This window comes from Hirundo rustica, chromosome 16 (assembly GCF_015227805.2).
Source record: "Hirundo rustica isolate bHirRus1 chromosome 16, bHirRus1.pri.v3, whole genome shotgun sequence".
Taxonomy (NCBI): domain Eukaryota; kingdom Metazoa; phylum Chordata; class Aves; order Passeriformes; family Hirundinidae; genus Hirundo; species Hirundo rustica.
Window position 1 is genome coordinate 7,735,764 of NC_053465.1, and position 55,136 is coordinate 7,790,899.

Genomic DNA, 55,136 nt, shown 5'->3' on the forward strand with positions numbered 1-55,136 from the left:
TAAGCACTTCCTAATGGATGCTCTGCCGCTTTAAAGCCTCGGTCGTCGTTCCCGAGGCCTATAAAAACTAAGGAGGCGAAGCAAATGGTGAGTGCTACGGCTCCCCGGGGAGCCCGTGCAGTGAGCATTATCACCTCCTCATCAAAATGTAAAACCAAGCTCTTTTCCTCATTAGTCTCCTGCTCTTAAAATAATGATTGCAAAACGACCACAGCTGGCCTCAAAGCGGGATGGAGGGGGGAGGGTATACACTGTGGTCGGCATTTCCCACTTGGAATAGGTGCTCCTGGGGAGGTCACTGTGAGCAGGGAAAGGTGGATGTCAGCCCTTTCCAGGGTGCTGGCTTGGGCCCTGGTCCCAAAATGCCTGGGAATCGTGAGAGGAAAGATTTGCCAGTTGAATTCGGCCACTGCCCAGTGGGCTCAATGAGCCAAGCATGGCCTCAGCACCCATCACCTCTGAGCGCTGTTGCTTATACATGCTGCTGCTTCCTTTGGGATTTCATCCCAAACTGCTGCCTCTTCCTGAAACCCCCCTGGACCACAGGCTCACCCTCACTGGGTAGCAGAGGCTCAATCCCTGGTTCGTGAGCTTGGGCCAAAGACGCTTTCCCAGGTGGAAGCAGCAGGGCAGCCCAGCCCTGCGTGCCTGTCAGCACCTCAGAGCCCACACGGACAGTGCTGACTGTGCAGATTCACTTCCAGAAGGGACTCAGCTCTGAGATAATAAGCAAAATGTATTTGTTTCTTGAAGCCTAATGAATATTCAGTGAACCATGCTGTTTTCAAAGAGATACAATTATAGCCCAGAAAGAGCTGAGCAGGAGAGGCGGCTTTCGAGCAAAACCCTTTCAAGTTTATTTTAAAATGCTGCAAATTCACATCGTGACTGCCCTGCTACCCGCTGTTCCTTCTAAACTGGTCAGTGGCTAGAGCCTTTTATAGGATTTATTTTAATGACACGATTATCTGTATGAAAAGGGGTGATCCTTCACGCATCTCAGTTTACTCACAAGTGCAGGTCACAGGTCCTTGTTTGAATTTCACAGAGCAGGCTGGAATGTGACACTGTGCAGCCAGGGTCAGCTGCAGGCTGATGAAAACAAGGAACTGTCAGATGCACTTGAAGAACTTGCTGGCCATTTAAATCAATACAGCCACTTCTCTTAGTAAGCAAAGGGAAGGACACCCATAGATGTTTGGATAACAAAACTGCACCCCAGGTTTTAAGAGGCCAGAGATGACACTCAACTAGCAGCCATCTCTTCCCATGCATCCCCCAGGCCTGGAAACAAGGAAATCTTCTCCAGACAAGATCCAATCCTCGCCCGTACCAGGGCAAGGCTGCATTCCTTCAGCCCCAGACACAACAGATTCCCTGGTGCACATTAAACACCATTCTTCATTCCACAGTCCAGCGCCACATTCCAACATAAAAACATGGTGTGGGTTCTTGCATGCCCTTTCCAAGCATTTTGCCAATATTTGGAAACAATTAATCAATCTTCTGTTATTTCAGTTCTTTCGACCCTTTGACAGCACTCCTGCTATTCTCCAGCAGCTTCTGGGGCTGTATTTTGTAGGTACTACCAGCTTTTGCAGCTCCTAAATTCAGCTGAGCTCATAGGAAGGAACTGCTCTGCACGTCCATCTCTCAGGCTGGGCTGTGCCAGAGGACGCGATCACACTCAGAGCACAGACCTGCAGCACTGCAAGGGTGGGACAAGCCTCAGGGCAAGTCAAAATACACAATCTCACAATACTTGGATTTTACAAGTTCACACACAGCTTCTACCCCTTTGAACCTGCACACATCTATGAAGGGTAAGTTGGCACCAAAGCAGAAATATATATGTATTTTATTATTTCATAAATACATTTTAATATACATATGTATCTTCCTGCTTCTACCATATCTCCACCTGAGCACACTTCCTTGTTTCTTCATGGAGAATATGTGCTGCTTCCATCCCGGGGCAGCAGGGATCCCTCAGTGAGAAGCAGCAGCCCGGGACAGCGTGGTCCGGCAGAGCGGAACTCCCCGCAGGGTCTGTGAGCTGGCAGAGGTTACCTGAAAGAAACAACACAGCTCCTCAGGTACAGAAAGGCTGGGAAGGATCCATTCTAATTTTAGGCTCTTCTGGCAGCAGCTACCCTAGAGAACAGCACTGTGCAAGGAAATGAGCAGTGCAGGTAGGTCACCTTCACCATCACATAGTCCCCTGGCTGGGCTCTGCCTGGAGCCCTGCACTCGGCAGCATCCTCCAGCTCGGCGTCGGGGAAGATCACCTTGATGTTGCCATCGTTCCTCCCACACAGCTCCGAGGCAGAGCGTTTGCTGGGCTGGAAAGAGGACAGGGAACATTACCTGCATGGCAATTGCTCTGATTCACTGCTGAGCTTTATTGCCTCAGGAATTAATTGAGCACTATTGATGGCATTAAACCCACATTAACCAAGCCCCGGAACAGAGCACTGTGGCCAGAGCTGTTGGGTGACACACACACCAAAGCACAGATTCTGTGCTTGGTCAGACATGTATCCCTAACAGATCCCATCCCCTGTGCTCAGCTCAGTGCTCTGAAAAAGTCAGGCTGTCTGCTTCAGTGTCAAGAAATGGTCTTGGGAGTCCTGGGATTACAAGGGGAAAAGGGAGAAGGGAAGGCAGAAGAGGCAACTGCTGTGCACAGCCTCAGAGCCAGCAAGAAAAGGAAGAGGAGAATTCCCTTCCAGGCCCACTCACCCCTTCCACCAGCACCAGCTGGGACTGTCCCACCAGCGCCGCGTTGGCCCTGGCAGCCTCCTCCCGGAAGGTGGCAATGAGCTGCTCCAGCCGCCGCTTCTTCACATCCGCGGGGACATCGTCCTGCAGCCGGTGATGTGCCCGGGTCTTCTGCACACACAGAGCCAGAGTGGCCCCTCAGCACCCAGCCTGACCCCAGAGCCTTGTGTCTGACCCCAGAGCCTTGTGTCTGACCCCAGCCAGCTCCACTGCTCTTCCAGAAACAGCTTCCCACACTCCAAGAGCATTTCAATTTGTGTCACAAAGGAACTATTCCAGTGTCAGCCATGTCCTCGTGGCTCCTCACATCTTTCTCCTCCACCTTTTAGGCAAGGTCTGATGCAGGGCACTGAGTATCAGTGGGCTGTGAAACAGTTTTGCAGCTCTGGCGTGGGATGTGCCCGTACCTGTCTGTCCAAAGACAGGCAACAGACGCTACTATTTCTAATCTATGTACTATGTGAATGGTGATCCAAATTCCCTTGCTTCCTTACATTTCCCAACCTCCTGTCCTCTTTCCCAAGAGTATCATACACTCTGGAGAGCATTCTAATGGAGACTTACCAACTACCCACTCTTCTCATGGAAATACCTTCTCAAAAATTTGCCACTTCCCTCCAGACAGACAGACCCTTGTATCTGGGCTCCAGCCCAGCTCCATCAGCGCATTCCTCATCAGTAAATAATGTATTTGCATCCCCTGCTGACACAGTTGTTTCTCAGCAATAACCCTGGAGCATCTGCAGAGCCAGGTCACCGAGCAGTTACCAACCCTGATGCTCCTACAGAGAATCTGGAAGCCTCCCAGGCACAACAGCCCTTTACAGAACCACACACCCTACAAGTGCGGCCTGGGACAAATGACATCTAGCAGCATACCAAGCCTTTGGGTATGATCTTCAAAAGCTTTTTAAAAAATGTGTTATTGTGCGAAATAGCACTGAGGAGTTTAGGGGACACCCAGAGATAATAGCCTTCTCCACCAGGGCCTGCACTCACCTGTCTCATGCTGTAGGCAAACAGGAAGCCGACGTTGTAGCGGACTTCCTGCAGTAAGGACACCGTCTGCTGGTGATCCTCCTCTGTCTCTCCACAGAACCCAGTGATGAAATCACTGCTCAAGCTCACTCCTGTAACAGGCACGCAGCTGCACACTTCCCTCATGGAAGACCGGAGTGCTGCACTCGGGCAAGGACAGTGAGATGCAGCTGTGCCGAGTTCAGACCAAGCCAAAGGAACACGCACCTGGAATAGAGTCACGCACGTGGTGCACGAGCTCCAAATACGCTTCCCTTGTGTATCTGCAATGAACAGCACACCGATTTGCTAACTGGAATCCCACATTAGTGAGGAGAAACCAGCAGCCCAAATCAGAGGGCAGGACACAGGGCTCCCCGTGGGATGACCCACCCTCGCCGCATGGCCTCCAGGACCCGTGTGCTCCCACTCTGGGCTGGGAGGTGCAGCTGTTTGCAGATGTTGTGTCGCTCCTGGATGAGCTGCAGGACCTGTGGTAAGTGATCAGGAGATGTCTCAGACAGCTTAAATGTACTGGAGTGCCCAGGGAAGAGTCTTCCTTGGGTAAAAGACAGCAAACTGCAAACCTGCCAGCCTTAGCCCCAGCATCCAACTCCCAGGGGCTGCTGTTCCCAGTCTGGGAACCCACATTCTCTTTGTTTGGGAAGGCAGCACGCTCATACCTCACATTTCAGAGCTGCCTCACTGCCTGCAAGCAGAGGCCAAGGTATTTATTCTACACTTGCCTCATCAGGAAAATCCTTGGGGTGTGGAGAGGTGAAACGGATCCTCATTTCTGGGTCAATCCTAGAGACCTGGTCCAGCAGGTGTGAGAAGCGCAAACCTCCCTGTTTGGCTTTGTAGACTGTGCTAAAGCCACGGCTGAGGCCCGGGGCAGCCACTGACTGGAACTGCACCTCGGACAAGTCTCGGAAGCTGTTGACATTCTGACCCAAGAGAGTCACTTCTTTCACTCCCTACAAAATAAAGAGAGGAAGAAATATAACCTGGGCAGGATGGCTGAGCTGCAAGGGCACCCGTAGTATTACTCCAAGGAGTTTCCAAGAGAAGCCTTCCCTTCCCAGTCTGTGATGGAGTATTACAAGGGGAATCAAAAAGCCACAAACTCAACTCCGCAGATAAAGGCAGTGGTTACAAGTACCACTGAAAACACTGTTATCTGGAACCACCCTTCCTCCCATGGTTTGGGACAGGTGGGAGGAGGCTCTGCCTCACCTGATCTGAGAGCATCCTCACTTCCTGCAGGATGGAGGCGATGGGGCGGCTCCTTTCCCGGCCTCGGGTGAAGGGCACAATGCAGTAAGTGCACATGTTGTCACAGCCCCGCATGATGGACCTGCCGAGAGGTAAAGCACGGGTCACGCCTCCAGAACCATCCACGCTGCATCCTGCCCATCCTGCTGCTGCCTGCAGCCAAGCTCCACACACAGGCCATCCACACTGCATTCAGCTTGCCCTGAGCTGACACCTCCTGATTTTTCATGCACATTTCCAAGAAAACTGGAAAGAACTAATGAGGCACAGACTGTCACTGCAGCCTGGCAGTGATCAAAGATTCTTTTACATCCCACTCCTGCAGAGAGAGATACTCTCCTTCCACACACTACGGCCACACCAAGCAGAGTCTGACTACGTGTCTGACAATGATATCACAAAAACGAAACAATCAGAAGTAATAACGTGTGGAGGATTAGAAAAATAAATAGCAGAACCTGAGGCAGGGCACCACAGAATAGAGGGGATGAGAGAGGCATGGAGTTGAGGAAGGGACAGTGGCACAGAAATCACTCAATGCAGCATCAGGCTGAGAGTCAGCATTCCCAAAGGAAAGGGAGAGAAGCCCACAACAGCCAGAGCTGAGGGCACGCTCTCCAGCACTCAGTCACACAGCAAAGCAGCAGCAAACATGCACACACTTTGGGAGACACAGTGCAGCCAGGCACTGCATCCCCTGGGCAGCTGCTGTCACTGACACATATGCCCTGCACGGCAGATTTCCAAACCGGAGCCACAGAAACAAGCACTGGGAAAAGGTACTCACACAAAGGCTGTCGTGCCACCTGCACTAGTCTGGACGGGGAGAATGTCAGCATACGTCTCATCTAGGGATAGCAGGACATTGGCAGCTTGCTGGCCAGACTCTGCCACTGCCAGCAGCCGGGGAAGGTCACGGTAGGCATCAGGTCCTGCCACAACATCGACCAGCTTCTCTCTGTGCAGAATCTCCTCCTTGAGCCTCTCGGCCATGCATCCTGCCAACAAAGGGGAAAGGCCTCAGGAGGCAGTGCCTGCCCTCTGTTACTCCCCCGCAGCCCTTCCCAGCTGCTTTCACCCCAGGGAAAGGCGGGTGCTGCCAGTGGGACACAGGGGAGGCAGCACGGCCCTACCCAGGATCCCGATGCGGAGCGGAGCACGAGCCCGGGGCCGCCGGGCCTTCAGCGCCTTGAGGTGCTGCAGACGGTTCCAGATGGCCTGCTCTGCCTTCTCCCTGGGGACACAGGAAAACTGGGCATTCCAGCGGCTGCTCTTGAGCACAGCCCCAGCCTGAAGCTGCCCAAGTGCTTTGTGAGGAGAATTCAGCGAAAGGCAGGGAATCTAATGGCACCTGAGAGTGCCCTTTGTGGTGTGGGGATTATGTCTTGACTCTTAATCTGCTATCACTTTGCTTGCCTGAGAGCATCTCCATATCAGAAACACCTCCTGGACTAAGCTTAGGAGAGAAAAAGTGCCTTGGCCACAGCACAAAGTATTCTGCAAGTGACAATGAGCCGTACGTGTCTTCTGCATTCAGAAAAAACAAGCAAAGTTCCCTTTATATCAAGTTGCCCCTAAACATATTTCTCACATTTTTTAAAGTACAGACACCGTAGTAGAGAGTTGCTTCAAGGGAAGATAGAATATTTAAAAATAAAATCATTAATTGTGCAGGTCTCTCACTGCCCATGGTATATACACAGAGCTTACACTACCAAAGAACTTCTCACTACCCCGAGAAGCAATTCATAGCACAATTAATGTCGTAAATCATAGCACCAGCCAGCCCTACCCTCAGCTAAACAGCCAGGTTCATACCTCCACACTCCTTTCCTCAGGCAACACCTTTATTGCCCTGGGTTTCAAATGTTAATTCCTTAAAACCTGTCCCAAACCAGTGACAAACATTTCCTTACCTCACAGAACAGGTGACAAGAAGAACCACATCTGCCTAAATCGAAAGCAACAAAAAGAGAAGAATCTATAAAAGCCATCAATAAGTTCTCATGCCCTGCCCAGGTAACCTGAAGCTATAAAACTCACTGAAGTCAGGGAAAAAGCCCTGCCTGAGTACACGGCAGGTTTCAACAAAAGGAGTTGCAAAAAAAAAGAGAAGACAAGCAGAGTCTTCACTAAACTCAAAGATGAGCCAGCAGGATCCCACTGCGTCCAATCCCTCTCCAACTGAGATGGAGCCCAGTACTTTAAAGAAAAAAGACAACCCACAGCTTTCTGCCACACTTGTTAAGCAGCTTCCTTCACTTCACAGGACTCAGACCGCAAAACTCGTAACATCCCACACGGCCGTGCTCCAGAGAAAAGCTGGGACTTGCAGGCACAGCCAGGGCACGAGGGCTGTGCTCCAGGAGAGCAGCCAAGGTGCTGCCTTACCTCGTCCAGCTCCTTTGTCCTGGTGTAGCCGTTCTTCTGCAGGATAGCCCAGGCGATCTCCGTGTCACTGACGTTCATCTGGCAGCCATAGGTCTCCAGGTACACTGCAACAAAGGGCGTGTGACGCAGGAGCCTGCTCAGCTCCCATCCACAACCTGTCCTATCCCCTTCTCTGCGGGAAGAAGCCTTCAATGCCACCATTGGAGTCAGGGGAGCAGCACAAAAAATGCCTGCACTTGCAGCCCACACGGATAAACCAGAGGTCAGACTCTGGGAAACCTGTGTGCTCTGCAACACAGCAGGGCTGGGACATGACTGCAGAGCAGCAGCAGCAGCAGCTGCGTCCTTACTGAGATGACAACACTCATGGCAATGAAAACCATCCCAGCCAGGGCACCAGAGCCCCGCAGGGGCTTCCACAGCCCCACTGACAGCCCAGCACACACTGCTAGCAGGTGCCACAGCAACCTCTCTGCCCAGCTCCATGGTGGAAGAACACACACGACTTTGCAGGACTAAACTCCTCCCAGTGTCAAAACCCCCTCAGAGCACCAAAAGCTCTCAAGCAAGCCATCTTCCCCACTCTGCTCCGGCTGTGGAGCACCACTGTCTGCACCGGCTTTACGGCTGCCCTTGACCCCGTAGCGAGGCCACAGCAGCAGGGTCCGGCCGACCACAACAGCTCCGGCCCCGAACACCCACAGACCTTTCGGGGCCCCGGGCGTAGAGCCCAGCTCAGGCGGCAGCTCCTGCGACGGCTCCGGCTGCCGCGCGGCAGCGGCCCGCAGGAAGTGCCGCAGGTCGGGCCCCGCGGGCAGCGCGACGCCGCGCCCCGCCGGCCGCGGTCCCGGCCCGCAGCGCGCTCTGCGGGCGGCCCCGGTGTGGGGGGCGGCCCCGGGCGGGCGGAGCAGCCCCGCCGCCCGCAGCGCTCGGGCCCCGGGCAGCATGGCCGCGGCCGGGGGGGGCGCTTTGGGGGACGGACCGGCCGACGAGGGACGGGGCGGCCTCGCCGTGCGCCGACAAAGCAGCCCCGCCGCCACCTCCGCCCCTCGGCGCCGCGTTCCGCCCCGCCGCGGTTCCGGGCCCGCCTCGCAGTTGGGCGGTGCCGCCGCGGGAATCGCAAAATCACAGAATTAATTAGGTTGGAAAGGACCTCAGAGATGATCGAATTCGACCTGTGACGCAGAACCACCATGCCAGCTAGACCAGGGCACTGAGCGGCACTTCACTTAAACACCTCCAGGGATGGTGATTTCACCAGCACCCTGGACAGCCCATTTCAAGGTCTAATGACCCTTTCTGTGAAAGAATTTTTCCCAATATCCAGCTTAAAAGTCCTCTGGTGCAGTATGTCCTCTTGCCTGCTGTCTGGAAGCAGAGCCTGACCACACCTGTCTGCAGCCTCCTGTCAGGGAGTTGTGAGAGCAGGAAGATCCCCCCTGAGCCTCCTTTTCTCCAGGCTGAGCCCCACCCCCCCCAGCTCCCTCAGAGGCTCCTGGTGCTCCAACCCCTTCCCCAGCTCTATTGCCCTGCTCTGGACATGCTCCAGCACCTCCAAGTCCATTTTGTGTGAGGGATCAGAACTGGACATAGGACTTGAAGTGTGGGCCTCACCCATGCCAGGGTGACAATCCCTTCCCTGGTCTGGCTGCCACGCTGGTTACAGGCCCGGTTGATACAGGCCAGGTTGCCCCTGGCCTTCTTGCCCACCTGGTGCTCATGTTCAGCTGCTGTTGACCAGCACCCAGGGCCTTTTCCACTGTGCTCTTTCCAGCCACACTGCCACAAGGCTGGAGCGAAGGGACAGGACAGCAGAACACAGGTGTTCCTGGTGCCTCTCCATGGCCATGGAAACAGCCCAACAAAGTGATCCTGATCCAGCTTCACCTCCCACCTGGCCCAGTGTAGCCTCAAGCACAAACAGTGACACTGACACTCAGGCCCTGGCACCGGCACCTTTATTGCTGCTCAGAGGAAGGACGCGGCTGCAGCTCAGGACAGGGCAGCCCCAGCTTATGAGTGAGGCCCCAGAAGGAGGACGGAGGGTCCGGGCGAAGGCAGCAGTGCAGGGTACTGGCAGGAGTATTGACCTTTGGCACTGGGATCAGGGGCAGGGAAGGGCAAAGTGGTGAATGGAGCATATTTATTGCTGAAGAGCTCTCATTGCCTCATCTTCATCCCCGGGGCTGGAAGTGAACGTCTGCTCCAAGCAGCAGGAAATTCTGGGAGAGAGACAAAGTGCTGAGCTGCCACTGCTGGCCGTGGCAGCTGCATTGCCCAGCACCCACCACATCCCTAAGGGAGAATGGATTGGCACATGTGGCTCTGGTTTGCCACTGGGCCATTGGGATCTCGGTGAAGAGCACCCTTCCATCCATCACTTCCCAGCACAGCTGGGGGTACTGGATTTGGGGCTGTGCTGGTAAGCAGGGCTTTGGGGGCAGCAGAATGGGCCCAGCTGGGACCAGGTGTTCCCCCTCACTCACCTGGTGGAATTTCACAAGGATATTGGAGAGCTGAATCCTGTCCAGAACTGGCAGAGGGAAACCCTTATTTAACCGGGCTGGAAAAGGCAACAGATGTGTCCACATTGGGATGGGAATGGGAATCAAGGGAGCACAGAGCACAGAGCACACAGAGAAGGTGGCCACCTCCTTCCTCCCAGCCCTTTCCTCTCCTCCACTGCTCCTGGGGCAGGCAGAGGAATCTCCTCCCAAGTTCCTGGGATAGGGCTGTTGTGTTGTGCCATGACAGTCCCCTCAGCCCCTCCAGCCACCAGCCCCACTCTGATCTGAACCACTGGTGAGGCAGGAGAAGCAGGGATTGGGGGAGAGGGTCTGGAAAGCATTAGGATATGCACAGCACTCATATTTTCCATTGCGTTTGCTGCTGGGAGCCTGTCAGAGCAGCAAGAGACTCCCACCACTTCACTGCTGCCTCCTGCACACACTTTTCTCTGGAACAGCCTTGGCAATGAGGATTTAATTACTGAGCTGGGACTACATGGATGGAGCAACCCGAGTGCAGAGTGCTCCAGCACCCCCATTCCCCCCCAGTAGTTTCTCACCATTGAGATGTGGGAGCACGACATTGGAAGTCAAGTAGTTCATTATGGACTGCAGAAATTCCACCTGGGGAGTAGGGAGAGAGGGAAGAAAAGCTTTAGCTTGTGGGACAGGAGACATGAAGGCATTGGAGGATAATTAGGAAAAGGAGTTGAGGAGCTGGGATGGGCACAGGCTTTGGCAGAGACCAGCAGCTTTGCCTGGCCAGACTGGCAGGGTAGGAAATGTTGGGGTGAGAACAGCAGTGGATGTGGCTCCACATGTTTCCCAGCCTTGCAGGCTGAGGCAGGAGGTGGCTGCAGGGCCCATATGTCACCCATATTGGGAGGCAGCAGGGAATGAGCTCTCGTCCTGGCCCCCAGCAGGCTGCCAGCTCCATGCTGGGGCTTCTGGTCATGGTCAAGGATAGCTTACCTGGAAAGTGCCAACAGCCGAATCCTTCAGAGAGAGCCTGATCCTGTGCAGGGACAGAAGTGGTGCTGTGGAGGATGTTCCAATGGAGGGAGCAATTCCACCCAACGATGGCCATGCAGATCCCACTCCCTCCAGCCCCAGCTCATTCCCTCCACACCAAGCCCACATTCCTGGGATCTTCCCACCCCCCTTTTGTCCCTGGGCACCCAAACCAGAAACATCCCCTGCCACCCCTTGCCCAGTCAGTGGCTGCTCCCGTCTGTACCTGCCCACATCCAGGCTCCCAACTATGCGTCCGGATCTCACGTTGATGACAGCAGTCACGTTTCCTGTCTGGGGAGAGAGCACAGAGCTCTGGCAGTGCTCACCCTGCCTCACCCCGGAGCAGACACCTGGGAGAAGGGCTCTGGCCAGCTGAAGCACACCACTGCCCATCCAGGGCTGTGTTTGCAGCCAGCATTAAACCCGGCATTTGTCAGCCCAGGAATTGTTCTGTTAGGGACATCCCCACTGTGCCTGGACAACACCCGGCACCTCCCCTGGCAGGACCTGGGCAACAGGACTGGGCACAGCTCAAGCTCCCTTCTGCCCCATTGCCACAGGCTGTGTTTGAACTCACCAGGCTGAGGAGGAAGAGAGGAGCCAGGCTGGAGTTGGGAAGGATGGCATAAGCCTGGGCATCCACAACGGGCTGGAACGAGATTCCTCCTGGTCCTATAGTCAGGAAGGGAGCAGTGGGAGCAGACAGCCTGAACTTCATTGACGTGTTTGGGTACATCTCCTCCAGCTATGTGGGAGGAGAGACAGAATGGGAATGTTGGCACAAACCCCTGGTCCTGAGGGAGAACACCTGGCACAGAGCCAAGCCCGTGTGTGCAAGAGCTCTGGGCAGGCAGGGCCAGACTGCTCACCTGGGGAATGAAGGCTGAGAAGACAGAAGTGTCCAATATGAATCCTGCATCCTTTGGAATCTGCAGGGAGAGGACTGTCACACTGGGGCAATGTGGCACAGAGGAGCCCATGGTGAGCCCACCTGTCTGGAATTGCTTCCATGTCCAACAGCCCAGCCCCATCCCACAGCCCCCAGCTCTCTCCCTGGGGCTTCTCCAAGACTGCTGGCTGTTCCCGGAGCACCTCAGCAAATGGAACATCTTCCCCAGCCCCGTCCCACTCGTGGCACTCACCACGGCCTCTGTGATTTCAAAGACCAGTGCCCCGGCCTTGTGGTAGGCAAGGCCAGCTGTGTTGAAGAAGTAGCTGGAGGCTCCAAAGTAAACCATGCGGTCGTGATCCGAGGGGAAGGCCAGCGGCAGCGGTGAGAAGGGGACCGTGGAGCGGTGGCCCAGGGAGTAGAATTCACCCTGGGAGGAGGGAGAGATGTGGAGAAGGGCTGCAACTAGCAGTGAGGCTCACCTGCTCACTCAAGGCTGGCAAACAGCATTTGCAGCAGGTCCCAAAGCCTTGGTTCCCACCTGCCTGTGGCAATGGCATTGGCCAAATCAAGTGTCCCCAGGGCCGCCTCTCACCTTCAGGTCTGCGTCCAGAGACTGGGCAGTAGCTCTTGGGGGTGCCACCAAGGAGTAATCGATCCCAGTCTTGTCATCTATCCTGGCTGTGACTGTAAACACAAGGAAGAGAGATGAGTAAGAAGGAGATGGTCAGGAAAGCTGGGAGCAGATGGCATCCACTGGCATCTGGGCAGTGCCATGCCTGGGCTTCCTGAAGCATCAGCTCATTACTAATTGCCTCTGTGCTTGCTTCTGCTAAGAAGCAAAAACTTCCATTTTTCTCCTTCCATTTTTCTCCTGGATGTTGCACAGCCATCTCCTGGAGGTGAGGAATGGCCTGGGTCCCCCAGCTAAGGCAGCCTAAGCCCCTGCAAGTCCTTGGGCACAGATCCTGAAGGGATCTCCACAGCCAAACAGACACACAGTGCCCAGACAGGACACACTGTGATTTGTCTCTGCTGAGAAGATGCTCCCCAGCTCCCAGCTTGGGTGCCAGAATGCCAGGAGACGGAGAATGGACCCAAAGTAAAACATTCCTTATGGCTGGGAAAAGCTAGGAAGAGCTGCTCCTGACCCCACTTACAGCCCCCCAGTACCTGGCAGGGTCTGGATCTGCTTCCGGAGCTCATTTTGTACAGTCTTGGCCACATTGTCACAGATCTGTGGGACAGAAAGACCACAGAGCTGAGCGGGGGCAGCCGGGTCACAGCCCCCCACTTGGAGCCTCAGCCACGCTCCCTGCTCCATGACAGAGCCTGCTTAAATAAAGGAGCACACAGTGATGATTGTCTCCATTCAGCAGGCAGCACAGTAAGTGTCCAAGACACAAGCAGGGTTTATACCGACAAGCCTCTGCTTGCAGCAATTTCCCCTCAGCACAGCTCAGCTCTGGGGAGACCCTTGGAAGGAATCTCATGTGGCAAATGCAGGAATCACCTTGGCAGCCAGGAGATGAAGAGCAACTGAGAGGATTAACCCACCCTACAGGGGTGTGCTCTGGCTCAAGTTACATCCCTACATCTGATCCTTCCAGCACATCACCTATAAGTGAAGGCTGAAGACCACCAGAAAACCCAGGGCCCTGCCCTCCTCTGCTCACATACCTTGTGCCCCAGACTGTCCCGCAGCTTGGACTCAACACGCTTGTGGAACAGGTTGTAAAGCCACCTGCAGACAGAGAGAAGCCCTGTCTAGCTCAGATCCATAGTGCAGATGTGCCCAGGAAAGGGAGACCCGAGAGATGCAACACCCTTGGAACTTCATTCCCACACCAGTTTGGCATCTGGCTTTGCCCTAGGGTTTACATTTGCAAGCAGACTTGCTGGTAAACCACAGAAGTCTGGTGTCTGCCTTAACCACACCCAGCTGCCTTAAATGTACAGCCACAGCAGGAGAAATGCAGGCCAGATTTAAGACCAGGCAGCCTCAGATTTGCCAACAACCTGCTCCTCGTACCAGGGCCACATCCCAATGGCAGAGGCACATTCCCATGGCATGTGGGCTAACACACAGTGTTTCCAAACCTTCCAGTGAAGTTACATACCCAAATTTCCCCGAAAAGCGCACTCGGACTTTGGAGATGTGGGCACTGCAGTCTGAGGTGCTGATGGTGGGCTTCCCACTGGTGTCACTGCCCAGCCTCAGGGTGATTTTGAAGGAGACATTTTCCACCTTCAGGTTAAAAGATCCGTGGCCCCGGCTGCAGGGAGAAGGGAATGAGAAAGGGACATTTGTCAATGCCCAGGCCTGGTGAAGAGACCTCAAATCAGCTTAAGGATGAATCTATGTAGATGAGTCTCCCCCTTGTAGGGTGGAACCAGAGGAGACTGGGAAAGTGTTTAAACACAGGGGAAACAAATTTCAGTGGCACATAAACTAGGAAAGGTAACCTTTAAATAGAGGGGAGTGAGAGGAAGTAGAGGAGGTTGAAGAGAGCCCTGAGTGTGCCTGTATAGCTCCTCCATCGTGTGCCCTGTTCCTGCCTCCCACCCTGTTTTTAGTCATCACATCTGGGGGACCAAAGTAACAGCTGTCCAAAACACAAGGGAGAGGGAGAGGGAGAGGGAGAGGGAGAGGGAGAGGGAGAGGGAGAGGGAGAGGGAGAGGAGAAAAATCCTGTCCTGATCCAGATAGGAAGACATGGAGTGGGTGCCTGAACAGAGAGAGGAAGAACTGGGCACTCACATGAAGCGATACTTCACCCGCCAGTCCCCATTAAGCTCAGCAAAGGCGTTGGAGATGGAGACCTGCAGGCCCACATTGGAGACTGGGGTAATCCGTGAGTATGGCAAGCGGAAATCACGAAGGCGCAGTCTGAAAACGAATGAATAATAAAAAAAGTCATGTTATAGAGGTTCCTCACTCCCAAGCACAAGGCTGAGAAGGGATGGAGGGAGACAATAATGCAGGGTAGGAGGGTGAGCGGGAGGGAGTGGAGTCACTGCACTGGCAGCATCCCCAGCTGCAGTTCTGCTGCTGCAAAGCTGTGCCTGGCAGGGACACACAGAGCAGAGCAGCAGCTTTGGGAATGTGGCCCTTGCAGTCATCCGCAGCAGATGCAAACTCTGCAGGAGCAGAGGGGCACCTGGGGCAGCAGGGAGCTGGCATTTCCACCGGGCCTGGGCTCCTGCTCCACATGGGAACGCGTGCCCTGGTCCCACAGGCAAGGCCATCTCCACTACCCAGGATTTGACTGCACACAATCCACCCATACCCAGTGCGCCATGACTCCGGTTCCCTTTTTCCCCTTGGGCAAGGACTGAAATGGGAACATATCTGCCTGCACCAAGGACAGGGCCAACACCTCAGGGAGCTGTGAGGGGACAGGATGCTCCTCACTGCTCTGGGGACTCCCCACCCTCCCCACCCCTCCTGCTCCTCGCCTGGGTTGTTGGGGACTGGCAGGTCTCACCTGGAGATGGAATAGCGCACCTTCCCTGATCTACCCGAGAGGTCTGGCAGCTTCAGGTGGGCCAGCTCCTTCTCCAGGATCGCAATCCCCTGCTGATTGGCTGCAGGGACACAAGGGAGAGCCTCACTCCACCACTGCCACAGCAGCGGGAGCACACACCAAGCATGCAGCAGAAGGATCAAAGGGAAGATCCAGGTGATGCTGCCTCCCAGGCCGGCTTTAAAGCAAACCTCTGTGCACAGAGCCCTGGAAGCACACAGGCAATGCTGCCTGGTGCCCTACTTGCAGCCCCAGGGGAAGGTGGTGGCCACAGGAAGGAGAGGTGTGTCCCAGTCCTCGCTCACCAGGCTGTGCGCTGGGTGAGATGTGCAGGAGGTCCAAGGCACTAGGCTGCTGTTACGATGCCTTAACTGCGCTCTGCTGCAGCCGTGGCTCCAGCAGCTTCATTAACACTGGCACAGGACCCATTCTTCTCTGCCACTGGCCCATCCCAAAACTCCCCAGCTCCTCTCTCCTCTGCAGCACCCTCCTCCAAGGCTCACGGCTTGGCTAACTTGACATGCTGTGAGACCTGCACCCTCCTGCTGGGCCAGTCTCTCACATTGCCTCGCTGCAGCTCCCTGAGACCCCACTGGGCTACTCCCCTCTGCTGGGGCTCCATCGAGTTTTGGGGTGAGGGGCAGGCAGGTGCAAGAGGAGAAGCCCTGGGCATGCATTTGGCACCCCTGTCCAAGGATTTCCCCATCCTTCCCCTGTGCTCCTCACATGAACGCCCATGGCCGACGATCCGCTATGCTGCTCCGGTGCCCTGCATTTCTCACAGGGTACCTGGCTCCACACCTCTGCCACCAGCACATCTGTGAGGAGAGAAATCAGAAGCAGAACCCACCGTAGTCCAAGCCTGCCTGGGTGATCCTCACCACGAAGCCGGGGTTGGTGGCTGTGGTGAGTGCCAGGCACAAGGCCAGTGCCCCGCAAGCTGCTGCCAAGCTCTGCACTCCCATCCTGGCTTCCTGCAGTGCTGTGGTGTGCTGGGCTCTCCCTACTCACACCACCTTTATATCCCTGCCAAAACAGGAACTGCGGGCAAAGGTGATGTTTGGAGCCATGGGGGGCGTCCCCGGAACTTCCTGCTTGGCCACTATCCCAGCTGGAAACTGGGAAGCAACAGCCCAGTTTCCAGCTCTCTGTCAGTGCCAGTGGTCCCTGTCTGTGCCATCCTCAGTGGAGCAGAGCTGGGTTTGGCACTGCCAGATGAGCCTGACAGCGACATTCCTACAGTCTGCACCCAGAAAAAGCTGGAAACAGCCTGGGCTGCACAGGAGCAGTGTCCCAGCCCTGCTTCTCTCTATCTCTCTTCCTGTCTCATGGCTCTCCTGGATACCCTGGGAGCTACTTCTGTCACACCACAGACCTGCCAAAGGCACCAGAGCAGCCTTGGGGCCCAGCAATGGCTAAAGAAGGCAGGTGACGGGTTCTCACCTCATGTGAGCAGACCCCAGGGACCCCAACACCCAGCAGGGCTGGCAAAGGGGCACCTGCCTGGGCAGCTGCACCAGGGCAACTACCTCAGTGGATGCCCTGCACCTCCACACCCTGTCACAGGGTGTGATTGGGATATGCAAAGCAATCACACGGAGATGAGAGATTTCGCAGGGCAGAGTTGTTCCTCTGAGAGGGCCCAAGGCTGAGCCAAGGCCGAGAGCCCCTCTGCCTGTTTATTTCTTACTTTTTATACATTTGTGGGTCTGGCTGTGGATTGGCTTCTGGAGTTATCACCTCCCAGTCGAATGGCCAGACCAACTGTCAGTTACAATTTTTTTCAGGTTAGAAATATGCAAACAAAGGACCGAGAATGAAAAACAAAGGATTTGTTTATGTTACATGTGTGAGAAAAGGCAAAAACTGCCACTAATATTGTACAGAAGCTAAAAAGTCTGACTCCATCTTATGAACAATCAAAAGGCTTTAAAAAACTCAGAAAAACCAGGGTGACACAGGGCTCCTGCGCAGAGCAGCCATGCACAGGAGGAGCCATCCATCACCCCAGGATCAAGCTCCAAAAACAACACTTCTGAGACCTGATATGTCACAGCTCTTGTCATGATGGCTGGAGACAGGGGCAGGAGCTGGGTGCAGCCAGGCAGGTGTGAGGGGGGAACACCCCTGTGCCCCCAGCCAGGAGAGCTGGGCTGGCTGGCCTCTCCTTGCAGGACAAAAGTGAGGGAAGAAGAAATGATTCAGTTACTTTCATTTCCTGTAGAGGTCCAGGCACAGGAAACCCATGGCTGCTGATGCAGGCAGATCTCGTGCTGGATCCAGGGAAGTCCTGGCTGCCACAGGCAACATCCTTGAGCCAGGAGCCCATGGGCAGTGCTCCTTTTGCCCAGAGCTCCTTTTGCCCACAAAGAAGCATCCAAGAGCGGAGGAGAAAGGCAAAAGCCAAATCCCCATTCACAGCCTCCTGGGCACTGTGACCCTCCCTGTCACCCCTCATCAGCTCTTATCTCGGTTGGGCTCAATTTGGAGCAGGGGCTCCCAAACCTCCCAGGGTGACAGCCCCATCTTACTGAAGGGCTGCATCCAAACAACATTCAGCATGTTCAGGAGCAGCATGGAGAAACCAGAATTCTTCCATAAGAAGAAATGAAATTTTATAAGGAATAGCACAGAGAGGAAGCAAAACCAGGAAGTCTTCCCCCTGGCTTTGAGCAAATTTTGAAGTTGAACTGAAAAAAAGCCTTCAAAGAGCTGAACCCTGGCCAAACACTGCCGTGTTTGGCAAGGAAGGGCCAAAACCACATCTAAAGCTCAACATATGTGCCGGTCCCAGCAGTGCTTCCTGCAAGTGGTGACAGAGGGGATGGAACATGAAATCCTGCCCTGCCTGACCCCACACCCTTTGGACAGGTAAAGGCTTCTCCTGCTGAGCTGCTGTGCCTGTTCTGGGAGTGTGGGGTCTGCTCCACTGGAGAAAGGCTGGCTCCCCCAGGCTGCTGAAGAGGGAATGGGAATGATCAGCTGGGAACCAGGAGCCCAGGGACTTGCAGGAGTCCTGTGCTGCTCCTGTCCTTTGCCCAGGTCACGACCCCTCTCTCCACTGAACGTGGGCCACCCCTGCTCCCCGGGTCAGGAATCCCTCTGGCCTCACATGCTCCTCAGCACGTGTGGGCAGTTCCCCATCCTGCCCCAGCTCTTTCCACATCTCTCTCGTGATGCCATGGCTCAAGCCACCCTGCAGCCACATGCTGGGGCTACCCAGGTACTATGGGGACCAGGCTGGGGCAGTTCTGCTCGTTAGGCTGTGAGCAACCAAGGCACATTTGCCATCTGCAAGGTAATCTGAATACATCTTTGTTCTGTGGTGCCATAACCTGCACATTTGCCATCTGGAAGGAAATCCTGACACATTTTTGTTCCCCAGTGCCACTACCAGCCTGGGAATTCCCCAGGCAGCTTGTGCCAGTGCCAGAGGCATGACTGCTGCTCTCCAACTGGCATGTATATGTGGGAAGGGGAAACACCAGGGAAAACCCAGGGACTCAGCAAGAAAAGTGAGAGCAGCCTGGCTGGGTTTGGAGAGATCTTGGAAAGAGAAGTCATCAGCCCAAAATAAAACTTCCCTTACCCATTTCTACTCAGGACAAGTTCATTGCCACCAACAGAACTGGGCTGTGGTCAGGACTTGTGGCAATTGTGGCTGTCCCTAGACCAACAGGGACTTCTGCCAGAGGGGTCACGGTAGGCATCAGGGCCTGCCACAACATCGACCAGCTTCTCTCTGTGCAGAATCTCCTCCTTAAACCTCTCCGCCATGCATCCTGCCAACAAAGGGAAAAGGCCTCAGGAGGCAGTGCCTGCCCTCTGTTACTCCCCCGCAGCCCTTCCCAGCTGCTTTCACCCCAGGGAAAGGCGGGTGCTGCCAGTGGGACACAGGGGAGGCAGCACGGCCCTACCCAGGATCCCGATGCGGAGCGGAGCACGAGCCCGGGGCCGCCGGGCCTTCAGCGCCTTGAGGTGCTGCAGACGGTTCCAGATGGCCTGCTCTGCCTTCTCCCTGGGGACACAGGAAAACTGGGCATTCCAGCTGCTGCTCTTGAGCACAGCCCCAGCCTGAAGCTGCCCAAGTGCTTTGTGAGGAGAATTCAGCGAAAGGCAGGGAATCTAATGGCACCTGAGAGTGCCCTTTGTGATGTGGGGATTATGTCTTGACTCTTAATCTGCTATCACTTTGCTTGCCTGAGAGCATCTCCATATCAGAAACACCTCCTGGACTAAGCTTAGGAGAGAAAAAGTGCCTTGGCCACAGTACACAGGGACACTTTGAGGGTCGGACGGGCCGGCCAGGGATGAGGCAACCCCGCCGCCGCCATTCCAGGCCTGCCGCGCTGCTGGGCAATCCCGCCGCGGGAATCACGAAATCACAGAATTACAGAATTAATTAAGTTGGAAAAAACCTCCGAGATCATTGAGTTGCATCTGTGATCCAGAACCACCATGTCAACTAGATCAGGGCACTGAGCGGCACGTCCAGTCTTCCCTTAAACACCTCCGGGGTGGTTACTCCACGACCTCCCTGGGCAGCCCATTCCACGGTCTAATGACCCTTTCTGTGAAGAAATTTTTCCCAATATCCAGCCTGAAACTCCTCATGCAGCTGAGGCTGACCCTCACCTAGGTGGACCCTCCTGTTGGGGTTGTGAGGGTGAGAAGGTCTCCTCTGAGCATCCTTTCTTCCAGGCTGGGCCTGCCCCCCCCAGCTCCCTCAGAGGCTCCTGGTGCTCCAGCTTCCTCTCTGGTTCAGTTGCCCTGCTCTGGACATGCTCCAGCACCTCCATGTCCTTCTTGAAGTGAGGGGCACAGAACTAGAGAAAGCGCAATCCCTTCCTTGGTCCTGTTTCCCCTCTATGGTTGATACAGGCCAGGATGACCCTGGCCTTCTTGCCCACCTGGTGCTCATGTTCAGCTGCTGTTGACCAGCACCCAGGGCCTTTTCCACTGTGCTCTTTCCAGCCACACTGCCACAAGGCTGGAGCGAAGGGACAGGACAGCAGAACACAGGTGTTCCTGGTGCCTCTCCATGGCCATGGAAACAGCCCAACAAAGTGATCCTGATCCAGCTCCCATCTGGCCCTGTGTGGCCCGAGGTGCTGACAGTGACACCAACACCATTGCCCCAGCACCAATGCCTTTATTGCTGTTCAGGGGAAGGAGGGGAGGGGGGTGCCCAGGGCAGGGAACTCCCAGCTTGTAGGAGCACCAGGTGAGGCCCCAGCGAGGGTCCGGACCAAGCAGTGCAGGACAGTGGCAGGACTGGTGGTCTTCAGCTCAGGCAGGGGAGCAGGGAAGGGCAAAGTGGTGAATGGAGCGTATTTATTGCTGAAGAGCTCTCATTGCCTCATCTTCATCCCCGGGGCTGGAAGTGAACGTCTGCTCCAAGCAGCAGGAAATTCTGGGAGAAAGAGACAAAGTGCTGAGCTGCCACTGGCCCTGGCAGCTGCATTGCCCAGCACCCACCACATCCTGGAAGGGAAAATGGATTGGCACATGTGGCTCTGCCAACACCTGTGCCTATTTTTCCCCTGGCAGGCTCTGGAGACCATTTCACAGCCACACCTCAATACAGCTATTCAGCATTCCCATGGTGATCCCCACCCTAGGGCTTCCCCAAGGCACCCCACCGAAGGGGTTCTCTCTGCACCCCTGGACCTGGTACAGCTCTTGCCACCAGGGCAGGCAGGGGCTGCATCCAACCAGGTCTCACAGCATCCATCCAGGCACTGCCAGTCAGGGAGAGTAGGGATTTGGGGCTGATGCTGCTGTAAAAACTGTTGTGTGAAATTCAGATGCCAGGCTGAAGAACTGGAGAATGATGTGGTGCCATCCCAGACTCCCACAGTGCAGCCAGGAAAAGCAGAGCACTGGTTTGCTGCTGAGAGCACCCTTCCATCCATCACTTCGCAGCACAGCTCGGGGTACTGGATTTGGGGCTGTGCTGATAAGCAGGGCTTTGGGGGCAGCAGGATGGGCCCAGCTGGGACCAGGTGTTCCCCCTCACTCACCTGGTGGAATTTCACAAGGATATTGGAGAGCTGAATTCTGTCCAGAAGTGGCAGAGGGAAACCCTCATCTAACCGGGCTGGAAAAGGCAACAGATGTGTCCACATTGGGATGGGAATGGGAATCAAGGGAGCACAGAGCACACAGAAAAGGTGGCCACCTCCTTCCTCCCAGCCCTTTCCTCTCCTCCACTGCTCCTGGGGCAGGCAGAGGAATCTCCTCCCAAGTTCCTGGGGCAGGGCTGTTGTGTTGTGCCATGACAGCCCCCTGAGCCCCTCCAGCCACCAGCCCCACTCTGATCTGAACCGCTGGTGAGGCAGGAGAAACAGGGATTGGGGGAGAGGGTCTGGAAAGCATTAGGATATGCACAGCACTCATATTTTCCATTGCGTTTGCTGCTGGGAGCCTGTCAGAGCAGCAAGAGACTCCCACCACTTCACTGCTGCCTCCTGCACACACTTTTCTCTGGAACAGCCTTGGCAATGAGGATTTAATTACTGAGCTGGGACTACATGGATGGAGCAACCCGAGTGCAGAGTGCTCCAGCACCCCCATTCCCCCCCAGTAGTTTCTCACCATTGAGACGTGGGAGAAGGGTACTAGAAGTCAAGATGTTCATTAAGGACTGCAACATTCGCACCTGGGGAGTAGGGAGAGAGGGAAGAAAAGCTTTAGCTTGTGGGACAGGAGACATGAAGGCATTGGAGGATAATTAGGAAAAGGAGTTGAGGAGCTGGGATGGGCACAGGCTTTGGCAGAGACCAGCAGCTTTGTCTGGCCAGACTGGCAGGGTAGGAAATGTTGGGGTGAGAACAGCAGTGGATGTGGCTCCACATGTTTCCCAGCCTTGCAGGCTGAGGCAGGAGGTGGCTGCAGGGCCCATATGTCACCCTCAGGTCCCATATTGGGAGGCAGCAGGGAATGAGCTCTCGTCTTGGCCCCCAGCAGGCTGCCAGCTCCATGTTGGGGCTTCTGGTCATGGTCAAGGATAGCTTACCTGGAAAGTGCCAACAGCCGAATCCTTCAGAGAGAGCCTGATCCTGTGCAGGGACAGAAGTGGTGCTGTGGAGGATGTTCCAATGGAGGGAGCGATTCCACCCAACGATGGCCATGCAGATCCCACTCCCTCCAGCCCCAGCTCATTCCCTCCACACCAAGCCCACATTCCTGGGATCTTCCCACCCCCTTTTTGTCCCTGGGCACCCAAACCAGAAACATCCCCTGCCACCCCTGGCCCAGTCAGTGGCTGCTCCCGTCTGTACCTGCCCACATCCAGGCTCCCAACTATGCGTCCGGATCTCACGTTGATGACAGCGGTCACGTTCCCTGTCTGGGGAGAGAGCACAGAGCTCTGGCAGTGCTCACCCTGCCTCACCCCGGAGCAGACACCTGGGAGAAGGGCTCTGACCAGCTGAAGCACACCACTGCCCATCCAGGGCTGTGTCTGCAGCCAGCATTAAACCTGGCATTTGTCAGCCCAGGAATTGTTCTGTTAGGGACATCCCCACTGTGCCTGGACAACACCCGGCACCTCCCCTGGCAGGACCTGGGCAACAGGACTGGGCACAGCTCAAGCTCCCTTCTGCCCCATTGCCACAGGCTGTGTCTGAACTCACCAGGCTGAGGAGGAAGAGAGGAGCCAGGCTGGAGTTGGGAAGGATGGCATAAGCCTGGGCATCCACAACGGGCTGGAACGAGATTCCTTCTGGTCCAATAGTCAGGAAGGGAGCAGTGGGAGCAGACAGCCTGAACTTCATTGACGTGTTCGGGTACATCTCCTCCAGCTGTGTGGGAGGAGGGACAGAATGGGAATGTTGGCACAAACCCCTGGTCCTGAGGGAGAACACCTGGCACAGAGCCAAGCCTGTGTGTGCAAGAGCCCTGGGCAGGCAGGACCAGACTGCTCACCTGGGGAATGAAGGCTGAGAAGACAGAAGTGTCCAATCTGAATCCCACATCCTTTGGAATCTGCAGGGAGAGGACTGTCACACTGGGGCAATGTGGCACAGAGGAGCCCATGGTGAGCCCACCTGTCTGGAATTGCTTCCATGTCCAACAGCCCAGCCCCATCCCACAGCCCCCAGCTCTCTCCCTGGGGCTTCTCCAAGACTGCTGGCTGTTCCCGGAGCACCTCAGCAAATGGAACATCTTCCCCAGCCCCGTCCCACTCGTGGCACTCACCACGGCCTCTGTGATTTCAAAGACCAGTGCCCCGGCCTTATGGTAGGCAAGGCCAGCTGTGTTGAAGAAGTAGCTGGAGGCTCCAAAGTAAACCATGCGGTCGTGATCCGAGGGGAAGGCCAGCGGCAGCGGTGAGAAGGGGACCGTGGAGCGGTGGCCCAGGGAGTAGAATTCACCCTGGGAGGAGGGAGAGATGTGGAGAAGGGCTGCAACTAGCAGTGAGGCTCACCTGCTCACTCAAGGCTGGCAAACAGCATTTGCAGCAGGTCCCAAAGCCTTGGTTCCCACCTGCCTATGGCAATGGCATTGGCCAAATCAAGTGTCCCCAGGGCCACCTCTCACCTTCAGGTCTGCGTCCAGGGACTGGGCAGTAGCTCTTGGGGGTGCCACCAAGGAGTAATCGATCCCAGTCTTGTCATCTATCCTGGCTGTGACTGTAAACACAAGGAAGAGAGATGAGTAAGAAGGAGATGGTCAGGAAAGCTGGGAGCAGATGGCATCCACTGGCATCTGGGCAGTGCCGTGCCTGGGCTTCCTGGAGCATCAGCTCATTACTAATTGCCTCTGTGCTTGCTTCTGCTAAGAAGCAAAAACTTCCATTTTTCTCCTTCCATTTTTCTCCTGGATGTTGCACAGCCATCTCCTGGAGGTGAGGAATGGCCTGGGTCCCCCAGCTAAGGCAGCCTAAGCCCCTGCAAGTCCTTGGGCACAGATCCTGAAGGGATCTCCACAGCCAAACAGACACACAGTGCCCAGACAGGACACACTGTGATTTGTCTCTGCTGAGAAGATGCTCCCCAGCTCCCAGCTTGGGTGCCAGAATGCCAGGAGACAGAGAATGGACCCAAATTATAACATTCCTTATGGCTGGGAAAAGCTAGGAAGAGCTGCTCCTGACCCCACTTACAGCCCCCCAGTACCTGGCAGGGTCTGGATGTATGTCTGGAGCTCATTGTCCACAGCCTTGGCCACATTGTCACAGACCTGTGGGACAGAAAGACCACAGAGCTGAGCGGGGGCAGCCGGGTCACAGCCCCCCACTTGGAGCCTCAGCCACGCTCCCTGCTCCATGACAGAGCCTGCTTAAATAAAGGAGCACACAGTGATGATTGTCTCCATTCAGCAGGCAGCACAGTAAGTGTCCAAGACACAAGCAGGGTTTATACCGACAAGCCTCTGCTTGCAGCAATTTCCCCTCAGCACAGCTCAGCTCTGGGGAGACCCTTGGAAGGAATCTCATGTGGCCCATGCAGGAATCAACCGTGAGCAGCCAGGACTCAGCCAAAGCAGAGCAATTGAGAGGATTAACCCACCCCACAGGGGCAGTAGCACTGACTTCACTTAAGCTGAGCTTTGCTGAGCTCCTGCAGCTCTGTGTGCCAGGATAGAAGAGTGCATCCCTCTACCTCTGTCATCTATGAGTGAAGCCCTGGCATTTGTGGGGATTTTATTGCATGCTCACCACTAGCCTGGGAAATTTACTGCGAGGCACTGTCTTGCTGAGGAAATCTGCATAAGCTCCTTTCAATGTTTTCATTGTAACATCACAGCAACCATAGGCAGAATCTCTCTGTCGTCTGTCTGACTGGGCATGCAGCCCAGAGAGCTGATGGTGAGATGCAGCGCTGCGGAGGGGCAGCGACCACACTGACAGAGATGAGGAGATGGAAGTGACAGAGATGAGGAGAGGGAAGCAACAGAGCCTTGGGCATGGCCTTAGTGACAGCAGGTTGCAGCTCTTCCCTGTCCCCAGTGATATTTTTCTGTCTGTGCTGGGAATGACCCATTGCTGCCTGTGAGGATGTTGCTGCAGGCAGAAAAATGCAGCCCTGGTCCCAGTGACTGGGATTTCCCCATGACCCGTATTTCCCTGTGACCGGGATCTCCCTGTGAATGGAGTCCCAGAACTGGGGGACAAGAGCTGCCCAAGCATTGCAGCAACAGCAGGAGGCAGACACAGGCTGCCTGGCCTGGGTTTGGGCCCAGCTGTGCCCAGGGTGCAGCTCAATCCCTCCCCTCTCCTGCCCGTTGCCCCTTACACCATCACTTCACAAAGACAATGAAGAATGTGTGCAGGGCAGAGGGGGCTTGGAGGAGGAGCAGCGGGCAGTGGGGTCCCTTTGCAGTTCCAGAGCTGTCCCCGCTTCCAGGGTACAAAACGGCAGAAAAGGCCTCTGAGCCCTGGTGTTGCTTCTGCCGCCAGACCATCTGCTGCCACAGACCCCAGGGGACTTGGAAAAGGTGTTGCATGGAATTGGGATAGTGCCTGGGCAGGATGGGATCTGCTGCAGGTGTGGGATTTGCCTGTTCTCCAGCTGCCTCCTTCCTGAGCAAGGTTCACATCCAGAGAGGCTGTAACTCACGCCAGTTATCCTTGTAGTAATTACTGCTAACAGCTTGTTTCCATGTCTTGTTGCAGGTCTCCTGCATGTCAGTGTTTGTACCAGGCAGCGGTACCAGACGTCCCTGACCCCCCTCAGTAAAACAAAGCACCAAATGTCTGAAATCCAGGAATGAGAAATTCCCCCCCAGTGCTCCCCATAGCCCTCCAGAATATGTCTGGTTAAAGCTCTGATCAGGTTACACTGTGTTTGGCTGAGACATAAGATCTAATTAACTGACCACATGGAAAGAGAAGTCTTTGTTAATTAGGAACCAATTATGCTGGGCTTTGGCAAAAGCTCCAGGTTTCAAATTCAGCCTGACTCACACTATGCTATGGAGCTTGCAACGCCTATTCCTTTGGTTTTTACTGAACTGGCAACACAGTTCTGTGCTCTGGATCTAGTTATCTCCCTATGTCTGATCCTTCCAGCACATCACCTATAAGTGAAGGCTGAAGACCACCAGAAAACCCGGGGCCCTGCCCTCCTCTGCTCACATACCTTGTGCTCCAGTCTGTCCCTCAGCTTGGACTCAACACGCTTGTGGAACAGGTTGTAAAGCCACCTGCAGACAGAGAGAAGCCCTGTCTAGCTCAGATCCATAGTGCAGATGTGCCCAGGAAAGGGAGACCCGAGAGGTGCAACACCCTTGGAACATCATTCCCACACCAGTTTGGCATCTGGCTTTGCCCTAGGGTTTACATTTGCAAGCAGACTTGCTGGTAAACCACAGAAGTCTGGTGTCTGCCTTAACCACACCCAGCCGCCTTAAATGTACAGCCACAGCAGGAGAAATTCAGGCCAGATTTAAGACCAGGCAGCCTCAGATTTGCCAGCAACCTGCTCCTCGTACCAGGGCCACATCCCAATGGCAGAGGCACATTCCCATGGCATGTGGGCTAACACACAGTGTTTCCAAACCTTCCAGTGAAGTTACATACCCAAACTTGCCCGAAAAGAGCGCCTGGACTTTGGAGATGCGGGCACTGCAGTCTGAGGTGCTGATGGTGGGCTTCCCACTGGTGTCACTGCCCAGCCTCAGGGTGATTTTGATGTAGATATTTTCCACCTTCAGGTTAAAAGATCCGTGGTCCCGGCTGCAGGGAGAAGGGAATGAGAAAGGGACATTTGTCAATGCCCAGGCCTGGTGAAGAGACCTCAAATCAGCTTAAGGATGAATCTATGTAGATGAGTCTCCCCCTTGTAGGGTGGAACCAGAGGAGACTGGGAAAGTGTTTAAACACAGGGGAAACAAATTTCAGTGGCACATAAACTAGGAGAGGTAACCTTTAAATAGAGGGGAGTGAGAGGAAGTAGAGGAGGTTGAAGAGAGCCCTGAGTGTGCCTGTATAGCTCCTCCATCGTGTGCCCTGTTCCTGCCTCCCACCCTGTTTTTAGCCATCATATCTGGGGAACCAAAGAGACAGGTGTCCAAAACACAAGGGAGAGGGAGATGAGAAAAAAACCTGTCCTGATCCAGATAGGAAGACAGGGAGTGGGTGCCTGAACAGAGAGAGGAAGAACTGGGCACTCACACAAAGAGAAACTTCACCCGCCAGTCTCCATCCAGCTCAGCAAAGGCGTTGGAGATGGAGACCTGCAGGCCCACATTGGAGACTGGGGTAATCCGTGAGTATGGCAAGTGGAAATCACGAAGGCGCAGTCTGAAAATGAATGAATAAATAGAGTAATTACATGTTATAGAGGTTCCTCACTCCCCAGTACAAGGCTGAGAAGGGATGGAGGGAGACAATAATGGAGGGTAGGAGCGTGAGCGGGAGGGAGTGGAGTCACTGCACTGGCAGCATCCCCAGCTGCAGTTCTGCTGCTGCAAAGCTGTGCCTGGCAGGGACACACAGAGCAGAGCAGCAGCTTTGGGAATGTGGCCCTTGCAGTCATCCGCAGCAGATGCAAACACTGCAGGAGCAGAGGGGCACCTGGGGCAGCAGGGAGCTGGCATTTCCACCGGGCCTGGGCTCCTGCTCCACATGGGAACGCGTGCCCTGGTCCCACAGGCAAGGCCATCTCCACTACCCAGGATTTGACTGCACACAATCCACCCATACCCAGTGCGCCATGACTCCGGTTCCCTTTTTCCCCTTGGGCAAGGACTGAAATGGGAATGTATCTGCCTGCACCAAGGACAGGGCCAACACCTCAGGGAGCTGTGGAGGGGACAGGATGCTCCTCACTGCTCTGGGGACTCCCCACCCTCCCCATCCTTCCTGCTCCTCGCCTGGGTTGGGGGGCAGTGGATGGCTGCGAGGCGCTGGCAGGGCTCACCTGGAGAGCTCATAGTGTACCTTCCCCACATGCAAGACACGAGAGTCACCCGAGATGTCTGACAGCTTCAGCTGGGCCAGCTCCTTCTCCAGGATCACAATCCCCTGCTGATGGGCTGCAGAGACACAGGGAGAGCCTCACTCCACCATTACCGCTGGAGCACATACTGAGCATGCAGCAGAAGGATCAAAGGGAAGATCCAGGTGATGCTGCCTCCCAGGCTGGCTTTGAAGTGAACCTCTGTGCACAGAGCCCTGGAAGCACACAGGCAATGCTGCCTGGTGCCCTGCTTGCAGCCCCAGGGGAAGATGGTGGCCACAGGAAGGAGAGGTATGTCCCAGTCCTTGCTCACCAGGCTGTGCACCAGGTGACAATGTGTGGGAATCCCAAGGCACTACGCTGCTCCATGCCCGTTGCCAGCAGGCAAAGATGGATGGTGTTTATGTATAGGGAACAGCACAGCATCGGTGGGTGCTGCAGTCCTGCCTCTGTCTGAGAAAGGGAGTCATGTTCTCTCCCCCACGGCTGGCCGAGCTGCCTGGTAAATGAGCTGTTTCTCACACAGTGTATTTCAATCCATAACTGCGCTCTGCTGGAGCCAGGGCTCTGCCTGCTTCACTAAAACTAGCACAGGGCCCATCCATCTCTGTCACTGCCCCACCCTGAAACTGCCCAGCTCCTCTCTCCTCTGCAGCACCCTCCTCCAGGGTTCTCAGCCCAGCTGTCTGAACGTGCTGTGAGACCAGGACACTTCTGCTGTTCCAAACCCCGACATTGCCTGGCTACAGCTCTCTGAGACCCCACTGGGCTACTCCCCTCTGCTGGGGCTCCATCAAGTTTTGGGGTGAGGGGCAGGCAGGTGCAAGAGGGGAAGCCCTGGGCATGCATTTGGCACCCCTGTCCAAGAATTTCCCCATCCTGCCCCTGTGCTCCTCACATGAACGCCCATGACCGACGATCCCCTATGCTGCTCTGGGGCCCTGCATTTCTCACAGGGTACCTGGCTCCACACCTCTGCCACCAGCACATCTGTGAGGAGAGAAATCAGAAGCAGAACCCACCGTAGTCCAAGCCTGCCTGGGTGATCCTCACCACGAAGCCGGGGTTGGTGGCTGTGGTGAGTGCCAGGCACAAGGCCAGTGCCCCGCAAGCCGCTGCCAAGCTCTGCACTCCCATCCTGGCTTCCTGCAGTGCTGTGCTATGCTGGGCTCTCCCTGCTTACACCACCTTTATATCCCTGCCAAAAAGGGAACAGCAAGCGAGGGTGGTGTTTGGAGCCACGGGGGGCGTCCCCGGAACTTCCTGCTTGGCCACTATCCTGCTCCTCTGTGCTGCTGGCGCCATAGCATGGCCCAGCACAGAGGCACAGAGTGCTACTCACCAAAGGCAGAGAAGGGGTACTGGAAACTGGGAGGCAACAGCCCAGTTTCCAGCTCTCTGTCAGTGCCAGCAATCCCTGCCTGTGGCCAGCAGTGGATGCCCAGTGGAGCAGAGCTGGGTTTGGCACTGCCAGATGAGCCTGACAGCGACATTCCTACAGCCTGCACCCAGAAAAAGCTGGGAACAGCCTGGGCTGCACAGGAGCAGTGTCCCAGCCCTGCTGCTCTCCATCTCTCTTCCTGTCTCATGGCTCTCCTGGATACCCTGGGAGCTACTTCTGTCACACCACAGACCTGCCAAAGGCACCAGAGCAGCCTTGGGGCCCAGCAATGGCTAAAGAAGGCAGGTGACGGGTTCTCACCTCATGTGAGCAGACCCCAGGGACCCCAACATCCAGCAGGGCTGGCAAAGGGGCACCTGCCTGGGCAGCTGCACCAGGGCAACTACCTCAGAGGATGCCCTGCACCTCCACACCCTGTCACAGGGATCCTGCGCAGAGCAGCCATGCACAGGAGGAGCCATCCATCACCCCAGGATCAAGCTCCAAAGACAACACTTCTGAGTCCTGATATGTCACAGCTCTTGTCATGATGGAGACAGGGGCAGGAGCTGGGTGCAGCCAGGCAGGTGTGAGGGGGGAACACCCCTGTGCCCTCAGCCAGGAGAGCTGGGCTGGCTGGCCTCTCCTTGCAGGACAAAAGTGAGGGAAGAAGAAATGATTCAGTTACTTTCATTTCCTGTTGGGGTCCAGGCACAGGAAACCCATGGCTGCTGATGCAGGCAGATCTCGTGCTGGATCCAGGGAAGTCCTGGCTGCCACAGGCAACATCCTTGAGCCAATCAAGGATGTTGTGAAATGCAGCTGTTGCTCAAGCACAGCAATCCCTTGGTGCAGCAGCCGCAGGAGACCCCAAGGGATGAGGCCATGGAGGAACTCGGCACGTGGAGATCGAGGATGGAGAGACCGAGGCATTTTGTTTCCTTTTGCCTTTTGTCCCACAGGTTTTCAGCAGGGTCACTTGAAGCATGCCTGGCAGACACCCACCAAATGTCCACTGGGCTTGTATGAGTTGCTGTGGCTTTGAAAGGGGCACTGCAGTCACTGTCAGCTCTGGGACCTGGGAAACAGGGACATGGTAAGGATGGTGCCTGCGGAGAGGGACAAACCACCCAGGGCAGAGCTGTGTCCCACAGGCACCCACCATCACCATCCACAGGCTGTGACTGTCCATCAGTGCCAGCCCAATCCATGGCTGGGAGCCAGGAGCCCAATGGGCAGTGCTCCTTTTGCCCAGAGCTCCTTTTGCCCACAAAGAAGCATCCAAGAGCGGAGGAGAAAGGCAAAAGCCAAATCCCCACTCACAGCCTCCTGGGCACTGTGACCCTCCCTGTCACCCCTCATCAGCTCTTATCTCGGTCGGGCTCAATTTGGAGCAGGGGCTCCCAAATCTCCCAGGGTGACAGCCCCATCTTACTGAAGGGCTGCATCCAAACAACATTCAGCATGTTCAGGAGCAGCATGGAGAAACCAGAATTTTTCCATAGGAAGAAATGAAATTTTATAAGGAATAGCACAGAGAGGAAGCAAAACCAGGAAGTCTTCCCCCTGGCTTTGAGCAAATTTTGAAGTTGAACTGAAAAAAAGCCTTCAAAGAGCTGAACCCTGGCCAAACACTGCCGTGTTTGGCAAGGAAGGGCCAAAACCACATCTAAAGCTCAACATATGTGCCGGTCCCAGCAGTGCTTCCTGCAAGTGGTGACAGAGGGGATGGAACATGAAATCCTGCCCTGCCTGACCCCACACCCTTTGGACAGGTAAAGGCTTCTCCTGCCGAGCTGCTGTGCCTGTTCTGGGAGTGTGGGGTCTGCTCCACTGGAGAAAGGCTGGCTCCCCCAGGCTGCTGAAGAGGGAATGGGAATGATCAGCTGGGAACCAGGAGCCCAGGGACTTGCAGGAGTCCTGTGCTGCTCCTGTCTTTTGCCCAGGTCACGACCCCTCTCTCCACTGTCCGTGGGCCACCCCTGCTCCCCGGGTCAGGAATCCCTCTGGCCTCACACGCTCCTCAGCACGTGTGGGCAGTTCCCCATCCTGCCCCAGCTCTTTCCACATCTCTCTCGTGATGCCATGGCTCAAGCCACCCTGCAGCCACGTGCTGGGGCTACCCAGGGATGACAAGAGCTGGCTTGGAGCTTCGAGCAAGGAAATCCTGACACATTTTTGCTCCCCGGTGCCATTACCAGCCCGGGAATTCCCCAGGCAGCTTGTGCCAGTGCCAGAGGCATGACTACTGCTGCTCTCCAGCCTTCCACTGACAGGTGTATGTGGGCTGGGGAAGCAGCAGGGAAAACCCAGGGACTCTGCAAGAAAAGTGAGAGCAGCCTGGCTGGGTTTGGAGAGATCTTGGAAAGAGAAGTCATCAGCCCAAAATAAAACCTCCCTTACCCATTTCCACCCAGGATAAGTCCATTGTCACCCACAGAACTGGGCTGTGGTCAGGACCCGTGGCAACTGTGGTTGTCCCTAGACCAACAGGGACTTCACCAGAGCTCGGAGAAACCCTGTCATCAAGGGTGTCAGCTGCAGCTCCTACCCACTGCACCGTGTGTGCTGTCAAAGCCTGATGCTGTCCACTGCCACCTGCACATCTCTGACAGCCTCTGACCCAGCAGCAACTAAAAATACAGCTGAGGAACATGTAGGGGCTCCTCCACAGTTGTTTTCCCAGCTGCAGGCTCAGCATGACCCAGCCTTGGCTGTCCCTGGAGCTGGGAGGGCTCTGGGCCAGCGTGGGGTCATTGCTGACTCCAGCCCTGACCACTTCATCCAACACAGGCAGCACAGACGCCCAGGGACCCCAGAGCTCACACAGCCAGACCCCGTGGGGCACAGCCGGCAGCAGATGTGGAGATGGCCCTGGATGTGGGCATGTGGGCAGGAGCCACCAGCATCCCACTGGGAGTCAGCCCCAGAGGGCTCCCTGCTCTCACGCTCATCCCAGTGACATCCCAGGGGACTCTGGGGACCAGTCCTGCGCTCAGTGTGTCTCCCCCTGCCAAGGGCTGCGATCCCCCAGACAGGCGGGCTCCTCTTGCCGCACGCCAGCTTGTGACACAGTCTGGGGGCCTCATGGGAGACAAAAGGGGACACAGAGGGCTGAAGGGGTTGATTTTGCAGAAAAGTAAAAATAAAAATGCAAGAATGGTGACCTCGGGCAGAGCCTGGGGGGATCTGAATGGTGGCTCTGTGCCGGCAGAGGGGCAGGGCAAGAGGCCACATGCAGCCTGTCCCAGCAGCTGCTTGGGACAAACAGGACATGGAGAACAGGAGCAGCAGAGGAGGGTGAGCTCATGGGGTGAGGGGCCGCGGGGGCAGCCGGGTGGCCCCCAGAAGCTCTGCCTTTTGCTGGACTTGCTCCCCAGCAGCCTGACTCCCAGCCTTGCTGTCTGAGGCGGGCTGGAGAGCACGGGGAGCTGCTTTGGGGGATGTGGGGATGCAAAGCTGGACCTGCTGGTTACCTTTGCAGGTTGGCCTGGCTGAGCACAGACGGCAAGAGACACCTCAGGGTGCAGGTGGGGAGCTGCTGCTCTGGGTGCAGGGTGGTGGGGTCCTTCTGGGCTCAGCTCCACCTCTGTTCCAGCTCACCAGTATCGCAGAGGAATCGTTCCGTTGTGCTGGTGCCAGGACACAGTTGCCCTCAACTGCCCTCTCCTGGCCCAGGCGTCCATTAGGAGATGCAAGAGCCACAGCTCTTGGGTCCATTTCAGGGGTGACCATGCAGTTATAAAAGATCACAGCCTAGAGCTCACCTTCCCCTGCACTCAGGGGAACTACGAAAAACCTAAAGGTGATAAGGGAACTAACACAATTACAGGAGCAATTGGCTGCTGGTGGGGATGGGGAGCTGCCCAGCTGGTCCCAGTTGGCACTGGGGTTGCTGACTTGGAGCCAAGGGCCAGTCCTGCCGTGGGTGAGCTGGGCACCCCAGCCTGGTACCCATGGCCAGGCCTCTGGCCACCCACACGACCACTGGTGCCTGAGCCCTTGCAATACTCGTGATCCATGCAGGCAGCGGGAGGCTCTCACCAGCTCCCAAGGAAATGGGAAGCAAACGCGAAGGCCTCACTGGCGCCGTCCTCCCTCCCACACGCCAGCAGCCCAGCTGCACCTCCTCCCGTCTCGGCTTGTTTTCACAGCGTGTCCTTTGGCCGCTCGCTGATCCCTGGACAAATGTTCACTAGCGAGACTGCCCCGGCAGCCTGCAGCCCACGCTGTGGCCGTCCCACCCGCCCTGGTCCTTTCCCAGCCCCAGTCCCGGCCTTGAGCCCATTCCCACGAATACAACAGTGGAAACGACTCCGACAGAGAGGCTGAGTGCTGGATGTTGTGCAGGGCTGGCAGAGCTGGTGATGCTGTGCTCACAGCGCCTGGGGCTGGGAGAGCTGCGCCCAGCATGCCTGGGGTAGGGAGAGGTGCCTGTGCCCAGGACTGGCAGGGAATATTTTGGAGCACTTTGCCTTAGGAGAGACCAAATCTGTGGCTTTGGCTCTTATGCTGGTTGTTTTTGTACAGTTCTGGTTGCTGAATCCCATGACCCTGCCCCTCAGTAGATCCTTCCCATCCCTGAAACAGCTCAAAGTCCCCAGAGAGGCATTCGCTGTCCTGCTGCTGCACTTTTAGGGCAGCTCAGGAATGGGAACTGGGAGACACGGATCCATCCAGGGCACAGACCACTGCCAGGGGAGCACATTGACCCTGGGTGGATCAGAAAAGAGGGTCACCCCCGCACAACAGGCGTGTATGAGCACATCTGCACACATGTACGCAGACATGCACACGCAGCTCTGCGTGTTCCGGAGGGTTCCAGGACCCTCCGCCTGGCGCTGCTCGGGGCGGACGGCGGGGGCTGGGGGAGGACCCCCGGTACAGCCGCCTCCTGCCACCCGCTCGGGGTTTCTTTCTCCCTCCACTCCGATCCCATCCCGCCGGGGGCCGGCCCCCCCGCCCGCGGGGGACACAGGGGGACTGTCACCGGGGACGCCGCGCCTCGGTAGGGTACGGGGGGCTCCCGCCGGCGGACACAGGAAAGCGGCCCCCCGGCCCCCCCGGCTGTCTCCGGGCCACCCCCCTCCCTCCCCTCCCCCGCCCCGCCCCGCTCCCGCTTTCTTCGCCTTTTCTTTCTTTTCCTTCTCTCTCTCTCTTTTTTTTTTTTTTTTCCTTCTTTTTTTCCCCCAGAAGAGGCGCGGCGGGCGGAGGGCGCCGGGGGGGCCGGGGCTGCCCGCCCCCGCCCGCGGCTCCGCAGGCGTCGGCGCCGGGAAGAGCCTCCGGTGGAACGGGGACCGGCCGGGAGCCTCGGGCCGGGAGAGCCGGCGAGGAGGAGGAGGAGGAGGAGGAGGGACGGGACGGTCTGTGCCGCGGCCCCCGGCCCCTCTGCCGCTTCCTGGGAAACATGGTAATTCCTGGGGCATCCCTCTCCCTGCCGCTGCCCCTCCCCGTGGCCGCCGGTCCCGCGGGCACCGGGTGGGCACGGGGTGGGCAGAGAGGGAGCGACGGCAGAGGGAGGTCGGGAGCGAAGGTGGAAGGAGGTGCAAAGGCAGAGGTGGGTGTGGAGGTGGGTGTCGGGGCAGAGGTGGGTGGGAAGGCAGAGACAGATGCGAAGGTGGAGGTGGGTGCGAAGGTGGAGGTCAGTGCAAGACTGGGTCAGGTAGGGAGGAGGACGCGGCCGCTCGGGCAGGTGTGTGCGGGGCTACATCCTGCGATGCTTAAACTTCCCTGCAAAAGTTTGTCGCGGGGGATGCGTGCAGCGAGTGGGAGCTGCTGTGTGAGCCGTGCCAGCTCAGGGGATGCTCGGCAGAGCGATTGGATCATCGGTCGCCGCAGCCGACACGTGCCGTTGCCCCGGGCTCTGAGCTGAGCTCGGCCTCCCGCTCCGGGCCAGGCTGAGCCTGGCATCGTGTCCTGCCAAAGCTGGTGACAGCAAGGGCTGCGGAGAGGCAGAGGAATTGGTATTCAGGACTGGTCCCAGGCTCAAAACCTCGCTCCTTCCTGAGCAGTGGGGAGAAAGGAGCTGGAGCTGAGTCACCCTGTGGCTTTGGGCATGGGTTTAACAACTTTACCACACCAAAACCCCAAAGCCCAGCCCAGTCTTGTTGATGTAAACCAGTTTAAAAATATGGGTATTTGGGGAGAAATATCAATCTCTATTTAACAGCACTTTGGCTTATTAAAATGGAAATAGCTTTGCAAATGTAAATCTCCTTATGCTCCCTAATGCCTTTGTTCCGGCTCGGTCCCAGCGGGTGGAGGGACTGGGATAACTGGCTGCTTTTGGATTCCTATGGGCTCCTGGCCGGCCCGGATGTGGCTTCGCCTACGAACTCCAAGCTGCTGCAACCATGGTTACCCCAAAAGCCTCCCCCAGTGATGAAATGTTTTGTGACACCCCATTAAAACATTTTTAGTCAATCATTCCAGGCCAAAATATTCCCCAGCACAACTCAGGCTGTGTCTGGTGCCTCCATCAGTCCCTGGTTCTCTCCTGACACTGGCTCACGTGGTCCCTGCCACTGGATGAAGTCCTGGGTGATAGCGCAACAGGAAACAGCCTCAAGTGGTGCCAGGGGAGGGTTCGACTGGGTACTAGAGAAAAATTTCTTCACTGAATGGGTTGTCAAGCCCTGGCACAGGCTGCCCAGGCAATGGTGGAGTCACCGTCCCTGGGAGGATTTAAAAGACTGTTGGAGGCAAGGCAGAGAGTTCCGGCTCATCTCTCATGGCAGCATTTGGAGGTGGATGGATCCTCCTGTGCTGTTGTGTCTCCTTGCCTCGCTCTTGGGATGGGGAGGAAGCCGAGCTCAGCAGTGCTGGGCGTGGAGGTGGTGGGCACCCAGCTGGGTTCAGCACTGGGGACCAGGTGACTGCAGCAGGGCCCCACTGGAGCAACATGGAATGGGGTTCTGAGCTTTGCCCTTCTTCAGGGATTTTCCAGAGTAAGGTCTCCAGCCCATTCTAGGAACTGTGCACAATAAGACAAAGCTTGAGGAGAAAGGTCCAAGGGCAGAAAGCCTGGACAGGAAACACAGCGGCAGATCAGGGCCCTGAGAAGGGACTGGCTTGCCTCCTCTTCTGCCCAGCTCTGTGGCTTCTCCTGTCAGGTGCAAGGGCAGGAGATTCCTGTGCCAAGACATGGAAAAAAAGACATGAAGAATTAACCAGAGCATAACTGCAAAGTGCTTTAGCTAAAGCGCATTAAAACTAATTAAGCTGAATTAACCGTGGCCCCTTTGTCTCTGTATGGGCTCCTGGACCAGGGATTAGCTGCCTGAAACTAATGCTCACCTTGAGCTAATCCCAGCAGATTTCCTGGGTGCTCTTACGGGAGCAGGACCAGCTGCTTGGAGGTTGCTCCTCTTCCGCACTTGCCGATGGTGTCCTCTTGACAGCTGGGCCAGACTCAGCCCCACGCTGCCTGGAGCACAGCCCGGGCATCACGAGAGCCGTGGGATGGCTCCTCTCCATGTACCAGCCGTGCCACACAGCCGACAGCTCCTGCAGCACTGAGAGAATGAACTGGGAACTGCTGGTTCACAGGTGGCACAGACCCAGCGTCCTCACCCCGCTCGGGGGAGTGTGGTGGGATGCAACGCGGCAGAACACTTCCCAGAAAATACAGGAATAATTCGGACTTTGGCGAATTCAGCAATGAGTCTGGACCAAAACACCCTATCCATCTTCAGATGTTTGTCCTTCCTCCCATCTGCTGCATTCCTGCAGCGAGCTGCGGAGCCCGGCAGAGCCCCACGATCCGTCTGGTCTGACTCCGCTTAACCCCTCGGCTGCTGCGGCTCCTCCACTTGGCCGGCGGCCGAGCAAGGCGGCTGCTGCCTCGGGGCTTATCCCAAGCTCCTTAACCTCAGCCCAGCCAGGAACCGGACCCGCCGTGCCTCCCGCCCCGCCTGCACCGTGCTGGCTCTGCTCCACTCCCGGTTCCCCCGTTTCCAGCCCAGGAGGGTTTGGAGCCCCTGAGCTCATTAGCATTGCCAGTGTGGACATCCCAGGGCACAGTACAGCATAGGATGGTGGGCAGAGGCACCGGGTCAGGGCCAACGGTGTCCCCGCTGCGGGGCCACTCTCCCACCGGCAACTCTTGCCTCCCTCCCGCAGGATGCCGGGTCGCTGGATGCGGCGGTGCAAAGTGCTCTCCAGGCCCTCTACCCGCCCTTCGAAGCCACTGCTCCAACCGTCCTGGGCCAGGTGTTTCGGCTGCTGGAGACCAGCTACCAGGGGGATGGGCTCTGCTGCCTGCTCCAGTTCCTCATCCCGGCCAAGCGGCTCTTCGAGCGCCTGCGGCAGGCGGCCTGCGTAAGCCCCCGTGCCCCACAACGGTGCCCCCATGAGCTGCTCCCAGACACGGGGGGTTTCCTTAAGGAGTCCTGCCCGCATGGGCATGCTGACCTGTGGGCTCCCTCCCTGCACATCCACTCCTTTTCCCAGCTGCTCTCTGCAGAGGGGACCATGGCACACACATGTGGTCCCTGCAGGGGTCATCTTGTCTTGATCCTAGAGGTTTTCCCTCTGTAAGCGCGTGGGTAGACTCTGCACCCTGGGAATAGCCGTGGCTCAGGGTGGGCTTGCAGGGCTGCCAGAGCTTGGCTCGGGGACGTGCATTGGGTCACCAGGCTCTTTCATTCTCATCACGGGAAGCACAGGGCCGGGCAGCAAGAGCGTGTGGGGGTGGCTGGGAGGCACAGAGCTGGCAGGGCTCCCTCATGCGCTGTGTTCTTCCTCCCTCCCAGGCTCCCTACTTTAACCGCATCTTTCTCCATGAAGGCTGGCCCTTATGTCTGCACGAGAAGGTGGTCGTGCACCTCGCGCCGCTCAACCCCCTCCTGCTGCGCCCTGGGGACTTCTACCTGCAGGCAGAGCCCTGTGAGGAGCACACGGCGCGTGTCACCATCAAGCACCTCTCCCTGGACCTGCGCTCAGTGGAGGAGACGCCTGTCCCCGAGGCCACCCACGCACTGCTCTTCACCAACGCGTGGCTGGAGGAGGTGAACGGCAGCTGGGCCGGAGCTCCCCTGCACACCTGCCTGGTGGCCACCGAGAACGGCGTCACCCCGCTGCCGTGGAGCCGGATTGCCACGCCTGAGTTCACCGACAAGCCCGGGGCTGGAGCTGAGAGTGCGCCCGCTGGTGCCCGACGTGAACCTGCTCCTGCACCTGAGCCGGCAGCACCCGGCACAGCTGTGTCCCACGGCCCCACGCCCTACAGCAACACTGTGAGCACCATCCCAGGCTGCAAGGCCACCTCTCGGAAGTCAAGCCAGGGACGATACCCGGGACTGATCAAGGTGGAGCAGGCAGGTCTGCGGAAGAAGCCTGCCATGCTGGCTGTGCCCAGCCTCAGTGAAATCATCAGCCAGAACCTGGAGGGGGAGTATGTGGACCTGCTGGAGCAATCCCGGGAGGACATGGAAGTCCTGAGCAGATCCCTGTTACCCACCTGCCCTCCAGGGAGGAGATGGGTTGCGGCCGAGGACATGGTCTCCTGGGCGGATGGGGAACCGGGAGCAGACGCCCGGCCCTGCGGGGGAGCACTGAATTCAGAGGAGAGTCCCTGCAGCCCGTGCATGGGGAGGAAACTGAGCCAGGAGCCAGGGCCGCACGGCCCAAAGTGCCGCCAACGTGACTCCTACATGGCTGCGCTGCAGAACCCGGTGAGCTTCGGCTCTGGGCTGATGGCAGCTATCCTGGAGGAGCCAGACAGCCCTGGCTCCGAGCTGCCCCCTGCCACCCCCCGTGAGAACCCCGCACAGCACAGGAAGGGGGCTGGCAGCCCCACGTTGCTCGCCCGCCAGTCCCGCCGAGCGACTCCTGGGGTGCCGGGACAAGGGGGATTGGTGCAGCGGGGCAGGGCCCGGCTCCCCCCAGGTTCCAGCCACAAGTTCTCCTTCCTGAAGGGCACACGGCTCGGGGCAGCCCCCGAGGATGAAAGAGTCACCAGCCAGCACGAGGGCGCCTGGAAGAAGATGTCAGCCATCTACTCCCCCAGGATGGGCAGAGCCAGGGCTGCAGGCAAAGGTACCATCCTGTGGGGCTGTGGCACCTGACCAGGCACTGCTGGGGTTTTGCTATTCCTCCGCTTTGCTGAGTGTCACCAGCTTCTCTCTCCTCTATCCCTGCGCACAGGTACGAACGCAGCCACTGCTGCTGCCATGGAGGAACGGTCCCTGGAAAGTGCCAGCTGCAAGAATGGTCCCTCTGTGCCCAGCACTGGCACTGGTGGTCGGGAGCCTCCAGCCTGGCAGGACCTGCACGCTGGGCTGCTGCGCTCGGGCATCATCTGCCTGCCAGGTACTGCTGGCACCGTGAGCCCGGGGAATGAGTGGGAGAGGCCTCTGGATGGAAACACAGGCTGCTGGGGAGAGTGTTTTGGAGGAAGGTTTTAGGGCTTTACTGGAGGCCAGAAATACTCCAAGCGGAAAATTTCCTTTCAGCTGGGCAAAAACATTAAAAACATAAATGCAGGCAGCCTGTGCAGAGCAGCTGCCCCGGTCCCAGCCGCCCCAAACACTCCCACACCATTCCTCTCCAGTGAAGCTGTTCAGCTTTAGCTGCCAAACACTAAACATTTGGCTCCTTCTTTTTCCCAAGAACCAAAAAGCAGTAACAAACCCCATCCTTTTCTCAGGAATAATGTCCCCAGCAGCTCTGGGATTCCAGTTGTTCATGCCAAGAGCTCCCCTGGGCTGGCTGTCCCCCTCCAGAAGGGCCAGAGGGGCTGCACCATGGTGGGCCCTGAGCTGAAGCAGCACTGATGGTTACCCCAGCCCATTGTGGGGTGCTCAGGTCTGGCAGGTGGCTGCCAGAGAGGTCACTCACCCTTTCTCCGCAGGGAGCTCGGACAGGCTGGGCAGGGCTCTCCTCCTGGTGACCACCAGTGGCAGCGCCTGGCGGGCTGCGTGGTGCTCAGCTGCCGAGCTGGCGAGGCTCATTCTCTGCCTCTGCTCCCTCCCCAGGTAAGGGCCAGCAGGACCTGCCAGTCACCCCCAGCTGCTGCCTGGCTCAGGGCTCCCAGGAGCTCCCAGGCTAATCTGGGATGGATGCCCAGCATCCCTCACAGTCTGGTTTGGGCACATCCCCGAGGACCATGGACCCTGCCAGAGGCAGACGCTCTGAGCCCTTGGCAGGGGCATCACACAGGGATGAGGCCATTGCCTGTGGCTGTGGGTTCCTGCCTGCCTGGGGGGTGCAGAATGTGGGAGGGGGCTTTGAGAGGGCCCTGCCCCACAGAAGGACCCCCACTCCTGCTGTGTTTCCCCTCGCTAGGCAAGAAGTGAAGAATGGTGAGAGGCGAGAAGCGAAGGATGTTGGGCTGACGGTTGTGGTGGATGCCAGGAAGCAGCCGCCCTCTCCCGTCCTGTTCTCAGCCCTCCGCTCTGTCCAGGTACGCCAGGCTCCGTGTGCCTGTGCCATAGATGTGCCAGGGGTGTCCCTGTCTGGGAGGGAGTGCTGCCACCCTTTGGGTGTCCCTCAGAGCCTCTCCTGTATCCGCTCTCCATGAGATCCCCAGAGGTCCCTTCTGAGCCCTGCCATCACCTGGCAGGCATCACCAAGAACCCTCCAGCATCCTGCTGTGTGAATTCACCAGGAAATGGGCTCTACAGTGACAATTCACTGTCATGGCAGAGTCCTTGTGCCAGTGCCCAGGAGTGCCCTGTGCTGTCCAGGGGCTCTAGGCTCCCCCCTGCCACAGCACTCTTTGCCTTTGCATACCCAGTAAAACCCACGTTGGCCCTGATGCTCCTCACATGGAGAGATGTCACTGGTGTGGGAGAAGGGGTTCACTCGTGAGGATCTTCCCACATCTCTTTGCTGGGGAGCTGGTGGCTGAGACGAGGTCATGGCCTGAGTGACGTTTCCATCTCCCACACCAGGGAGAGTGGGAGCCTTTTCCTTTGCAACGAGCTCACCAGGCTCAGCCCACCCAGGAAACCCCAGCACTGCCTTGGGTGACCTGAGGGCTGCACGTGGGGTTTGCCCTGGTGATTCTCCCCTGCCTCCCACAGAGTGTCTCTCCAGGCTGCATCCACAGCATGCTGCTCCTGGCCGAGAAGGAGCCGGTCTCCCACCGTGAGAGGCTGTCCGGGGTGCAGGTGAGCCTGTCCCTGTCCCCTGGGCTGGGATGGTTGGGGGTCATTCCCTGCCCCAGGCAGTCTTACAAGCCCCGTGCCCTGCAGGTGGAGACCCTGACATCGCTGAAGGCTCTGGGCCGCCACGTCGACAGCTCCCAGCTGCCCCCAGAGCTGGATGGTGCCTTCCCCTACTGCCACGGCGAGTGGGTTCAATTCTTCCAGGTGTCTGTTACCACGCCATGAGCCATTGCCTCACCTCCCCCACCCCTCTGTCCCCACCGCGTCTTACGTGTCCCACACACATCCCTGGAAAAGCAACAGGAAGGGCTGGGAGAGGGGAATGAAAAGGAGAGCTGTGAGTACAGGAGGGTCAAGCACCTTCCCACCTGCTCCTGCCTGCAGCTACCCATCCACCTCCACACTCCTTTCCTCATCAGCTTTAACCCAGCTTTTCCTGATCTGTCCTGGCACTGCTTCTCCTCCTCCTCACGGGCAGTCTGCCCCTGCTGACCCACTGTGTGTGTCCCCCACAGAAGCTGCAGCCCTTCACAGCCAGCCTCAAGTGGGCATTGGAGCTGCTGCAGCGCTGCATCCAGGCGCTGCGGAACACCGACGCGCTGGCAGGGACACAGGTAACAGGGGTGGCAGCACCACAGGTCGGGGTCATTCCCAAAGCGCCCATCTGCAGTGCAGCCACAGCAGTTTCACTCCAGTTGCCCAAAACCTGGACTGGCTGCTCCTGGCCACGGGGCTGTTCCCTGTCCCCTCTGCTCCTGCCTGGGGTGCAGCCCCAGGTGCCCATCCTGTGCTGGCTGAGACCCCAGCTAAGACACTTGTGTGACCTTCCCTTCCTCCACAGGATGCGGCCGCGGGCATCAGGAGGCACCAGGAGCTGATGCAGAAGGTGCTCAGTGACCCTCAGCTGGTGCGGGTGCAGCGCGAGGGTGGGTTCCTGCTGGCCCGGCTGCGCAGGGAGGCCGCTCGCCTCTGCGCCTCCGACCACATCAGGTAGGCTGGGCAGTTCTGCTGGTCACGGGGTGCCAATGCCAGGGACCCCCAGCTGCTGCTGCTGACAGAGCCACCTCCCCATGGACAGCCCGGTCTCCATGAGCCCAAGCTATTGCCAGGCTCGGTCCTGCTGTAGAAGCATGGACCGCATGTTTGGGACAGCCCACTGCAGGAGTCCCCTCATCCTTACTGCTGCCAGATCTCTCAGACGGTCTCCTGCCGCAGGCCAGGCCAGATCTGTCACTGCTCTGCAATGCCGGCAGCAATGCCTTGGGCTGGGCTGGGAAAAGCCACTAGATGGGGCCAAGTCCCGGCCCTGCCGCGCCGGGCCAGCTGTGCTGTGCTGTGCTCTGTGCTGCGCTGTGCTGTGCTGTGCTCTGTGCTGCGCTGTGCTGCGCTGTGCTCTGTGCTGCGCTGTGCTGTGCTGTGCTGTGCTGTGCTGTGCTGTGCTGTGTTGTGCTGTGCTGTGCTGGGCTGTGCTGCGCTGCGCTGTGCTGTGCTGTGCTCTGTGCTGTGCTCTGTGCTGTGCTGTGCTGCGCTGTGCTGTGCTCTGTGCTGTGCTCTGTGCTGTGCTGTGCTGTGCTGTGCTGCACTGTGCTGAGCTGTGCTGCGCTGTGCTGAGCTGTGCTGCGCTGTGCTGAGCTGTGCTGTGCTGTGCTCTGCGCTGTGCTGTGCTGTGCTGCGCTGTGCTGCACTGTGCTGAGCTGTGCTGCGCTGTGTTGTGCTCTGTGCTGTGTTGTGCTGTGCTGAGCTGTGCTGTGCTGCACTGAGCTGAGCTGTGCTGAGCTGTGCTGCGCTGCGCTGTGCTGAGCTGTGCTGTGCTGTGCTGAGCTGTGCTGTGCTGTACTGTGCTGTGCTCTGTGCTGTGCTCTGCTGTGCTGTGCTGAGCTGTGCTGTGCTGTGCTGTGCTGTGCTGAGCTGTGCTGCACTGTGCTGCACTGTGCTGCGCTGTGCTGTGCTGCGCTGTGCTGTGCTGTGCTGTGCTGTGTTGTGCTCTGTGCTGCGCTGTGCTGTGCTGCGCTGCGCTGTGCTGTGCTGTGCTGTGCTGTGCTCTGTGCTGTGTTGTGCTGTGCTGCGCTGCGCTGAACTGTGCTGTGCTGTGCTGTGCTGTGCTGCGCAGTGCTGCGCTGTGCTGTGCTGTGCTGAGCTGTGCTGCGCTGTGCTGTGCTGAGCTGTGCTGTGCTGTGCTGAGCTGTGCTGCGCTGTGCTGTGCTGCGCTGTGCTGAGCTGCGCTGTGCTGTGCTGAGCTGTGCTGTGCTGCGCTGTGCTGTGCTGCGCTGTGCTGTGCTGTGCTGTGCTGCGCTGCGCTGTGCTGTGCTGAGCTGTGCTGTGCTGTGCTGAGCTGTGCTGCGCTGTGCTGTGCTGCGCTGTGCTGTGCTGAGCTGTGCTGTGCTGTGCTGTGCTGTGCTGCGCTGTGCTGCGCTGTGCTGAGCTGTGCTGCACTGTGCTGTGCTGCGCTGTGCTGTGCTGTGCTGCGCTGTGCTGTGCTGGGCTGTGCTGTGCTGAGCTGTGCTGTGCTGTGCTGAGCTGTGCTGAGCTGCGCTGTGCTGTGCTGTGTTGTGCTGCGCTGTGCTGTGCTGTGCTGTGCTGAGCTGTGCTGTGCTGCGCTGTGCTGAGCTGCGCTGCGCTGTGCTGTGCTGTGCTGCGCTGTGCTGCGCTCGCCCGGCCATGCCGTGATCGTCCGGTGATGGTCGCACTTGTCTGGCCGTGCCGCACTCCTCCAGTGATGCCATAATCCGGCCATGTGCGGCTCCTCTGGCCATGCTGTAGTCATCCAGTAATGTCACCCCCACCTGGACGTGCCATACTCATCCAGTGATGCCGTAATCTGGCCGTGCTGTTACTCATCCAGCCATGCTGTGATCAGGCCATTCCAGACTCGCCCGGTGATGTCACTCGGCCGGTAATGCTGCACCCATCTGGTGATGCTGCACTGGTCCAGCCATGCCACGCTGCCATGCCATGGTGCATTCAGGCAGCACCGATCCACTGCTGTCTCCTGCTCCCTTCTCTCAGTAGGGCTGCATTGATAGACTGGGCTTTCCCATCCTGTGGTCCCTGCCATCCATTTGCTCCATGGGCTGGGGAGATGTCCAGGTGCCCGCAGGGCTGGGGTCAGGAGCTGAGCAAGAGACCTCCTCCCCTTTGCCTTGAGCATCTGTGAGTTCACTGGCAGCACCTGGCACTGATGGCCCCTCTCCTCCCAACCCCCAGGACTGGTATGGAGTTGGCTGAGGGACTGTATAGTCAGCTGGAGGAAGAACTTCACAGCCTCGTGTCCCAATCCAACAGCTGCCTGGAGCACCTGGAGTTCCTCCGCAAGGTCCGGGAGCTCGAGACTGAGTTTGGCAAGGTGAGCTGGGTGTCCCTGGGGTGCCACAAGTTGAAGTTGCCCTCTGTGGTGTTCCATGGTTGAGTGTTTTGGTCACGTTTCCTTTGTTTATGATGATGATGGAAGCCTGGAGAATGGCAGGATTGCCTGAGCTTTGATTTCCGTGACGGGTGGCGGGGCTGGGGCTGGGATGCCCGGCCGGGGCAGGAAGGGGAGGTGCTGTGGACACGCTGCTGCCGTGGCTGGTCCCTCCTGATCCCCGTTCTGCTCTCTCACAGCTGGGGTCCTGGCTGGATGGGGAGGCAGCGGCTCGGCTGCAGGAGATGGGCACCGAGGACTGGAGCCCCGACAGCAGCCAGGGCTCCACCGAGCACTTCAAGGAGTTCCTCGCCCAGGCCACAGTACGTCTGGAGGGGCTTTTCTGTAACAGACATCCCCTGGGTTTGGAAAGAGGCTTCTGGGCAGAGCTGTTGAGTCACACTGCAGTTGTCAGGTGCCGCATTGTGGGGACTCTGGGCAGTCCTGCTCCAGTGAGGGGGTGGCTGCTCTGCTCCTTGATGTGTTCTGGGCTGGGACTGCTGTCCCCAACCCCTGCTGCACTCTGTCCAGGCAGCTCCTTTTTCCTTCAAATCCTGGGCATCCAGCAGACAACAAATAACATTGTGATGAGGATCTTCTGGTTCCTCTGGATGTGTCAGCCCTTTAATCACAGACACTGCAGGGAGGGTGAGGCATGGTGATCCCACTCAGGACAGGAGGTGCATTTGGTGAATTTTGAACCAGCCCAGGGCAGAGCAGAGTTTTGGAGAATCCCATTGCTTTTTTTCTTCTCACTTGCCCAGGAGTGTTTCCCATCCATCTGTAACGGTGATGTCAGGTGCTCTCTGTGGCGCATCACCCTGCGCACGTATCCCAGCTCAGCACCATTCCCAAGTGTGGAGCTGTTCCTTCCTCTTGTCCCTGCAGGCTCGGTACCAGCATGGCCTGACCCTGTGCCAGGAGGCAGCTGAGGTCCGAGACGCGACGTTTCCTGAGGCAGATGCCTTCCAAGTGGCTGCAGCCCTTTTCCAGACAAAGCTGATGACCTTCTCCAAGCAGCTGGAGCGGCGGCAGGCGGAACGGGAGCTGCTGCAGGAGTTCGTCCGGTACTCCAACAAGGTGGGTGAAGGGGATCTTCCCCTGCAGGATGTGGTGCTGCTGCTGGCCACAAAACCGGCCACTCTCACCTCTTTTGTAGGTGGCAGGGCTGAAGCTGGACTGCCGGCAGTGCTCGGCCCGGGCGCAGCGCGGGGAGGGCCAGGCACTGCGCTGCCTGCAGAGATCCTTCCAAAAGCTCTCGGTGGAGTTCGCCCTGGAGAAGCTGCAGGAGATGAAGGCTCAGGTGCGCAGGATGCAGAGCAGCCAAGGGTTGGCGGCCTGGACGGAGGCGCAGCACAGGTACCGGGAGACCCGGCAGATCCTGGAGGAGATGCTGGCAGAGCTGCAGGAGGCCTGGGGAGCACGAGCTGACGGGCAGGGAGACTCCTCCAGCCCGGAGTCTGCGGCTCCTCACACAGAAGTCCCGGTGTGCAAAGCAGCCCCCAGCCCTGAGCCGGCAGTGCTGGGGGGCAGGGGGTTGGCAGAGCAGCCAGAGGCCAGCGCTGAGGGGCCAGAACAGCCCCAGGGGCCAGGACAGTCCCAGCCCAGCACCACTCCTGGCTCCACGCTGGGTGTGGAGCGGAGTTCTCTGCAGCCCCGCTGCCGGCTGGGGCCTCAGGGTGCACACACCTCTCACCACCACATCTCTGCTGACACCCCCCATCCCAAAGCCAAGAGCAAAGGCAGCCTGGGAGCGCCAGGACAGCTCTCCCAGGAGCGCAGCCAGCCCCCTCGGAGGCGTCCCTTCACCCTGCCGCCCTGGACACGCTTTCCAGGTGCTGACCCAGCACGTCCTGATGCCGTGCCCCAAGGGACTGCCTCAGATCCCAGCACACCTGGTGCACCAGCGGGGCCACGGCCAGAAGCTGCCCAGTACTTCCAGATTTCCAGCCAGAGCAGTTTCTCCTCTGAAGACTCAGATTCACAGAACTCCATGGAAGAAGGCCCAGCAGCAAGCCTGGCTTTGCCCAGGGATGTCCAGAGTCCCAGACCACCCTGCCCGTCTGAAAAGACCCACCAGATCATTTACCTGGAGAACCACCACACTGAAAGTTCAGCTAAAGCGAATGCCAAGTAACCAGTTCCTCCAGTTGGGGCCCTTTCTGTCCAGCTGCATAAGTCTCAGTTATGGACTGGATGAGACTTCCCATGCTCAGAGGTGGGATGCTGGAACTTCTTACCCCACCCTCAGTCCCAGAATCTTTGGTTTCCTGTCCTTAGCACTCTCCTTGCCGTGGATCAGCAGTAATTCCATCACCAGCTCACAGGGCTCATTCACAATCTACCAGATGTGTAGCAATCCTCCTATAAAGTGCCTTTATTCCTACCAGTAGCAGCCTTGTCTCAGGCAGTGGGGAGGGTTCCCACATTAGAAGCTGTGCCTGGAGCAGCCCAGGGGAGTGCACACCTGTGATGTTCTTGTCACTGACTGTGCTCCCTGTTACACTGCATGGTTTTACCATCCTTGTGCTGCTGCTGCAGCCCTGGCTGAGCCCCAGCAGTGGGCCCTGGGTTTGTGTGTGCTCATTAACATGGGACTAACTCCATTAACATTAATAAACCTGAAGAGAAACACCTGGATGGTCCTCTTGGAGGAGAGTGAGAAGTTGTGTCCCGCTGAGAGCCAGCTGCTGGGCTTCTCACCCAGGTTCCAGCTGCTCCCACCACCCCAGGCCCTCAGGCAGCTGGTGCCACCAAGAGTGCCCCCTGTGCCCCCTACATGGGTGTGCCCACAGCCTGGCTCTCCTGCTTGCTGCCAGCACCTTGGTCCTGTTCGAAGGGCCCTTTGGTAAGGGTTAAGTGCCTCGGTGTCCTGTTCTCCCTCCCAGTTCATGAGCAGAGTGGTGTCATCCTGCCCAGCCTCCCCACTCTGTTTTGGGAACGCGCTGTCCTGAAGCCTTTGGGACCCATTTGGCCTGGGTGCGACCTTGCTGATCCCAGTCCAAAGGAGCCTGAGATCCCCACGGGCCCTGTCCCCACACCGCCTGTTTGGGCACCCGGGAGTGGGTGATGGCAGGCGGGACCCTGGCTGTCGGGGCCAGGCCCTGGCCGGCCGCCCCCCTGGGCAGCCACAGCATGAGCTAATGAAGAGACATCAGAGGAGAAGCGATCTCTGCCTTGGAGGCCGTTCCAGAAAAACACACTCCTCCTCCCAGCCCTGCACGGTCATGGCTCGCACCCTGCGGGATGCTGCGCCTCGGCAAAGGGCACTGGCCCATCCCGGTCTGGCTGAGCATCGCTCATACCCCCCTCAGCCTTGTTTTTGCCAGACGCCGAAGCCAAGCCCCGCTGAGCTCCCTAGGGCCCCAGCTGCCCCCCGCGGGCACCACGCTCCTCCTGGCTGGGTCATCACTGAAGCATTAACGGGACCGACCCCGGCCCTGCCCTGTCACGGGACCTCTGCCTGTCACCACTCCTAGTCCTACCCAATTGTCTCTACTTCTCCCTATAATTATTTTAGACTTCCCCAGCTCAACACTGATTTCCCTACTGACAGTTGCCCTGCTCCACTGGAATCCTGGTCACTGAGTCTACCCTGTTTTGGTTTAAAAGTCGTTGTCCTAGAGAACACAGACAGCCTGTTCCGTTGAGAGCCTAGAGTTCTGCAATTTTCCATTCTCCAATAATGCCGTGTCCTGATTGGCACCAAGGGCACCAAGCCAGGACATTTCTCCCTCTTCATGGTATGTCCCTGCTCCCCATCCCCATGCCCTACAGCTGAGTGTGCCTATTCCCCATCCCATGTGGCCAGAGCAAGCCGTGCCCACCTGGATGGGGCCCAGGTCACTGTGAGAGCCAAAAATATTTTCTCCCTCCAGCATCATCCCAAGCCAAGCCTGACAGTTTCCTTGCTCAATTTTCTGCTCTGTTGAGAGCTGATCTGCTGTATCCCCCACCCCTTACAGCTTTTAGGTTGGAGAAATTGCACTTTCCAGTGAAAAAGAGAGTCATTTTTCAAAGCAGATGGAATTATGATTCTTCTGAATAAAGCAAACAATGACTTTCCTGTTGTTTTCTTTTTTCATAAGTAAAGTAAAAAAAAGGATATTTTGCAAATCCTGAGTTTAACTGATAACAGAAAGGGGAATTTCCGGCCTGTGGCTGGAGTGTGAATTGTTTCCCTGGAAGAGTCCTACGCACTGAAAGCCTTCAGCCCCCACAGCTGGGTGGGCATACCCAGATCCCTCCTTCCCTCCTACCAAAAAGTGTTTTGCAACATTCTGCGAAAATTTTCTTATCTCTGCTGATCCTTCAGCGCATGATTTATGACTCCCAAGTTTGACCAATTAAGCCATAACCTTTCCAGAAAGGCAAGTACAGGAGTTAATCAATGTCCCCTTTCCCTCATGAAATGGCAAAATCATTTGTCAGGGGCTGGCAGGGATCCAGCAGTGTGGGCTGGTCAGGGCCTGGCAGTGCCAGGATGCAGACACCCTCCAGCCTTGGAGGGAAGCCCCCACAAGACCCCAGGAAATACTTTTTTCCAAAGGAAAAACGGTCAAAAATGTTGGATGCAGCAGACAACAAAACCAGCTCAGAGAAGTGGAGGGCCCATGGATCAGCTGCAGATCCCAGCCCCAGGGAATGACCTTCTCTTCCCCATGGCAGTTCCTGGGTCAGGGATTCCCCCTGTGGTTCCTGAGCCCTCCTCCAGCACAGCAGACATTATGTGGGTTGGCACAGAGCGGGGAGCTCTGAACAGAGACAGCCACAGCACTCTTCTTCCTCCTTCTCCTCTTCACCACCAGATTCCCATCAAGCTCTGCCCTCCAAATTGCGGGGGTTGGAGGGTCACTGCGGTCAACTGTGACAAGACAGAGAGAAGAGGAAAAAAGAAGAGGAAGAGCAAGAGACGCTGGGGCTCCCACGCTCCCCGGCACTGCCACAGCTGTGCCCTGTCCCAGTCAAGGAGGAAGTGTGGGAAATGGGTGACAAGGCAGAGATGCATTGACGACAGCAAAATTCACAGCCCCTCAGATGGGCTCCCCAGCAGTTCTGGTGCCAGCAGAGCCACCACAGGCCCATTCTTGTCCTGGGAGCCCCTGGAACTGGGGTTCAGCCACGAACAGCAAGGGGAGTTCAGAAGCACAAGTTGGGGGTTTGGTCCGTGCCACAGTGGGAACGCTGCCTTGCCTGGATTTGTCCTTCTGGGTGCCAGCCAGGGCAGAGGGTCTGGTTTCAGCAGGTAAACACAGATGCAGCTCTGGGTGCAAGAGGGAGCTGAGCAGTGGGACAAAGACACCAGCTCAGTCCTGGCTTTGGGACGCGGCTGCAAGCAGAGGCATCCCCGAGAAGCTTCCTTATCTCCAAGCATCTGTTCTGGCAGAGCAAACACAGGTCTTGCTTGTCAATGAGCTGGGGTTGCTGCTGCTCTGGGGAGCTGCAGGACAGCCATAAGAAATGGAAAACCAAAGAAACCATTGATACCAGAGGAAAACAGGAAGGGTGAAGGGTAACGCCAAAGGGTAGAGCTCCGAGGGCTGGACGTAACTCGATCTGGTCTGAGCTGGCCGGGGAAAGGCCAAGGCAGCTGCTTTCCAAAATCCCAGCTGTGCTGCGTCCCGAGGGAGGGATGGATGAGTGGAAAGCGCCTTTGCCAGTGCCTGCTCAGGGGCCCTGCAGACACCCACCCTGGGAAGATGATGACAGGACAGTCGGGTGCAGGTGACCTGCATGGGGGACACACACAGCTCATGGGTTAGCCCTGGGGGAACCACCCGGCTTCAGGCATGGAATGTGGGCGTGTGAACTCACGGAGGAGCGCAAACACTCTATGCACCAACTGGGGAGCACAGACCCTTCTTGTTTCCCCCTGCAGACCCACTGGAGCCTGCAAGCTGTGAAGGTGGTGAGGGATTTCCGGGGAGCGGCTCCCTGAAGGAACAAGCAGGAGGGAGGGCTGGGGGAGATCCAACAAACTGCTGGGAAATGACAGCCGGAGGCCGGAATTCAGTGTGCACCAGGTACAGCCAGATCAGTTTGCAAAACATTGTGTTTGGCTCGTGACTGTCCTGGCAGTGGACGTGAGCCCGTCCTGCAGCCCTGCAGCTCACTCTGGAGTGCTGTGGGACCCTGCCGCAGCGGGACTGGCCTTGTGGCCGTCTTGGGGCCACCAGCAAGGAAAGGTTTGGCACAGCGGGAGAATCCACCTCCCCTGCATGCCCTGCTGCTGTCCAACACAGGCTCCACCTCCCAGGAACTTGCTTGGGAGCCTTGCCAGGGAAGTCCCCAGCTTTCCTGTCCCCACTGTGCTTGCTGACCCAATAAACCCAGAGACTTTCGAGAGGGGTTTGTTTATTTATTTATTTATTTATTTATTTATTTATTTATTTATTTATTTATTTATAATAAAAATACAGACTCCGCCTAAAAACAAAGTTACATAATGAATTCCTCCTGATTCCCCCCAAGGAGCGGGAGGAGGTGCCTTTCACCAGGACTCCCGAGGGAAGCTGCTTATCAGCTGCTGGCCGATCCCTCCAGACCATGCTCAGGCTCCGAATTTTTTGGGAACAGCCTCTGGCTCAGGCTGTGGCGTGAGCCGGGAGCCAGAGCTCCGGGCTGCATCCGACACCGCCGCGCACCCCTCGCCCTGCCCTGGGAGCAGCATCTGCCCTGCGGCTGTGACACCCGAGCACACCACGCCTGCCTGGGGGGCCAGGTGGAAAAACAATCTGCTTTTCCTTAAAAAAGCCACTTCTCCTCCCAAAGGAAAGGCGGCAGCGCTTGGCCGGGCAGACCGCCGCCCACAGCTGGGAACAAGCGCCCCTCGCTGCGGGCTCTAAACCGCGGCACCTCGGGACCCCGCGCTGCGCTGAGCCCGCCTGGCCCGGCCGCTGGCCCGGCGCCAGAGCTGCTGTGGCAACCAAAGCCCCAAACCAAGCGCGATGCCGCCACCAGCCCCATCCTCCCTCACCAGACCTGCGTGCCCTCACGGACCCTTGTCCGCAGCTGCTGCCGAGCCCCTCGGCTCTGCCGAGCACCCGTGGAGCAGCTACAGGTCTTTCAGCCCGGCTTTGGGAAGTACTTTCACACATTAGAGGCGCATGCCAGGATGCCCGCAGAGCCTCCGGAGCTCCCCGCTGGCCCTGCGTTCATGGGTGTAAAACACTTTGTCCCGAAGTCACATCCCTGCAGGGCCCCTTGCAGACCCTCACCCCGAGACAATGCCGAGCTCCCCACCGAGGAGCACACGGGTTCCCCGGCTTCGGGGGCTGCAGGAGCCGCGGCTGGGCTGAGTTTGGGGAATACGCGGGGCGGGAAGCACCGCGGGAGATGGGCAGAGCCTCTGGAGTCGGTTGACGACTTAACAGGGCGACTCAGAGCAGACACTGCCCTTTTTCACGGGTTGTTTATCTGCCTGCACAAGGAACTGAGTCAGGATGTGCGGGCACTGGAGGGGCTGCAGCCGCCCCGGCACACACCCAGCAGAGCAGACGGCGGCTCTGTCTGTGCGGGACACACGGCAGGGACCGGCACGGCAGGGACCAGCACGCTTTGAAGCCGCTCCAGGAGCGGGGTGGGGGCGAGGAGAGTCGCAGTCCTGCACTGAACACCTTGAGCAAATGAGGAGTTATTCTGGGCTTCGGCAGTGCAAATAGCCTCTTAATGGAACCTTGTCTTAGTAAGGAGAGTAAAAATAACACCCCAGCAATGTGGCTGGCCTACCACGGGCGGCATTTTCCAGTGCCTGGGCAGACAGATGCCTCCACGATACAAGGTGGTGAGTGAAGTGGGCACTAAAGCTGGAAACAAGGGAGGTTTCCTCTTGGTGAGGTGCTGGGACCAAGCCCAGAGCTCCCTGGATAGCCCCTGAGGGACAGTCCTGACTGGAAGAGCCAGAGGGACAGCCCTGGGAGGCAGCCCCAGGGCACAGCTGGGCACTTGTCTCCTGCCACTTCTGCCCGAGGCGCCAGAGCAGGGACAGGCACAGTGAGTCGTTCCTGCTCTGTGCTCGGACAGGAAACCAGACAGAAGATAATCCCAACAGCCTGCCCAGCACCAGACACTCCAGCTTGCCCTGTCCCACGCAACCCACACACCCCTACAACCCTCACGGCAACAAACTGCTCGTGCTTCCCAGCCGAGTGAGAAACGGCCGTTCCCAATTCCTCCACTGCCAAGGCGCTTTTATGGCTGTTGTCACACATTAACTCAAGCAAACAACACTTCCCGAGGGTGCACCTCCACTGCAGAGTGCATCCAGAGTTCACACTGGGTGCAGGAGGAAGGGAGGGCTTGTGCAGGCAGAGCTGAGCCCGGCAGCCTGCAGCACGAGCCCAGACAGACTGGCACTTGTCAACACCAGTGGCAGAGGTTCCTGTGCCCGGGAAGCAGCCCTGGGAGCGAGACCAGCTCGGGCTAGGTGGCACCAGCTGTGAGCTCCCATGGTGGCCATGGGAGCTTCGCCAGGTGCCACAGCAGCCTGGCAGTGGACAGCAAATCCTGTGGCTCTGACACTCAGAGAGGTGCAGCCCGTGGGACCCTCACCCCCACTGACCCCCCCTGCATCCATGGGAACAGCTCGACCCAGTGCTGCCCACAAGGACCAGGGGGTCTCAGAAAAGGACCAGGGTGTCATTTTCAGTCTCTCTTCTCAAACCTGAGCAAGGAGAGCAAGACCCCAGCACGAGAGTGGCACACTGACAGGGCAGCACTGTCAGGCTGTTCCTGTGTGGATCTTTCTGCGGTGAGGTGAGGAGGGCCCTGCTGGCACAGCGTGTGCACTTGGCAAAGGCCCCCCACCATGGCCTGCACACCCCCAGCCCGTACAAATACACGGTGCAGTAGTGCATGAGTCGTTTCCATTAAAAACAGCTGTCCCAAGCCTTCTCTCAGCAAGGATTTGCTGCTTCTGCTCCAGCATCCCTCCCCGCCTCCCTTAAAGGTGAATGGAGGATGGGATTGCATTGTGGGGCAGCGCTTCTGTAAAACCAGTGCAGGACACACCAGGAGCCCCCCACGCGTGGGACTTCTGGTCTCTGCCCTTGGCATGCTTAGACCTTGCCAACTCTGTCAGTACCAAAATTCCCTTTGTAGAGCTGGAGGAGGAGTCTGGCTCCCTGCAGACCCTCCCAGTGCAGTGCCCCGGTGTGCCTGAGCAGAGCATTGCCCATGGGTGGGGGCCGCTGGCCAGGACCCCCCCAAGTGTGGGGAGGGCAGATGCGGGTGCTGCACACACTTGGGCAGTGGGGCACACCAGGGCACAGCCCCTGTGGGGGCCCTGTGAGGTGACCCTGATGTGAGGTGATGGATCCCAGCCATCTTACAGGACAGCACCGTCCAGAGGCTCCCACAACAGCCCCGGAGTGATGCACCAATCACCAAACCTGGGAGGGGTAGGGGCTGAGGGGTCTGGGGGGGCAGGAGGGGATGTGTCAGGCTGAGGAGGGTCCCCAGTGCCCAGGCTGCAGCATCCTGCACCCATCCAAGGGCCAGATGAGGAGGGTCAGTTCAGGGCTCCACCAGGAACACACCCCCATCCTGGATCCTGATCCTGGGCAGTTTAACTCACACGAAGGAAAACCAGTAACTGGACAAAGTTATCCAAGAAACTTCTCAAGACTTTGTTCGTAACAAGCCACGCTGCTGCTGAGGTACCGGTGCGCTCCCAAACCCCAAGAGCCCACTGGAGGTGTGGGGTCTCAGCCCTCTGTCCCTGCCGGGTGGTCTCCGGTGTGTTGGGTGACCCTTAGGACACACAGGGAGGGCCGGGACCCCCAGGCAGGAGAGGAATGGCCAGCACGTGGAGCAGGGACTTCCAGGAATGCGGTAGTCACTGCTGTGTGCACGCTTCCATGTCTCAGAGCAACCTGCGCTGATTCCAACATATCAGCCGTCCAGCAGCAAAGTTTTCATCACATTTTCCCTCCAGAC

General features: G+C 57.6%; 4 protein-coding genes across 6 annotated transcripts; 1 reads left to right on the forward strand and 3 right to left on the reverse strand.

Moving 5' to 3' along the window:
• Positions 1-1,846: 1,846 nt before the first annotated feature.
• CDK5RAP1 (CDK5 regulatory subunit associated protein 1) lies at positions 1,847-8,409 on the reverse strand. 2 transcript variants are annotated; one of them, XM_040080269.2, is made up of 13 exons: positions 8,171-8,409; positions 7,465-7,568; positions 6,990-7,024; positions 6,207-6,307; positions 5,861-6,071; positions 5,035-5,155; positions 4,545-4,775; positions 4,192-4,289; positions 4,027-4,082; positions 3,781-3,911; positions 2,743-2,892; positions 2,202-2,342; positions 1,847-2,070 (listed from the first exon to the last, which is right to left on the reverse strand). In XM_040080269.2, exons 2-13 carry the CDS (start codon positions 7,540-7,542, stop codon positions 1,990-1,992), a joined length of 1,434 nt encoding a protein of 477 aa, XP_039936203.1. In that variant the 5' UTR covers positions 7,543-7,568; positions 8,171-8,409; the 3' UTR covers positions 1,847-1,989. The 2 variants fall into 2 exon arrangements, with proteins under 2 accessions (XP_039936203.1, XP_058278640.1); XM_058422657.1 differs by lacking the exons at positions 6,990-7,024; positions 8,171-8,409.
• A 1,024-nt stretch (positions 8,410-9,433) lies between these two features.
• LOC120760312 (bactericidal permeability-increasing protein-like) lies at positions 9,434-16,366 on the reverse strand. Its single transcript, XM_040080373.1, has 15 exons — positions 16,252-16,366; positions 15,363-15,462; positions 14,636-14,764; positions 13,995-14,150; positions 13,555-13,618; positions 13,048-13,111; positions 12,470-12,561; positions 12,128-12,304; positions 11,855-11,914; positions 11,563-11,730; positions 11,209-11,276; positions 10,944-10,986; positions 10,532-10,595; positions 9,951-10,027; positions 9,434-9,686 (listed from the first exon to the last, which is right to left on the reverse strand). Exons 1-15 carry the CDS (start codon positions 16,364-16,366, stop codon positions 9,639-9,641), a joined length of 1,425 nt encoding a protein of 474 aa, XP_039936307.1. The 3' UTR covers positions 9,434-9,638.
• A 4,177-nt stretch (positions 16,367-20,543) lies between these two features.
• Positions 20,544-29,466, reverse strand: LOC120760311 (bactericidal permeability-increasing protein-like). Its single transcript, XM_040080372.2, has 15 exons — positions 29,332-29,466; positions 28,271-28,385; positions 27,523-27,651; positions 26,929-27,084; positions 26,489-26,552; positions 24,524-24,587; positions 23,946-24,037; positions 23,604-23,780; positions 23,331-23,390; positions 23,039-23,206; positions 22,685-22,752; positions 22,420-22,462; positions 21,999-22,062; positions 21,425-21,501; positions 20,544-20,814 (listed from the first exon to the last, which is right to left on the reverse strand). Exons 1-15 carry the CDS (start codon positions 29,444-29,446, stop codon positions 20,767-20,769), a joined length of 1,440 nt encoding a protein of 479 aa, XP_039936306.1. The 5' UTR covers positions 29,447-29,466; the 3' UTR covers positions 20,544-20,766.
• A 5,508-nt stretch (positions 29,467-34,974) lies between these two features.
• On the forward strand, positions 34,975-49,187 carry KIAA1755 (KIAA1755 ortholog). 2 transcript variants are annotated; one of them, XM_040080361.2, is made up of 15 exons: positions 34,975-35,100; positions 37,812-38,009; positions 38,444-39,364; positions 39,608-39,728; positions 39,837-40,001; positions 40,543-40,666; positions 40,977-41,094; positions 41,717-41,803; positions 41,888-42,004; positions 42,316-42,414; positions 42,642-42,790; positions 45,005-45,143; positions 45,401-45,523; positions 46,089-46,280; positions 46,360-49,187. In XM_040080361.2, exons 1-15 carry the CDS (start codon positions 35,098-35,100, stop codon positions 47,335-47,337), a joined length of 3,534 nt encoding a protein of 1,177 aa, XP_039936295.1. In that variant the 5' UTR covers positions 34,975-35,097; the 3' UTR covers positions 47,338-49,187. The 2 variants fall into 2 exon arrangements, with proteins under 2 accessions (XP_039936295.1, XP_039936294.1); XM_040080360.2 differs by having other exon boundaries at positions 38,444-39,728.
• The last annotated feature ends 5,949 nt before the right edge of the window (positions 49,188-55,136 follow it).

What these genes read in the sequence shown, in the direction of transcription:
- CDK5RAP1 (XM_040080269.2), bottom strand. Translation starts at nt 7,542, where the DNA reads ATGAACGTCAGTGACACGGAGATCGCCTGGGCTATCCTGCAGAAGAAC. An exon ending in CTTGTCACCTGTTCTGTGAG is followed by an intron (nt 6,308 to 6,989) that starts GTAAGGAAATGT and finishes CTGTGTCCCCAG; the next exon opens with GGAGAAGGCAGAGCAGGCCA. An exon ending in CTGGAGGCCATGCGGCGAGG is followed by an intron (nt 4,083 to 4,191) that starts GTGGGTCATCCC and finishes TGTTCATTGCAG; the next exon opens with ATACACAAGGGAAGCGTATT.
- LOC120760312 (XM_040080373.1), bottom strand. Translation starts at nt 16,366, where the DNA reads ATGGGAGTGCAGAGCTTGGCAGCAGCTTGCGGGGCACTGGCCTTGTGC. An exon ending in GGGACAGTCTGGGGCACAAG is followed by an intron (nt 13,112 to 13,554) that starts GTATGTGAGCAG and finishes TCTGTCCCACAG; the next exon opens with ATCTGTGACAATGTGGCCAA. An exon ending in CGTGCTCCCACATCTCAATG is followed by an intron (nt 10,028 to 10,531) that starts GTGAGAAACTAC and finishes TGCCTTTTCCAG; the next exon opens with CCCGGTTAAATAAGGGTTTC.
- LOC120760311 (XM_040080372.2), bottom strand. Translation starts at nt 29,446, where the DNA reads ATGGGAGTGCAGAGCTTGGCAGCGGCTTGCGGGGCACTGGCCTTGTGC. An exon ending in CCAGGCAGGCTTGGACTACG is followed by an intron (nt 28,386 to 29,331) that starts GTGGGTTCTGCT and finishes GTGTCTCTGCAG; the next exon opens with CCCATCAGCAGGGGATTGTG. An exon ending in CTCTCTTCCTCCTCAGCCTG is followed by an intron (nt 22,753 to 23,038) that starts GTGAGTTCAGAC and finishes CTCTCTCCCCAG; the next exon opens with ACAGGGAACGTGACCGCTGT.
- KIAA1755 (XM_040080360.2), top strand. An exon ending in AGCCAGGGCTGCAGGCAAAG is followed by an intron (nt 39,729 to 39,836) that starts GTACCATCCTGT and finishes CCCTGCGCACAG; the next exon opens with GTACGAACGCAGCCACTGCT. An exon ending in GGGCATCATCTGCCTGCCAG is followed by an intron (nt 40,002 to 40,542) that starts GTACTGCTGGCA and finishes CTTTCTCCGCAG; the next exon opens with GGAGCTCGGACAGGCTGGGC.